This window comes from Ictidomys tridecemlineatus, chromosome 11 (assembly GCF_052094955.1).
Source record: "Ictidomys tridecemlineatus isolate mIctTri1 chromosome 11, mIctTri1.hap1, whole genome shotgun sequence".
Classification (NCBI taxonomy): Eukaryota; Metazoa; Chordata; class Mammalia; order Rodentia; family Sciuridae; genus Ictidomys; species Ictidomys tridecemlineatus.
The window spans coordinates 114796681-114868769 of record NC_135487.1 but is presented as its reverse complement, the minus strand read 5'-3'; the positions used below and the strand labels follow the sequence as shown (position 1 = coordinate 114868769).

Here is a 72089-nt window from a genome sequence, read left to right as displayed (position 1 = left end):
AAGAAAATAAATTCTTAGGAAGTAAGAGAGAGTAAAATTTATTATTTCTTTCAAGTAATGGCTATTGAAAATACATGTTCATTCCCCAGCAGAAGCATATGCTTATAAAAATTACTGTGTATCTAAACCATGATAACATGGAAGGATATGGCAGTATTGGTCAAAAAGATGAAATCCAGGACAGGAAGAAAATGCAATGTACATTGAGAAAGATATAAGGAGAACAGGGTTAGAAAGACAAAGGGAATACAGTGAGGAAAATGATTTCCAGAACCCATTTGCATCATAATATATCCAGTTTGACAAATATATGAGTCTTCACATAATTTTATCTCGATGTCACATACATGTGATATTTTGCATTCATGCATGTTTAAAAATATGTAGAGTTTGAGAAAATAAAAATATTCAAAAGAACATAAAAGACTTGACCACATACACCATTGTGTACATGATAAAAATCATTACCAAGTTGTAAAATTTCTTCTAAATCTACAATATCACCTCATTAAAATGTTAGCATATTTTACTTTTAATGAGAGAAGTGACCAGAGCAAAAATTTTAAAATTTATCTGGAAGGTTATATGTTATACATAAAATCAGCCCCCAAATTCTGAATTAAAAGAATAACATATTTTACAATAACAAAAACCAAGGAATCATAATACAATACAAAATCCATAGATGAATGTATATGTATGTAAAACTTTATTTACACTTAATAGAAATTGAAAGGTCAATATAAGTCTGAACACCTCAAGAACAACATCACATGTGAATGATTGACATGGCCAAACCTAAAGAAAGATTGACTTGGGGGCAGAATTCACTGGTGTAGTTTGTGTATACAATCTGCAAAGTACTGGGTTAAAATTCCACCCCAACAACAAAAGGCATATCTTAAGTGAGGGCAATGTTGTAAATATAAATGAATAGTAGCTCCTGACTTTCTCTGCATCCATGAATACATTCAATGGAAATATGTTTCAAGTTCCTCTTAGGCAAAGTAAAACGAATGAGTTGAGAGATTTATATAAACTGTACAACTGGGAATATATCTGCCACTTAGATGATTTTAAAAAGCTGGGGTAGACTTGGGCCTCAGTCCAGCCTTAGGCAATGTGCTATGTAATTGGAATAGAATTAACAACAGCCAATGTCACCCTGAGAAGAGGAATATTGGGACCATACATATAACACCCTACCTCCAAATAGTTTTCTGTGCTTTAGATCTTAATTTTGCTTGTGCTGAAAAAGGATCTTCACATTCATACTACTAAGAACACAGAAAAAAATGATACTTATCTATGTTCATGCAAGGGCATTCATGTGCTTAAAACCCTGGGATCAGGACAGAAAAATAAAATCACAAATAATTTGGTTTATGCATTTATGGGTGTTCAGAACACAAAGAGCTCCAGTTTCCAGTTTGTGCCTCTAAAAACTCCATAACAGCCAATTTTTCTCAGCAGGAAAATTTGTCTTCACTGACTAATGTAATTTCTTAATATCTTCCATTCAATAGAAGAAACTAGTTACCTCACATATAACAAGGCACTCTGAAAAAGAAAGGTAGGAGGCTTAGGCAGAGGACCCCAAATGGAAAGCCATTCCAAATGCTCAAGCTAACTGATCATTTGCAAATCTCCCCTAGATCACAAACTATTGGTTTTCCATTGATTTGCAAGCATCCCAATGGGCTGCTAAAATCCCAAGCAGTAGTTCAAAGAAGGGATTAAAAAGCACATATATTTGTTAATTCCCAGAAAAGGTTTTTACACACTCTCTCTGTAGATACTTGACAGACTGGACTCCACAATCTTCCCTGACATATTTGATGCACAAGTCAAATAGTGGACACCTGTATACTGAGAACAGGTGTTAGAGTAGCTTTTGTCACCAGGCACAGTCGTACATGCCTGTAATCCCAGCAGTTTGGAAAGTTGAGGCAGGAGGATCTTGAGTTCAATGCGCAGCCTCAGAAAAAGTGAGGCACTAAGCAATTTACTGACACCCTATCTCTAAATAAAACACAAAATAGAGCTGGGGATGTGGCTCAGTGGTTGAGTGCCCCAGTGCATACCCCAAAAAAGAGAGGGAATAGATTTATCAGTAATCTAATACCAAAAAAGAGTCAAGAAACTATGGATCTGGGAAAAAGACAATCCTTGCACACTGTTGGTGAAAATGTAAGTTTAGAAGTCACTTGTGACAACAATGTAAGCTCCTTGAACTTCTTAAAACAGAAGTAACATATAACATGGTTAAATTAATTCTGGGTATAAATTCAAAATGAGTAAATCAACGAAATGACTGCATGCCCATTATCATGTAGCAGTGTTGCCAGTAGTCAAAGAAAAAAAAAAAAAGACTTAAGTGAAGAGTGTCTCAGGAGTTTTATTTCAGGTGCAATGGATCCAACTCCTCCCCAGATAATCTCCACACTATATTTCAGACTGCTTTCTCTTGGCAGGAGAGGACACAGAGATTCAAATGGGCTAGACACTCCAAAACTATATAGACATGACACCAGTGGGTACCTCAGAAACAACTGACCCAGGAGAAAGTATGAGAATCACATGAGGAAATATCATCCTGCCAAGTCTACAATGGGAATCCCCACTTAAATACATTTCAGTAAGGTATCTGTGTCTATGGAAGAATAAGAGAGGACAAGAATGAGCATTTTATTACAAAATATCGAGTGATTCTTCTCTCTTTTTCTCTCATATTAAATTCTCACAAACAGGAGGATACAAATCCCATAAACAGTGCCACCTAGGACTTGGGTTGTGGCTCAGAGGTAGAGCACTTGCCTAGTATATGTGAGGCACTGGGTTTCATCTTTTGCACCACATAAAAATAAAATAAAGATATTGTATCCACCTATAACTAAAAAAATAAACTAAATATTATGAAAATCATGCTATCTAGTGTTAGAAAAATATAGTTACAAAATAATGTGTCTATTTGAATATGAGAAACAGTTTATTTTGTTGTGGAGTAATAAAGTTGGCATTGGGAGTGTGAACAGAAAAATGAAAAAAGAGAATTATATTCTGAGACTATAGAGAAATAAAACTAAAGAAAAAGTCCAGCATTCTGAATTTGAGGTCCTGCTTTCCAGACATACAGAAAGCTCAGGAGAAAAATGCAACTCAGTTACGTATATACCAGCAACATTTTTATGAGAGAAAAAAAATTACATCTGTATTTGGGATTCACTCCTGATGATCATGCCAATCAGTACCACAAAATCTGAGGAGATGTCGCACTTCCAGAACAAAGCTGTCCACATACGCTGAAGGTCATGCCTGAAGATACCGTGATTGGATAGTACAGAATGTCTAGACTCTCAGCTGCTGATGTATTTCCCACTGAATTAGTCAGGGGAGACTGAGAATGAACTTCTCTATAAGATGATTCATTTTTGCATATACTGGAGACTATGCTGGAAAGTTCCCATCTACCAAAACCACTTCCAGCCATAGCAATTGCTCTTTGAAACTTCTTTCAAATGGTCTCCCTTTCCAGTGTACAGATGCTGTCTCAAAACCCTGCACAGTCATTATTGCCTGGCTTTCAGTGTGCCTTGCATTCTCTGTATAGACTTTTTATCATCTGCATGGAAGCAGAACCTGTGTTTCCTGAGCATTAAGAAGGAAGCCTAGAAATGTATCTGAAAGAATGGAAAGCTACAGAAATTAAAACTTGATCAGATAATGTAAGCCATACCTCTTGTGCTTATCATATGTATGATCAAACAATTATCACCCAAGAGCAGCTGATTGGAAACTGCTGCCCTCTTAGTCTGAATCTGATGAGCCTACTTTCCAAATGACATTAGATGGCATCAAACTCCAGGAATGAATGAGGCCAGAATGAGCCAAGATAGGCAGATTCTTGGGTGCATTTACTCCCCACTTCCCCCTCTTTTTTTTAAGGTGATTAGAATTGAATACAGGTAGCAGCTTTTTTAAAAGGCAAGTTTTTCCAAAAGTGATGGAGTCTAGTCTTACAGTAGAATATTTAAATTAAGCCTTTTATATATGATAATATCAATGTATGAATTATATGCACACTTATTGTTAATTGTTGGGAACCATATAATGGGCAATATATTTTTTTAATTTAATTTTTTCTGATCTATTTTCTAAAAAGGCAGTTAGAGCTCTCAACTGGGAAGCATTCCTCTAATGTCCAATATAAATAATATGTTAGGCACAGGTGTAATTTTTAACTAATTTAGTATATGCAATAAAAAAGACATATTTGAAATTTATTTTAATCACAAAACTGAATATATCAAGAGTACTATTATTATGTGACAAATATAAAATTACTAATAAATAATATATATGTATTTAAAACTATATCCTTACAACTCCCTCTATTTTAAGGCTCTAGCACATCTTAATTCATAGTGGTGACATTCCATTTTGAGAATATGGCTCCTCTGACCTTGGGGAGTCAAAGAGCCTGCACTCCTTCATTCCATACAAGAGGTGTGAGAATACACTTTTTCATCAATGCTTTTCCACAAAACCAAACAGCAAGAGTGGCACTGTCCTCAGAAAGAGAAGGAAGACCAAACAAGACAGGGATTAAAAGATACCGATTTTTTTCTATGTGATGCTGAACACAGACTTAGTAACATTTCAGATGTCAGACAGCATAAAAGAGAAGAGAAAGTTCCAAGAATGGATGTCTCAATTTTGGTATATCTTTTCACAGCCTTGACTCTAAAACTTAAATATATTAAAGAAAAACATCTTATTTTGCAACTTAGCCTTTGACCTAATGCCAGGCTGTGATATTGTTTCCTCACTTGGTATGAGGTACTGTGAGAGTTTTAGCATCAATCTGATGAGTACATGTCCACATAGCTAATAGCACCAAAATAATAGTCCAGACTTAGGGAAAAAAGAAAACAGTACCAATAAGGCAACTGCTGTTTTCCACAGAATTTTCTCAAAGTATGTGACAGAATCCTGGTTTCCAATTATAATTGATAGATGAGTCACTCTAGAGCTTATTAGATCATAATTGGACTGGTTTATTAAATCATGCTGGTCTTATCTTTTTTTTCTGGTAGAAACAGTTAGCTGATGACTGTTGAACTTCAGAGGGTTACGTATCATCTTCATCAGGGCACCTTAATTCTCTGCTTGGATAATTCCTCCTCTAATGTGGGCTTGTTATTTTTTACACAACAGGATTTGAAAAGCAAAATCAAAAGAAATCAAGATCTTTTGAGTGTAGGTACCATACTATTTACTTTTATCTTTAGAGGTTCCTATGAACCACAATAAATTTAAAAATGCCAGGCACAGTAATGCATGACCATAATCTAAGTGGCCCAGTAGACTAAGGCAGGAGGATTGTTGAAAATGTTTAAACTGAGCCTCAGCAATGTTGAGGAACTGAGAAACTCAGTAAGACCCTGCCTATAATAAAATACAAAATAGGGCTGGGGATGTGGCTTGGTCACCAAGTGCCACTGAATTCAATCCCTTGTACTCCAAATATCCCCCACCCCCCAAAACAAAAATATTAGATTTAAAGACTTGGAAACAGGTTCTGCATTTTAACACATGAAGATAAAACACACACACACACACACATACACACACACACACACAATACCTAGTTTATAAATACAGAAAAGAAGAAAAAATTGCTGATATCATGCACTGTATATCATGCTACCCTATTTTAAACATGATGCTTATATAATGGTTTGAAGGAAAGAAACATGTTCAAATATCCACAATTATTAAGCAGATCAGGTAGAATTTAGAATCAACTATGCATGACTCTAAATTCCAAAGATTTCCACTAGACCACATATTACATGCAAATTTTCTTACTCTCTGAGGTTTTGGATAGAGACATACCAAAAAAAGCAGGATCTGTGTCCATATTGTGTACATCACCAGTGGAAATAATATATTCAAGAGTATTCTTCTGAAGCTTCTAGAAATTACTTGGAATAATTTTGAGTAATGGCTGATATCTCAATTTAGAAAATCAATAATCAACAATACTTTTTTAATGAGAATACTACAATGCATTCCACAGACATGGTGATAAAATATTCTTTGGACATTCTAGAAAGAGAATACTTCATCTGTGTCCCAAAAGTGCTAAGAATGAAAATTTGAAAACCCATAAAAGAGAGCATAGAAGGATACAGAACTTTTAAACAAGATACCAAAGAACACACTAGAACTTTCTGATGAGATTATTATCGGGTCTTTCTATATAAGAAAATGAAGCTACATGGAACTTGAATCCATACAAAATGATTTTTAATAGACATAAATGGGAAGTACATTGCATGATTATGATATATATGCATTGATAGGACACCATCTTAAATTTAATTGCAAGAATTTTTCTAAATATTTAATAGAGAGAAATAAAATGAGTCTTAGTGAAAAAAATAAAAACAAATTAATGGTAAACAACTAATAATTTAAATAAAAATAAATTCTAAGATACACCCGATGTAAGTAAAGTCACCCCTGTCACAAAAGTGGTCCCTGGTATACAGATGAAAATGCAGTTCCAGTTATCAACTAAAGGAGCCACATTTATCCTAAAGTTTTCTGATTACTAACACTTCTATTAGTAAGTGATAATAATTTTCAATAATGCAGGTAAACACGATTTCATCTTTGTGAAATATGTAAGCTAACCAAGAATGGTGGCACAGACCTAAAATTCCAGTGACTCAAAAGGCTGAGATAGAAAAATAATAAGTTCAAAGATAGTATCAGCAACTTAGTGAGGCTCTAAACAACTTTGAGCGATTCTGTCTAAATAAATATAAAAAACGTATGGGGATGTGGATCAGTGGTGCACTGCCCCTGGGTTCGATTTCAGGTACAAAAAAAAAAAAAAAAAATTTTTTCCTTTAAAAATGTTGTGCTTCAATTTTTCTCACTAGTTGTTCTTGTTTATGTCTCTTAAAATTAAGTAAAAATTATCTATTGTTACATAGTGTATCTTATTGACATTGACATATCCTATCACCTTAAGCATTATAATTATTTGAATATTCAGGTAGTGAACATATGAACAAGACAGAACAATTCAAAAATGAAAAAAAATTGAAAGTATATAAGTAAACTCCACACTTCTGGTCAATTTGATTTTGACAATTTTGTCAGAAAAATTAAATGGAGAATAAGTAGTCTCTGTCTTATGCAAGGTTGATATAAATGAATATTTATGTTTCAAGTTATGTTATTGGATTTTTGATGAGATTATGTACAATATTTAACATGAAATGTATTTTACACTAGACTATAAGAGCAAAAACTATAAAAATTAAGAAGAAAGCAATTACATATTTACAAATCAGATTTAGCTTGAAGTCTTAGTTATGCTTCCAAAGTAAAAATAAGAAATAATAAATTGGACTTGAAAAACCTTCTGTACAAAAAAAATAACCTCAACATGAAAGTGAAGACATAATTATAAAGTTTTCCTTTTTGTTTTCAAAGAACTATTTGTTCTAGTTTATAACCTCTGCTAGAGGGCAGTCAATCCTCCTTACTGAGAAGCTGATTGAGCTCACAGCCCAGATAATTTTTTTTTAGGCTCTCACACTCCACTGCCAAAATGCACACTTCATAATTATCCCATGATAAGAGACTCAGCCATTGAAAAATGTTTTACATCTCAGAGACCCCCAAATTTTTCAAGATGTTAAGTCAATGATAAGTCTAAAATATAGATGATTTATAGAACTTTACATGTACAAATTGCTGCCACAGTTCTAATTTGTTTTAGTTAGACCTTTGAATAAGTCACTATTTTTTGGCAGTATTTTTCTGTTTCTTTTGCCTATCCAAATACAACTGTTTTACATTATGTAAAAAAATAATTAACATTTGCAAAAAATACCATAAAGTGGGTCAATATGGAAAAGAAAAAAATGTCAGTTTGTAGAAAATTAAAAATTTCATGCCTCTTTAATACAAAAGTAAGATTAATTTGGTGGTTTCTTGGTAAAATAAAGAACTACTATATGAACAAGCATTTACCTCTGAAATACACCAAAAGTAACTGGAGATGTGTTGAGACTGTCATTCATATAGAAACATTTATTGCTGAACTATTCATAAGAACCAAAATGTAAAATCAATGCAAGGTAAATAGATAAATGGAAACATGTAAATCCTCACAGTAGAATATTACTCAGTAATATTATCTTTGTATTACTAGGAATTGAACTCTGGGCCTCACACATGCTAGGAAAGCACTCTACCTCTGAGCTATTATCCCAGCTATATTGAGCAAGTATGTTTCATGAGAGCACTAAATGTTATGATGAATGTGTACACGGAAACCTTAAGCTAATTGAAAGTAAGCAGAAAAACTATAATGTGTTTTACAATTAATATTATATGTAATTTTCTAAACAAGTAAATCCAAGAAGCCAAAACACAGATTAGTCAATGCCAAGGGCTGTGTGAAAAAGAAACAATAAACAACAAGAACAAAAAACTGCTAGTGGGCACTAATTTCTTTCCATCTAAAATAGTTTGTGGAACTAAATGTTGGGGATGGTATACATGTGAATATACTAAATGATAAAGAGTTACAACCTGAAAATATTTATAAAGCTAATTTTAAGTTCATGTGGGCTTTGCAGGAATGAATATATAAATAATTTATAGAATGTATAAAGCAGGCAAAATCCCGTCCAGTAAAATAGGGAAATAAAAATGTAACTGATAGTGTTCAAAGAAACACTGAGTTTTCATTATGAGATCCACTTGCATTTATGTGAATATACTGTAGCTTTTTTGGTTTTCCTTTGTACTTTATAATTTGTGATAAGTATATTAGAAACCTATGTCTATCCATCAACCACTATTATAAAGTTGTCATATTTTTAATATACTTATGTAAATAAATATGCATTTTTTGTGAATGTGTGTGTGTGCATGCACTGACTGAGATCAAACCCAGGTTCTTACACAAGCATGGCAGGTGTTTCACTGTTTTGCCACAACCCATGCACAAATGTGCATTTTTAATCTTGGTTGTCTCTCTCTCTCTGTCTGTCTCCCTCTCTCTCTCTGCTCCTCACTCCCTATCTTTCTCTCACTCTCTCTATTTTGTATTTTTGGGAAACAGATGGCACCCAGGGAGTCATTTACTACTGAACTACATCCCTAGTCCTTTTGATTTTTTTCTTTTTCTTTTTCTTTTCTTTTCTTTTTTCTTTTTCTTTTTTTCAGTGACAGAGGGGTTTTCTAAGTGTATTAAGCTGGCCTCCAATTTGTAATCTTCCTGCATCAGCTCTCAGTACTGGGTTTACAGGCATCTCTTGCCATAACAGTCTATTTATCTTTTGATAAGGGTATCTAATGCCAATTTTATCTTTGTATTGTATATGTTTCTTATTGCTAAAATGAACTTTTTATCATGTTCTAATTAACATTCTACTAATACTCTATTGATTGTTGTTGCTGTTTTATGACTGAATAAAAATTTCACATGATTAACCACTATCTTTTACTACTTCACACATGTGCTTTCTTGTTTTGCCTATTTATTTTATATAGAATAAAAACTTGATCTCCCTGCTCATTAGTTTGCTCAGTCTCACATACTTCTCAGTTCTCTGGGCTCCTCAGCCTCTCACTCCTGCTTTTGCTCTAGTTCACTGTTGGCAATCTATCTTACCTCTGCTAGTGCATAGGTCCTGGGTCTTATTCTAACATAGCAAGGCACAGGTCTGTGTTAAAACAAAGAAATAAACAATCATCTTTATCTCATGGCAATGTTTCAGACAGAAGAAACTATGCATAGGAACAGTTAGATTTATGAATAAGGAGTCACAAGGCATTTACTAAAAGACAAAATGAAACCTGAGAAATAAGATCCTGAGTATAAAGTTCCCTGACATGTTATTTAAACATTAATTATATGAGTGATTTAAAAAGATGCAAATTACACAATTTATAATACATCTGTGAAACTGGCAATTTTGGAGGCTGAAACCAGAGGATTAAAAATACAAAGCCAGCTAAGCAAGGTCATTCTATTTCCAATTGTGCTCTCTTAAAATCTAATAATTATAGGGGGAACAGTGGCACACTACTGTAATCACAGAAGGTTGAAGGTTGAGGCAGAAGGATTACAAGTTGGAGTCCAACTTCAGCAACTTAGTGAGGTCCTATGCAACATAGACAGATCCTGTCTTAAAATTGAAAATGCTCAGGCTGTCACTCATTGGTAAAGTGTCAATGGGATCAATCATCAAAATCTCTAAAAAAAAAAAAAAAAACCCAATACCCACAATTTATAAAAAATTAATTAATGAATTATCTTATAGTTGTTTAAATTACAAAATCAGTACTTAGTACTTAAGTGAAAAAATCTGGCATACACATTGTTTAGCCTCACTTTTAATTTCTACTTGAAGGAGATAACTTACAGTTGAGGTACATGACATATATTGTAAATAACTGAAGAATTGTAATCCCCTGAGACTAGAATATATACATTCCTTGTAGTTCATTATCCAGTTTCATGAGGCCTAATTATAATAGTATAGGTTTAATAACCAGTGTTTTTAACAATTATTAATTTAGTAATAAAATAAAAAACAAATTTGAAATAAATATGTATCTTGATATATATCAAGATACATATTTGATCTTTTATATATAATCAGCAAGCACCAGTCATGATGGTGTACATCTATAATTTTAGTAAGTTGCGATGGTAAGGCCAACCAAATAAGTACAAGACTCCTAGTTATGATGGTGAATTTCTGTAATATCAGCAGCTCAGAGGGCAAAAACAGGAAATTCTCAAGTTTAAAGGCAACCTCAGAAATTTAGTAAGCCCTTAAGCAAATTAGTAATTTTCTGTCACAAAAAAATAAATAAATAAATAAAAAATAAAAGCTGTGTATGGTGGTGCATGACTGTAGTCTCAGTGGTTTAGGAGATTTAGCCAAGAAGATTGCATGTTCAAATCCAGCCTCAGCAGTGTAGAAGAGCTATGAACAACCTAGTGAGACCCTACCTAAAAATAAAGCATAAAAAACCTGGGAATGTGGCTTAGTTGATATGCACCCATGATTTCAGTGCATGGTCCCAAGAATAAAAATAAATAGAGAAAAGAACAAAACTAAGCAAAACAAGTTTTTGATGTGACTCAGTGGTTAAGTTCCTCTGGGTTAAATTCCTGATACTTATAAAAGTACAAAACCAATTGGACAATGTAGGCAGAGATAATATTATTCAATTATAGAACACTGCTAGATTTGACCCCAGTATAAAGAAAAACAAGAATAAGAAGAATAAAATAAAGAGTCTCACATTTACTTAAATCAATTCCACAGGAAAAACTTTTTTTTTAATTTTATTTTTTAGTTCAATTACTAGTTGTAGTTGAACACAATACCTTTATTTTATTTATCTATTTTTATGTGGTGCTGAGGATTGAACCCAGGGCCTCACACATGCTAGGCAAGTGCTCTACCTCTGAGCCATAGCCCCAGCCCCCACAGTAATTTTTTTTAAATTAATTAATTAATCAGTGCCTTAGTTAAGTTTGTAGACTTATAGAATTTAAAACAGAGTTGCTTCTGCACATTCAATGTGAGAAAAGCTGGATTAACTAAAATTGAATGATAGTTTTTCTCAGCCCATATGAGTACTATCCATTGATGAATAACTAATGTGGCACTAAGCATATGGTAGACTGCAAGATGTACATGCTGAAGCTATTGATTGCACCCTGAAAAAAAGTGCAAATTGGTAAAATTAAACCAGGATTTTTGTAACAAGCCAAATGCATGTATGTGAGAGATGGATAAAAATGTTAAACACCCTATTTTTTTTACATGTTTTTCTTTAGAAACCCCAAAATGTGTCAAATAATATAAGAAAGAATACTGAGAATGCTTCCCACATGGTGTGAGTTTTTTTTTTTTTTAATTTTTCTGGTACTAGGGACACATATTCTAAATATACAATTTTATATGTTCCTTTCCATATCCAATAAGAAAGTAGAAAAATGTACATTTCTATTGCCTTTTATACTTTTGTTTGTACTTTTACTTGTCTATTTTCTTGGTCTCCATTTCTGGACCAGCATTTATAAATGGTTGGAATGGGTTTTTTGTTTGTTTGTTTGTTTGTTTGTTTTCTGTTTGTTAGTTCTGCTGGGCTAAACTTTCATAGATATCTTCTTGCTGTCATGCTAAAAGTCTCTCTTAAAACAATTTACAATCACCTATGAAGCAGTCACACTACTATGTTCTTTATAGGCTTATCAGATGTGATGATGACTGAATAAAAAAAATTAAATGTTTCTTTTTTTGGATGAATCAAAATTTTGTCCTTGGCCTACTCATCATAAAATGACAAATTTGAGTACCAACACAAAAAAGTGTGTGTGAAAGTAACTAGATTGGGGTCACATAAGATTGAAGAAATATGAGCTTATTTATCTTTAGTTACAACATACCTACAAAAATATTAAATGTTGTAAAAACACTTTCCAGGAAATTACACTAACATAATGATATATCAAATATTTAATTTAATATGTAATACATAAAAATCATAGAGAAACATTACCTCCCAAAATTGCTACCACAATAATAATTATATACTGAATGGAAATATATTTCTCTAAGTGCAATACAGTTGTATTTGCAAGTTTAAAATAACATCAAATTAAAAGATGCAAGATGTAGCTGGGCAAGGTGGCACATGCCTGTAATCCCAGTAGTTCTGGAGACTGAGGATGAAGGATTTCAAGTTCAAAGTTAGCCTCAGCAACAACAAGGCACTAAGCAAATTTGTGAGACCTTGTCTCTGAATCAAATACAAAATAGGGCTAGGTATGAGGCTCAGTAGTCCAGTAGTCCTACGTTTAATTGCTAGTTATACCCACCACCAATCAGAGACTTTGATGGGAAACTTTGAAGAAACCAATATCAATGAGGCAGAAAAGTAGAGAATGGGACACTCAAATTGATCAAACATTCACTCAATGAAACAAATGATAGAAAACTAGCCAACAAATTGACCAAGTTTAAATTGAGTAGCTTAAAAAGCTGAAAATGTATCAGCCAATCTCCAAAGTATAAAACAAGAGTGATCAAGATATGCATAACAGTAAAAAACTTCCTTCTCTGAAAATCAGTTTATTTTAGTTCCAAATAATAAAATGTATCCCTATTAGGTTCATAAGGAAATAATAGTTAAGGCAGAAGTTACCAGAAGTAACTAAAAGCAAAGAAAACATGTTAGTGTCTAGCATAAAGAGAATAGTTTACCAAAGAACACCAATAGGTTACATCACAAAGAAACTGTTATTTTTTTTTATTTTTTGGTGCTGAGGATTAAACCCAGGTGAGTAAGATTCCGAGATGCACATGATGCTTTAGAGGTTCCCAAGGCAAGTGCAAGGCAAGCACTCTACCAACTGAGCTATATTCCCAGCCCAAGAAACTGGTACTAAGACATGAATCACAAATAAACTTACATACTATTCTGAAATTTAAAGCTCCCTGGTCAACCTATTTCTGACACTCAGAAAAGGAAGGGAAGTTTCAATCATGTTTTTATCATGATGGAAATTTAAATACATAGATTTAATTTGCAGTAATTTCTGATTTTAATATAGTGAAGAAAGAGAATTAGACACTTATTGGAATGAAATAATCAGAAATTATTTGTTACAATTTTGGATTATTTAAATACAAGACTTTCACAGTGTGAGTGACTGTGAATGTACTAATTACAAAGTATTTTAAAATGATGAAATAGTCATTCTACCTATAAAAGCTCTAAGAGAAAATTATTCCTTGCATTTTCTCAAATCTCATGCCTTCTAGTATTCCTTAGCTTGTGACCACAAATGCTTTTCTTCTGAGTTGATCGAACACTAAAAACACAGAAAACAGGTAAGCCCTCTCACAGGGAATATGGTAGTAATACAGCAGGGAACTACCCTCAAACCCCACAGGGTCTGAGAACCATATTATATGATATAGAAGACCCCCCAATAGACTGGTTCTTCCAAATATTGTTTGTAAAGATAGAGAAAAGTCAGTTCATTAAACAAAATGAGTGAAATGGTTCTGTGCCTCTTTTGATGAGAATAAGTTGTAAAAGAGCCACAAAAGTGAGTTCAGGACTGGACATTACAAGACACAGCTAATAAAATCCTGAAAACAAAAGAAAACAATAATTCAGAAAGCACTTTACTCACCTAAGCTCATTTGAGAGAATCAAATTCAGATGAACAGCAGGACAGAAGCATATCCATACATATATAACAGTATCTTTTTTTTTTTTACTAAATTTTTATTACTATTTCCCACAATTATAGAGTTATAAATCACTTCAATTACTTCTTCATCTTTTGGATGTTATTATTATATTGTACATACAACTCATGTAGCACAATGAATTTACCCCTGCATTTATGAATTTATCATTTATCTTTTTCTTGTATATGTATGTGTATATTTTTATCCCACATTTCCAAGATTCTGCCATAAAAATTTCTTTGACTACACCTCCCTGACATGCATTTTTGTCATTTCAGTTCAGTACAACTAAATGTTCCATTCCATGTAGTTGGAAAAGATGGGGCAATTGCAAGGTCTTTCTTATTTGACTAATTATCCACTAGAATTAAAGATCAACCTCAGTGCCTCCAGAGGATTTAATTCTCACTCATCTTTCTTATATATAATGTTTTATTTTTTATGCAAGCAGAAGTAATTGTATTTAAAAGGTGAGTAAAAGATTCTGAGATGCACATGGTGCTTTAGAGTTTCCCAAATCCCTAGGGTGGTGGTTCTGACACCACATTACCACTGAAGCATCTTGATTGCATTCCATCTTGGTCACTGGTACTATGCTTCCACTGAAAGTGATTCATTAGTTATGAGTATTGTTCTTTTTCTGCCCTCAATACTCTTGGAATTGTGGGGATTGGTGTGTTATGCTCAAATTTGGGACCCCCAAAGACCACCAGAGACCCAAGATCAATGCAAGCAGCAAAGAGGTGTTTATTGCAAGCTAGCTCAGTCCTCCACATGCACACACAGCAACTGGTGACACTGAGAGGCCCCAGCACAGGGTTTGCAGCAGTTTTATACATTCTTTGGAGAGGGCAGGGACTTCACATACATCATAGCAAATCATCACACACCACGGGAAAATCAAATAACAACTCTAAAACATGATTAGCACATTCACTGGCGGGAACAAGTTGGGTAGGTGTGATTGGTCAGTACAAAAGGGGTATTCATTTGAACTGACTGGTTTAAGCCAAGAGGGGGTGTAGGTGCAGAACTACATGGTTTCCCAACATGTTATCAACTACCATAAACTACTGGGAGGGTCATCTGGCATCCCAGGTATTTCCCTGTCTCATGCTGATTGGTGGCTGCTAGGGGACTGTTATGGATCCCCACCTAGTCTAACCGAGTCAGGGACACCTGGCTCAGCAGATCTCTCCTGTTATTTGTAGATAAACAACTTAGCAGGGTGGGAATGTGCCTAGGAGTTCTCTGTGGGTCTTTCCAATGACAAAGGCCATGCCACTTCCTTGGACAGGTTTTGCTATGAGATAGAGGCTGGTTTTTCAGGTTATAGGTTTAGAATAATAATTTTCAACACACTTATCATAGACTCATTTGATAAAAAAGAGATACCGATATTCTAAGAAGAAGAAAGAAGACCATTTACTAAGTCCTAAAGAGGTAACAGAATAAACTCTGGGAATAAAATGGTAGTTAGTCATTCAAGAAATTTGTTTCAAAGATATTTTAGTTGTTAATATATTACTGCATATGAAAAGAGTGATGTAAAAATGCAATTTCAATTATTAGCGAGTGACTGAGTATTTAAAGAGTATCAAAAACTGTGTGCAATGGTTCATGCCTGTAATCCTGGATTCTTCTGAGGCTGTGGGAATAAGATTACTAGTTCAAAGCCAGACATCCTCAGCAACTTAGTGAGGCTCTAAGAATAGCAAAATCCTTTTTCTTTTCTTAGCAGAAAAGCTTTCCTGGGTTAGACCTGTAATGAGAGAGAGAGAGAGAGAGAGAGAGAGAGAGACAGAGAGAGAGAGAGAGAGAGAGAGAGAGAGAGAGAATATAAAAAGGTTGGGTTATTGATTCAATTCAAACAGATATTGAAAAAGTATTAAAGCTACTGGTTAATATTAATATAAAACAGAGTAGCCAGATTTAAAGATAGGTAGTTAGTGTAGTTAGGTACATTGGGTCTAACATTGAGTAAAATAAAGAAAATGGAGACCATTATAGAGAAGGGAGTCCAGGAAACCAGAACAACTGGGGATATTGAAATGTTAATGTCCCCAAGGCCTGGAACCCATCCTAAAGAATTGTTAATGAAGTAGGATCCAGCAAACAAGGAGGTGATAATCAAACCACCCCAGGCCCTTCCTGCCCAGATTACTCCTCCAGGCCACCTATCTCCCACCTTTAGGCCTTCCCACCAGTATTCTATCACTGCATGATAGAGGGAAACAAAGGACAGGAATGTGGAAGGACTAAAAGAATACATTAGCTATAAAAAAAGGAAAGACCTCCTCCTTCCAGGGATTCCAGGTCCCCTCTTCCTCTAGGAGGAAGTCTTTTCTTCTATCCTTTAATAAAGTCTTCTACCTTCTACTCTATACTTGCCTAGGTGTGCTTCTGCAGTGTTATATGTCAGCATTCAGGGAAGCAAGGACTCATCACTGGTACACAGTGGTAATAACAGGTTATTAAAAATGAACCAGGTTATTTACATGGCTTTTGACTTTCAAATTCATATGCACTCTAGCCCTTGTGATTAAACTTTCCTGTAGTCTACAAGAAGTCTAGTCCCATTATTATTTTCCTCCACACCACCACAAAGATGTTGGCTGAAATATTTGAAATGGTTTTACAGGTCATTTTAATAAAGTGGTCTCACATATAAGGGAAAAAAATCTTTAACTGGGACACATTAACTATACTATTTTATTTAGAAGAGTCATTATTTTTAATGTCACCTTATTTTCTAATTTTTCCCTTTCTTCTTATGTGAAAGACTCACAAAGATAAAGCAAAATCTTTTAAATCTGCCCTCCAGTTCTTGGAGAAAAAAAAAATTACAAATAAGGCATCCCTTCAATATGAAACTTGGGAAAAAAATCATTGTTCAAGTTAAAAATGCAGTTTTGAGATGAAACTAAATTTTCCCATTTAACCATTTTTTTTTCTGAGATTCTGTCTCATAAAATTTGAAGAATAAAATCTATGAACACTCAGTGAAAGTAAAAGTAAAAAGAATAAGATTTATTTAAACAAGAGAAAATAGAACTTCATGTTGTGGGAGAGGGCATAATAGCAGAAAAACCCAATTTGGTGTGCCAGCATTGGAGTATATGTATGGCTTTGAGAAGAATACGAGGCAAAATCTACTTAAAATAGATATTGGAAAAAGCTACCACCTGGTTTTACATCTGTCCTTTCTGTATCCCATCCTTCTTCCCAGTAACTTCCACCTGGGTTCACCCCTGGGACAAATAATTTGCTTGAAAGTATTTGCACAAGTGAGCTCAAGGTTTTTTACATTTGAAATAGGCCTTAAAGAGGCTCATTAACATATCTATCCATTAGCTCCAGGTGTGGTAGAAAGTGCTCCATTATACAGCTGCCTGGTCATTTTACTATCTACTCATTTATCCTCAATCAAGGTGAGCAGGGAACCCTGGCTTTGCAAATGTGAAGTGAGAGCTGGAAATTTAGAGATATATTCTCAGACATATGGATAGCTAAACTGGAGTTCTGGATATAAGATAGCTGTTCTGGATTTAAAATATTGCTTATCCTAGATTTAGAGAGCTCAGGAGGCATGAGAAAAAAAAAAAGTAAAAGAAAAAGACAAAAAAAAAAAGAAAAAAGAAAGAAAGAAAGAAAGAAAAAAAAATGAGAATGGAGAGTTCAAAGTCAGCCTTACAACTTACTGGGGCCCTAAGCAACCCAGTGTGACCTTGTCTCTAAATAAAAATATAAAAAAGGGCTGGGGTTGTAAATCAGTAGATAAACATTTCTAGAATTAATTCCTGGTCACAAACAAACATATATTAAAAGACAAAAACAAAAACAAGACAAAAGAAACACACAACAACAACAACAACAAAATCTCAGGAGGAGCAAAAACAGGGCTTCTTAAAAAACACAGTATCTCTCATGCAGGAACACAGCCAATGTAGCTGGTCTCCTCTCATGATGATTATCTCAGTCTCCATCACACAATCTGGGATCATGCTTGGCTAGTGGCACACAGCTAGTGGTATACAGATTTCCACATATGAATTTTGGAAGGCCCTGAAAACACCATACAGTGATGGCAAAGAATGCCAAGGGTCTCAAAGGCTGATCTAAGCTCCACTAGACTAGTCAGAGCAAACTGAAGAATGAGTTGCCACAGAGAGACCTTCTCACCACCAGACACTGGAGAAACCTCTGAGGAGTCCCTGACCACCAATTCTGGTTCCCACCATTGCCAGTTCCACTGGCTTCAAACAGCCTTCCTACCCAGTCTCAAAATATGAACACACACTTACCATTTCTTGGCTTCCAATATGCTTACTTCTTTTCCCTGATAATTTTTTCAGCTCCTGTGTAGTGCAGAAACCTGGGGCTCCTGATCTAGGATTGGAAGCATAGAAATGGATTCAAAGAATGCAGACTCCAGAAACAAAAGGAACAGAAGATTGTGGAAGTCCGCCCCCTCATCACTGGCTGCATGAGGATTGGACACTTCTCACCTAACAGACAGATTGGAAAGGGCTTCAGGCACTTCTTCCAAACAGAGCCTAGTAGGCCAACTCTTTGAGTGACACTAAATTGGATCCAACCCCGGAAACAAATAAGGTCAGAAAGACAGGTCCTTGGCTGCTCTTTTTTTGTGGATAAAAGACTAAGGATCAACCATGTGCAGTGGTGCATGCCTTTAATCCCGGCAACTGGAGAGGCTGATGAAGGGGGATTGTGAGTTCAAAGCCAGCTTCAGCAATGGTTAGGAACTAAGAAATTCAGTGAGACACTTTCTCTCTAAATAAAATACAAATATGGGGCTGGGGATGTGGCTCAAGCGGTAGCACTCGCCTGGCATGCGTGCGGCCCGGGTTCGATCCTCAGCACCACATACCAACAAAGATGTTGTGTCCGCCAAGAACTAAACAATAAAACATTAAAAATTCTCTCTCTCTCTCTCTCTCTCTCTCTCTCTCTCTCTCTCTCTCTCTCTCTCTCTCTCTCTCTCCTCTCTCACTCTCTCTTTAAAAAAAATAAAAATAAATAAAATAAAATACAAATATGGCTGCAGATGTGACTCAGTGGTCATGTGACACTGAGTTAAATCCCCAGTAGTAAAAAAAAAACCCACTGGGGATCAGATCCATGGGTACTCACTAGAGAGTCCCATGACCCCAGATGGATGGAGACAGCAGAATACAACAGACAATAGTATGGCAGTATGTAAAAATGTGGATGTGTAACCGATGTGATTCTGCAATTTGTATAGGGGGGGGGGGAGGATGGGAGTTCATATCCCACTTGAAGCAAATGTATGAAATATGATATGTCAAGAGCTATGTAATGTTTTGAACAACTAATAAAAAAAAAAGCCACTTGGGATCAGATCCATGGGTACTCACTAGAGAGCCCCATGACCCCAGAGGGATTGATGGATAGATAGAAACATAGATAGATAGATTCCTGGGACAGGGTCTCTAAATCTCCTGAGATTGATTTTCAACTAACTAATATTACAATAATGCTCCCCAGGCCTGGAATTTTTTTCTTCTGTGAATTGCAGTAAGTATCTCAGGACGGAATCATTTTATGGCAGTGTTTTCTCCTAATACATAGACCCAGCCCAGACAGAAGTTCATTTAAATTTATCATTGTATCTAAGGTTAAATAAATTTGTGGATACATATGTATATATTTTTATAAAAGTAAATATCACAATTTTTAAAATTTCTTTAATATTTCTGTTCTCTGGTATTATGAGAAAACATCTTGAGATTTCTACTCAGAAGTAATTCCTTGAGGCAACAATGTCCCTACTCCCCTAAAAATATGAGGCACAAATAAAATTTAATGTTTCTAGTATTAACATTAAAATTTAAAAAAAAAAGATGTAGGGTGCAAGGTATCTAGATCTTTCAGTATCCCAGACTATGAAGTATAAGAAATAAAAAAACAAACTTATTTGTAATGTTTCTTTGAGCCTAATGGTAGGATTATGCTCTTTTTTTTCCCTCTTTGGTATGGGGTACTATGAGAATATGAGCACAAAGCACAGGCATATATATGTGTGTGTGTGTGTGTGTGTGTGTGTGTGTGTGTATGTGTGTGGCTTATAGTTAGATATAGATATAGATATTTTTCTATAGTTCAGTACAGCCCATCAACAGAGTTAACTTTAAATTTAAATTAAAAATAGAATAATATAAAATTAATATACATATATTTTAGAGGCACTTCAGATTAGTAGGCTTTTAAGAAATAGGCTTTCAACTATTTGAAGTGTGATTAATTGAGACTTTAGAAGTAAGAAAGCTTACCAATAATCATAGGTATGCTTTAAAGTTAAAGGTTAATGATATAATTATAGGTATGTTTTAAAGTTAAAAGTTAATAATAGGTCAAGATACATGTAGTCCAGTTGTGTAGTCTAGCACCTAGTGATTGAGGTGAAAATGTAAAAGCCTAATCATGATTGGCAAAGGTTACAGAAAAATATTTTAAACAATGTGCTGAATATCTTAGGTAATTAATACATGTCTGAAAATATTGTAACTTTTGAAAATTATGGAAATCAAAAAGTTTTGAGCTTTGAAGCTATCCATTAACGACATGAAAAAACACCTATAAAAAAGATATAAAAATAAAAGCCCCTCTAGGGCTTCAGATACTTCTGAAGGCTTCTTGTAACTTGCAACTGTAGTCCTGCCTCCTCTTCTTTCACCTAAGCCACTCATGCTTCCAGACTCCTGGATCTCTGCTAGGGCTGGACCCTGGAAATAGAGACTTAATTTTTATTTATTTTTATGTGGTGCTGATAATTGAACTTAGTGTCTCACATGTGCTAGGTGAGCACTCTATCGCTGAGCAACAACCCCAGCCCCACATGCTAAAATTTTGATGAAAAAATATTAAAGATTATATTAAAGGAAAATTGTTGTCTTTGTAATGATGAGTAGTATCTAAACACAAGTGTGTAATTGGGCCTTTTATGTCCTTGTCCAAGTTTTTATTTTCCCATAAATTCTACATATTGTCTTTTAAAACATATATGCACTGTGTGAAGTAGTATACAAATGTGACATTTATATAATGCTGACATGATGTTTTGTACTATTGATTAGGCTGAATGTAGTGTGGCCAAAATGTGTCTCAACCTTAGAAACCATTTTACTCACACTTTATTATTTGTATCTTCTTACAAATGTGCACATTCTCTTTTCCTCCACCCTACACATTTCAACTGTATGGAACATTCAGCTCTACTTTTATATGTTATTATAGTTTACAAGGGCAATCATTTCTATATTTTAATGTTATATGAGATGGAGTCTCAGTAAGTTGTTAATTCTCAAAAATTTATTTTTTTCATTATTATTATTATTTTTTGTTTATATGTGACAGTGGAATGCATTACAATGCTTATTACACATAGAGCACAATTTTTTATATCTCTAATAGTATATTCACATCAATTTGTGTCTTTATACGTATACTTTGAATAATGATGTGCAACATATTCAGCCATCATTTCTGTCCCCATGCATCCTCACTTCCCCTCTCACCCCTCTGCCTTATCTAGAGTTCATCTAATCCTCCCATGCTCCCCCTCCCTACCCCACTATAAATCAGCCGCTTTATATCAAAGAATACATTCGGCATTCGTTCTGAGGATATTCGTTTTGCCATAACCTCTCAAGCAGTTAATATTATGAGCATGTGCCAAAAGATTCACAATAAAAGTCTCTTTTTATATATTAAGTTTTATAGTTACATATTGTTTAACTCTGAAAGATTTATTATGTTGTGCTCAGCATGATTATAATCACTGTTTTGTGTAACACAGATACCCCAGAGCTCCAGCAGCTTTCTTTAGAAATGATGAATATTTTCTATTTCTCATCAGTGGAAACTTTCATTTTTCATTGTCTGATTGTAAGTTTTTTTTTTTTTTTTTTAAGATGCTCTTTTGAGCTCTGAAGATCCCGGCACAGAGTGCCCTCAGGAACTCGGCGCGCCCGGTGTTCCTGTCCCGCTGGCGGCCCCGGCGTGCAGCTCGCGTCCTGCAGAAGCCTGAGCTCCTGAGTCGGGGGACAGAGTTCCCCGGGTTTGCAGCGGAGATCGCGGCGGCGCTCGGCAGAAGGCGCGTAAGCGCGCGCCACCGAACCCCGCACGGGCGCCAGTAAAGGCAATGAATTGTTACAGATTAGCTTGTAGGAAGACGCTGGTTTAGGTTAACAGAACTGGAAGTTGAGTGTGTCACTCAGCTCAGGAAATTGAAAATAGACTGAATTCTCTGGGTTCTGTAGCAGAGGTCCCACCTAGGGAGATGCCTGGAAAGAAGGGGTGAAAGAAGGAGCAGCTGCCCCAAGCGACCCCAGCATCAGCATTAACAGAGGTGGAACTTGAGTCTGGCATTCAACTCAGGAGATTTGGAGACAAAGTAAATTTCCGTCAGAAACTTCTGAATTTGATTTCCAAACTCTTCAGTTTAGCAACCTGACTGCTTCAAAAGCCTTTGGGTGAAGGGAGTCCTTTAAAAAGGAAGTATCCCCAGTAGGTCCAATTTCATCAGAGGAGAGACTGCATTATAATTGAAAGGAATGCGAAAGAGCATTCACTTCCTTTTGGAAGTCTTTGGAAAGGAAAGCATAACAAGTCAAAAGATGAATTTCTGTAGGAGGCTTCCCAGAAATCATTCTTTGGGATGAGAGACCTTTGTGGAACCATGTTTTATTTTAAAACATGAATGGAAGAGGTTTAAAAATAGGGAAGTTATTGTTAATGCATTTCTTTTTTTTGCTTAGAGATTATTTTAATATTTTTGTTGAATGTCGCTGCCCAGTCTGGTGTAACAAGAGTTGACAAATGATCATATTGGGCAGTGGGGAAGAAGTAGCTCTGTGTTTTTGCTTTTTCAGATTGTTTTATACATTTAATTATGGTAAAAGAAAACATTTCATTCTGATAACACTGGGTGTTATTTTAAAAATATCATTTAAGAAAAAGTAAAGTTCACAGGGAACATTGATTGCATAGGTCACTACAAAATGTAACATAGTTTAATTCTTTTATTTTATTTTTTTTTTCAATTCAGACTGTATTGTTTCTGTTCAGGTGACCTTTAAGTGTGTTTCTGTGAGCATTAACTTCGAGTGTGAAAAAACTAGAAAGTAAATTTGAAAACATTTGATTATATAGTGTCAGTAAAACTCTAGCCAATTGAATATTAAATGATTAAAGAGTTTGGTGATTTCATATGACCAAGGATAATAAAAAAGGAACCAAATGTCCTCTCCCTCACCCCCTAGTACTGGGATTGAATTCATTGTCTCTCATCACTGAACCCTGTTTTTCATTTTATTCTTGAGATGAATCTTGCTAAGTTGCTGAGACTGACTTCTAACTTGGCAGTACCCCTGGCTCAGCCTCATGAATTTCTGGGACTGACTTTTTAATTGGTAGAATTAAAACTTAGTAAAACAAATATTCACAGAAAGTTTCTAAAAAATTGAAGATGCCCTTCTCACAGTAGTCAGTGTGTGGATCCTGCAAAAAGTGATCTTTTAAAAGAAATTAGAACATTTTCATAATTGGGATATTATCAAAAAAGAAGAAGAACAGATATTTCTCATTCAAAATAAAAATTTCATACAGACATGAAGAGATATCTATATATATGGATATCTGTATAATTTATATTAGAGTAATATGAAGGCTCTTTGAAGAGTTTCATCAGTGTTTTTTTATATGAGTTGTAGACATGAAACTAAGTATTCAATAGCAAAACAAACAATCCTATTAAACTTGGTCAAGGGATTTGAAGAGACATGTCTCGAAGGAAGACATACAAATGTTCAACAGATAGAAGATTCCGAGTGGATGCTCCAGTGGTGCAACCGGTTAACACGGTTAACACATTGGTACTTATACAGCAGAAGAGTCTGAAAAATGCAAATGAAAACCACAAGAACCTTATACCTGCTAGATTGGTTATTTTTAAAAAGATGAAAGATAACAAGTGCAGGAGACATGTGGAGGGGAAAAGGAAACTTGATCTACCTTTTCTGGTTTTGTAAGTTAGTACAGCCATTTTGGAAAACAGTATGAAAATTCCTTAAGAAACAGAACTATAGTATGATCCAGCAACCCCACTACTGGGGTATATATCCAAAGAAATTGAAGTCAGTATGGTGAGGGGTTATGCTCACTCCTGGGTTTGCTGCAGTGTTATTTACAACAGGCAAGACATGGAAACAGCCTGTGTCCAAGAGATGACTGAAGTAGTATGTAAACACAATGAGTATTATTGAGCCTTAACAAAGGAGATGCTACCATTTGTTAAAGTGAATGCAATGAATCTAGAGGACATGCACAGAGATTAAATGCCCTTTGATCTCATTTAATCTGATCAAAATCAAATTCTGACTTTAGGATGGTGATTACCAGATAACCTGAATTTGGTTGGAGAAGTGGGGGTGGGGTGGAGAACAGACTACAAAGTTGGAAATGAGTTCTAATGTTCTGTGTAATTAAATAGTTAATGTACATTTCAAAACAACTAAAGGAATTTTGTGTGTTCTTACCACATGAAAAAGATAAATATTCTGATTTTATCATTCTACAATGTATCCATATATTAAACATATTGTATATATGATTTATCAATTAAAAATAAAACTAAAAAAATTAAAAAAGGAAAAAAAAAGATGCTCTTTTTAGGGCTGGTATTATTGTTCAATGGTAGAGTGCTCACTTAGCACAAGTGAAGCACTGGGTTTGATCCTCAGCACCACATAAAAAATAAAATAAAATAAAATAAAATATAGACATTGTGTTCACCTAAAACTAAAGAAATAAATAAAATAAGATTCTCTATTTAGTTTTACAGGTCTATTTATTTATAACATTATGATGTATACACTCATCTCTCTAAGTTTATTTTTTTTTTATTTTTTTTTTTAAAGAGAGAGTGAGAGAGGAGAGAGAGAGAGAGAATTATTTTAATATTTATTATTTTTTAGTTTTTGGCGGACACAACATCTTTGTTGGTATGTGGTGCTGAGGATCGAACCCGGGCCGCACGCATGCCAGGCGAGCGCGCTACCACTTGAGCCACATCCCCAGCCCCTCTCTAAGTTTATAACATACAATAATATGTAGCATAGTGACCTTTTAATCAGTGATGGACATTATATACAACAGCTACGATATAAAGCCTAGGGTTGTAGTAATATACAATCTAAATGTCAGTACACAGTATGATATTTGCAAAAATGGCAAAATCACTTTGAGTGCATTTTTTAGAGAGTATGCCTGTCATTTAATGAGGTATTTTTATACACATACTATATATTGCAAGAATAGATATAATTTTTTATGACTATTATATCTCAGATTTACCAGAGCATACTTGTAATTTTATTTGCCTATCAAAGCATAAACAATGACATATTAGTTCCCATTACTGGGGATTCATTTGTTTTGAATATTTGTTGTTGTTGTTATTATTATTATTATTATTAATTATTATTTTAGTATCAAGGATTGAACTTAAGGGCACTCAACCCCTGAGCAACATCCCTAGAGCTTATTTGCATTTTATTTAGAGACAAGCTTTCAGTGAGTTGCTTAGTGCCTCATTTTTGCTGAGGCTGGCTTTGAACTTGTAATTCTTCTGCTTCACCCACCTTGTTAGTTGCACAAGATTCTTACCCTCTTTCTTTTTTACATTGAGGCCTTGCTAACCTCTCATGGTGTCCATTGCTTGACTCAGCAGTTTTAAGTGTGCTTCCTTTAATATTTTGTCACTATTGTCATCAGAGCCAAGATCCTAAACTATATAGTACTTAATAAGTTTCTCAATTTGACTTCTTGGTGTTCAAGTTCATGAAGAACTTGGAAAGTGTTCAATAGATAGCTAATATGTGGTGCTGAGGATTGAACTCAGTGCCTCACATGTGCTAGGTGAGCACTGTACCACTGAGCCACAACTCCAGCCCACAATCTGACATTTTTATTTGGATAAATACTGAATTCTAAATTAAGGTAGCACCAGCACTATCTTACGGAGAAAAGTAAGCATCTTCCAAGAAAGATAAGAAAAAAAAGGGAGAAAAACCATAGAATGAGAATCCATTTTGACCTTGAGAAGGAGTTAATCTTTGAAAACTTTCTAGCTAAATCTGGCACATAATTTTAGAGGGTTCAGAAGCACTCATGAAATTGATGCCTCAGAGGTATCTAAACAACCTCATTGAAAGGAAGTTTTTTAAAGTGATACCTACAAAACATGAAAATGAATCAAAGAAGGATTACCAATACTCCTCTGTAAAAGTGTTATAGATTATTTTCATTGAAGCCTAATGTAAATGATTATATATATATGTATATATATATGTATATATATATATGTATATGTATATATATATATAGTGACTAGATAGTACTTTTTTCAGATGTACAATAGGGTCAAATGCTGATTAAAGCCACATTTTCCAGAATCATAGGGAAGAAAACATAATCAAAGTACAGAAAGAATGCTGTTTTATTTGAGGTCCTATTATTTATTTGTATCTGAACTTAATATTCCATTAATGTGATATGCAACTCAAAATGATTCAGTCATTTATCTGAGTTCCCCCACCCCCACTTTTTTTTTTTTCCTACAAAATGAGAAAATCTGGACTAGGTTAGTTCTTAGATTTTTTATACCAAAAATCAGAGGACCAAAGGTAACTTTAAAAATACTTGGAGCTGGGGTTGTAGTTCAGAAGAAGAGCTCTCACCTAACATGTGTGAGGCACTGAGTTTGCTGCTTAGTGCCAATAAATAAATAAATAAATAAATAAATAAATAAATGTATTGTGTCCACCTACAACTAAAAAATTAATGTTAAAAATACAAAGAAACAAACAAACAAACAAAAAGACCCCTCACTGATATTTACTCATACAATAACATTTAAGGTTTACTTCTTGTTTATAAGCAACACCATAATGGGGCTGGAGTTGTGGCTTAGAGGAATACCATTTATATAACATGTGTGAGGAATTGGGTTTGACTCTCAACACTACATATAAATAAAGGTCCATTTTCTACTTTTGTGTCTTAGAATGATGCTACCCAATTTTGTGGCCATTGGCCATGTAATCCATCAAAGTGACAAACTCAGTTCTTTTGTTGTAGGATCTATATTCCAAAATATCATGTGCTTGAAGCTACAGGATTAGACAGGATAGACACAGGATATTTCCATAATAGCAAAATATATTGAAAGGTTGATGTTCTATAAATCATCAGGTGCAAAGATTATTGACAATATGACATATTTAGAGTTCAAATCTAGTACCTTGCCACAAATACATGTTGGTAACTGTGTTTTGATACAAATTTTTGCCTAAAAGAATTAATAAATAAATAAAATCGAGTGGTGTGGATACAGCCTTCAGGTGCTACTTTTATGAATTCTGTTCCAGAGCATCTACAGGTTGTATCTGAACTCTTCCAATCACAGAATTCCAAGCACCTCCATGAGAGGTCCCCTCCCTTTCTGGTAAATGCCAGTGACTCCTAAGATGTCCTTTGTCAGAATGCCTCTTACCTTCTAGGCTAATGAGGAAACTGGCCTGGCAGAGGACCACTACCACTGCCATCCAGATAAATCCTGTGAATGGGCTTTCATAGCCATCCTATGAGTCTGAACCTGCTGGCATTGAAATCACACTTAGAGAACCTCTGCTCCAGCAGACTCCAATATTGGCCTGTATTTAGAACAGGTTGTAGAAGAACATGACTCAAGTCAACTCTGTTACAAGCAGGGGATGCTGTTGAAATAAGACACATATCACCACCGCCAACAACAACAACAATAATATAAAGCCCTAGAATTGGTTATTGCATAAATAGTGGAGAAACAGTATTTCAGGTCATTTTTAACTACTGACATCACATTTTTAAAATTTTTCTTACCTAAGCCATTATGAATTTCTCTCTCTCTCTCTCTTTCTCTCTCTCTCTCTCTCTCTCTCTCTCACACACACACACACACACACACACACACACACACACACACAAACATTATAAGGCATATATAAATCTAAACACAGTTTTTCAGGGTAACATTTCTGTCAGTTGAAAACAGTGTGCTGCAATGAAACTTTGTACTCACCATAGAATTCCTCATGAATTTTGAACTGCCGAGGATATTTCAGTTCCTTTCATTTCTTGTAGAAATCATTCTTCCTGATTTGTTAGCATCATTTAATTTCTATCATGAGGGGACATTCAAAAATTTTCTTACTTTATACTTTTACTTCTATAACTCTCATTAGCAAACATTTTATGTAACTTATATATTAAACATATTTTCTGTATCTAAGATAAATTTAAGTTTTCAGACAGCAGAATTGTTTTTTGTCCATTTTTGTTCTCTGCTGAATCTAAAGCACATAAAGAAGTACCTGGAAAAAAGAAACATTTGTGGTTTCAATGAATTAATGAAACATAAACAATATGTGAAAGACTCCTAAGGGCCAGAATGGAGTTTTGTGTCTCATAGAATCCAATGTGTCATAAAGTGTTTTGTTTACAAAAGAAAGTGACAGGGGACTCCTGCTCTAAATCAAACTATCATTTTTACTGTGTATAATAAAATTTTCCTTTCATTTTCTAATTTGTAAGTACTTGTGTTTTGGAATCTGTTAGTTTCTCTTTGCAAAGAACAGTCTCACCCTCTCTCATGAGAAGTTTTGAAGCAAGCCTGATTTCATAAACAAAGTAGAGTGGCTCATATTGTTACTGGAGTAATGTTTTAAGAGCACAAATCTAATCATATCACTCCCCTGCTTAAACTACTCTTTGGTTTCCTGTTTTTACAAGGTTCACTGGTCCACTGTCTTCTAAGGGACTCATGGGGCTGCAAATCATAATATGTCTTCATTGGAAAGTCAATTGTGTAATGGCCCTTGCACTCAAGAATTGTATGTACAGAATGGGTAACTTCTGAAACTCAATTTTGACATCTATGGGAAGGGATTATAATAGATGATTTTATATGATCTACAGGAAAATCAAATAAAAAAATACTTTTCAATAGCTATTCATGCTGAATAATTTCAAAAAAATCTATTTTCATAAACTTTGTATCTTGTAACTAATATATATTAAATTTCTTCAGCACTGGACATTGAATGCAATGAAGTCAATGGTACATAAGTTGATAATTGTGAGACAGAACCTCAGAAGCCTTTGCTTTAATGAAATATTTAATTGTCTCAAGGTAATCTGATAGTGAGAAACATAAGATACCTTGGGACAGACTGTAGAATTGGATACCCAATTGCAGTGCCAGTCTTCGGGTCAAAATAACATTGACATTATCTTCCCAGGGTCAAGAACTGGAAGACTGCAGCCTGCATTGTGATACTGAGGAAATTCAGATCAAACTCCTCAGCTCTGTCAGGGGCCATCTGAGGTATTCTTGTCTATGTTTATAAAAACAATAGCATGGAGATTCTGCACAATGAAAGTCCCAATATGTGAGGACAGAATTAGGTTTGTCACCATGGAAGAGTTTTTTTTTTTTTTTTTTGGTATGGTTGAGAATGAATCTTGAATGCCCTTTTCACTATTGGGCCCAGTGTATTATTCTGTGAAATTAACAACTTGCTGGAAAGCTCTGTGACAATAACCTTACCCCTGGAAGACCCACCCCATTTATAGCTAAAGCCCTGCTTGCCCTCCACTGCAGATCTTTATGACCTCTACCACCATTGGTGTTTAAACTCCAGTTAAATGGTTGCTCTCTCTAGTATCCTCCCCTAACATTGCATTCAACTTCTCCATTCAAGTACACTCCTCTTCCATCACTGTGCCACCTGGCATGCAGGCACTCAAAACTGCTGTGCCCTTTTACACCATTAGGCCTAAACATGTCAATTCTGGGAATAACATTATGAGCATGTGAGAGAAACTTTCAGAGACCATTCACTAACAGTGAGAGGAGTCAGGTGCTGAGACAGTGGAATGAGGCAAAGTGACGTGGATGTTCCCCAATTTCCTTTGAGCAGAAATATCCCCCTGCAGTAATCATGTAGTAAAAGAAATCCACCACCAATGAATTCACATATTGTTATGTCTTAATATGATCAACTATTATATTAATAGAGAAATGGCTGACCCCTAAAAAATATTAAACTGCATTTAAAGGACATCTGTTGCCCCTCTTTTCTTCAATCATATAATCTTGGGGAAAGTGTTGCTTTAACTTAGGAGTTGTGACCACTGGGAAAACAACTTTATAAAAACAATATTGTCATTGGCTACTGAAAATACTAATGAAATCATGCATTTTATAATCGTAATACATAGAGAAAATAAATTATAAATCATTCATTTAAAAATTAATAGCACAAAGCCCCAGGCTAGCATCATTCTGAACGGAGAAAAATTGAAGGCATTCCCCTTAAAATCAGGAACAAGACAGGGATGCCCTCTATCACCACTTCTATTCAATATAGTTCTCGAAACACTGGCCAGAGCAATTAGACAAACGAAAGAAATTAAAGGCATAAAAATTGGAAAGGAAGAACTTAAATTATCACTATTTGCAGATGACATGATTCTATACCTAGAAGACCCAAAAGGGTCTACAAAAAAACTACTAGAACTAATAAATGAATTCAGCAAAGTGGCAGGATATAAAATCAACACGCACAAATCAAAGGCATTTCTGTATATCAGCAACAAAACCTCTGAAATGGAAATAAGGAAAACCACTCCATTCACAATATCCTCAAAAAAAATAAAATACTTGGGAATCAACCTAACAAAAGAGGTGAAAGATTTATACAATGAAAACTACAGATCCCTAAAAAGAGAAGTAGAAGAAGATCTTAGAAGATGGAAAGATATACCCTGTTCATGGATAGGCAGAACTAACATCATCAAAATGGCGATATTACCAAAAGTCCTCTATAGGTTTAATGCAATGCCAATCAAAATTCCAATGGCATTGCTTGTAGAAATAGATAAAGCAATCATGAAATTCATATGGAAAAATAAAAGACCCAGAATAGCAAAAGCAATTCTAAGCAGGAAGTGTGAATCAGGTGGTATAGCAATACCAGATTTCAAACTATACTACAGAGCAATAGTAACAAAAACAGCATAGTACTGGTACCAAAACAGGCGGGTGGACCAATGGTACAGAATAGAGGATACAGAGACTAATCCACAAAGTTACAACTATCTTATATTCGATAAAGGGGCTAAAAGCATGCAATGGAGGAAGGATAGCATTTTCAACAAATGGTGTTGGGAAAACTGGAAATCCATATGCAACAAAATGAAACTGAATCCCCTCCTCTCACCATGCACAAAAATTAGCTCAAAATGGATCAAGGGCCTTGATATCAAATCAGAGACTCTGCGTATGATAGAAGAAAAAGTTGGCTACGATCTACATATTGTGGGATCAGGCTCCAAATTCCTTAACAGGACACCCATAGCACAAGAGTTAATAGCAAGAATCAACAAATGGGACTTACTTAAACTAAAAAGTTTTTTTCACAGCAAGAGAAACAATAAGAGAAGTAAATCCGGAGCCTACATCATGGGAACAAATTTTTACCCCTCACACTTCAGATAGAGCCTAAATATCCAGAGTTTACAAAGAACTCAAAAAATTAGACAATAAGACAACAAATAACCCAATCAACAAATGGGCCAAGGACCTGAACAGACACTTCTCAGAGGAGGACATACAATCAATCAACAAATACATGAAAAAATGCTCACCATCTCTGGCAGTCAGAGAAATGCAAATCAAAACTACCCTAAGATACCATCTCACTCCAGTAAGATTGGCAGCCATTATGAAGTCAAATAATAACAAGTGCTGGAGAGGATGTGGGGAAAAGGTTACTCTTATACATTGCTGGTGGGACTGCAAATTGGTTCGGCCAATTTGGAAAGCAGTATGGAGATTCCTGGGAAAGCTAGGAATGGAACCACCATTTGACCCAGTTATTGCCCTTCTTGGTCTATTCCCTGAAGACCTTAAAAGAGCATACTACAGGGATACTGCCACATCGATGTTCACAGCAGCACAATTCACAATAGCTAGACTGTGGAACTAACCCAGATGCCCTTCAATGGATGAATGGATTAAAAAAATGTGGCATTTATACACAATGGAGTATTACGCAGCACTAAAAAATGACAAAATCATGGAATTTGCAGGGAAATGGATGGCATTAGAGCAGATTATGCTTAGTGAAGCTAGCCAATCCCTAAAAAACAAATACCAAATGTCTTCTTTGATATAATGAGAGCAACTAAGAATAGAGTAGGGAGGAAGAGCAGGAAGAAAAGATTGACATTAAACAGAGGCACGAGATGGGAGGGAAAGTGAGATAAAAGGGGAATTGCATGGAAATGGAAAGAGACCCACATTGTTATAAAAAACTACATAAAAGAGGTTGTGAGGGGAATTGGAAGAAAAAATAAGGAGAGAAATGAATTACAGTAGATGGGATAGAAAGAGAAGATGGGGGGGAGGGGGATAGTAGAGGATAGGAAAGGTAGCAGAATACATCAGTCACTAGTATGGCATTATGTAAAAATGTGAATGTGTAACTTATGTGATTCTGCAATCTGTATTTGGGGTAAAAATTGGGAGTTCATAACTCACTTGAAACTATTGTTCGAAGTATGATATGTCAAGAGCTTTGTAAGGTTTTGAACAACCAATAAAAAAATAAATAAATAAATAAATAAAAAAATTAATAGCACATTATTTACAACATATTTATATTTTTGTCATTCATATTAGGCTCCATCATGTCTAAGGTGGCATTGGCTTGTTCCCATGTCATTGAATTAACAATCTTGATATTAATATGTTGTTCCATATTATGTGTGTTGTACCCTATGCATCTATGTGGGGATTTCTCCCTGAAAATGACCCTGGATTTGTAAAAATTAACACATCACCATATGGATTTTACTCAACAAACCCCTCAAGGATAAATACCTTTATAAAATAAGATTTTCTGAAATATTTTGTGAGGAAGTAAAGAGCAACACACTTGGGAGCAGTCCAGAATGTGAGCACTTTTTTGCTAGATTATTAAGATAAACTTCTAATAAAGCTGTAGCAACGACCCTCCACAGACTTCAAGAACAGACTGAAGATTTCCTCCTGCTAAACATGTTCTCAAGTGAGAGTTGCAACTAACTTGAATCATCCTGAGGCAAAGAAGACCCATGAGGTCATTAGACCAGCTGTTCTGCCACAGGGAGAACATATACCATAAATTACTGATTTATACATCTAATACAACTAATAATTACAAAATGCTGTCTTGAACATAGTGTGATTAAATTTAATTTTGAGTGAAAGTTTTTAACTCTTTAATATACCATATTTATCTTACTGCCAGATAGATGAGATTTTACTGCCAGAGCATGATAACTCAATGCTCTCTGATAAAGAATGCAAGTCAAAGGAGAATTCAAGCATCAATTATTTATAAGCATACTTGCTGCTGTGACTCCATGTGAAAGTAGCAAAACTCCAGTTCATGAGGTTGTTGCACCCCTGCATCACGGGACCACAATTATCTCATCTGAAAGAGACCACAAGTATGGGAACAACCTGACACATCAAGAAAACTTAGTAGAGGAAGGCCACAGTAATGTCTTAAAGACCATCTGTGAGTACAAGTGCAAGGAGTACTGCATACATAGCATACGTTAAGGGCATCTGAGTGGCAAACCACTCCATTGTGCTAGGTGTGTGAGTGGCAAATCACTTACCCAAAGGCACATCCCTGGGCATGAGACCATGTGTTGCATTCCCTAGTCTTGCTCCATGGCCCACTCCTCGATTGGTCTGGTCACTGCATGAACAGTTGGCCAGAAATCGTATTGGTGGCTGCCTGTAATCTGCTTAGCTAATGCCTGAGTATATATACATGGTAACTGTGCAATAAAATCAGACCTGCTTCCTGCTTGGTCTCTGGAGGTCTTGATTAGTGACTTCACAGCCACAGTCTCTTTTACACTGTTCTGTGAACCTTCTCGCTGGATGAGAGAGAGCCCACACAACCATCAGTGCATAGCACTTGTTTTTCTTTGAAGGTCTGAAAAAAACCTCCTGGTAAGGTGACTTTCCTGAACTCTAAAGAATGCCAGTATGGTTAACATCTCTATCACCACATCTTTGATATTTGAATATTTGCTCACTTAGTCCTTGTACCAGGGAAGATTCTTCCTCCATGAGCTTTGACTTGGTGATCTTCATTTTTCTGTAAGCATTTATAAGGCTGAGAATAATAAAAAGCACGCTCTCCATCCTGCTATTCTCTAAGAATGACAGTCCCTTCACACTCTTTTGAGCAGCATTCAGGTTGTGGATGAGTTTGCATTTTTCTTTTTCTATGCAGGGGTTTTTACTTTTCTTCACACTGCTTTTCACATCTTACCTACAAGTCAATTTCTAACTGATGGAGCAATTCTGAGTGAAAATAAGAAACCCACTTAATAAACTATTGATAAGTAGGCCTACTACATCTTCTATGGAGGTTGCAAAAACTGAATTGTGGCCCCATGTTATAGGTAAAAAACAACTCCAGCCCCACCTCACTAAGCTCATCATATTTTAGCCTAAATTTAATCTCCACAGGGAATTTCAGCTCCCCCAAGGCATCTATTCACCACAGGACTCTGCAAAGTAACCATGGATCCACTAGCTACAACATAAAACCAGGTGAACATTCCAACATTCTTCCTGGAACCAAATCCAAACATTAACTGTCCCTCTTCTGCAGGATTCAACACTCCCACCATGAGAGTCATATTCACTAATGAAAAACAAAATATCTTGTATAATTCTCAACTGCCTTGAACATATGCAAGTTTGCTTTGATTTTGATCGACATATTAATTTAATCACTTATGAAACATTATAGACTGAAAAAAGTCATGATATACACTTTTTAAAATATTTATTTTCTAATTGCAGGTGGACACAATATATTTATTTCATTTATATGTGGTGCTGAGGTTTTAACCCAGTTCCTCACGTGTGCTAGGTGAGAACTCTACTATTGAGGCACAATCCCAGCCCCTCATGATATACGTTTTGATGTCTACTTTTTATTCAAAATAGTGTTTTGATATTCATTCCTGTTTTTCTGTGGATAAGCAGCTTATTTATTTAAATTAATTAATTAATTGGTTAATTAATTATATTTGAACCAGGGATGGAACCCAGGGGCACTTAATCACTGAGCCACATCCCTATCTCTTTTATTTTATTTTATTTTATTTTATTTTATTGTGAGACAGAGTCTTTAAAATTTGATTAGGACCTTGCTAAGTTGCTGAGGCTTGATTTGAATAGTGATCCTCCTGCCTCAGCCTCTCAAGATGCTGAAATTACAGGCATCACTTCCATTATGTCTAAATAGCTTGACATTATATGAATATGTAAAAAAAAAGTGTTAAACATTTGAAAACTTCAGTTGTAGGCAAATTTTAAAATGGGGACAAACACAGGTAGGAGTGACTAGTTCAGGTGTTCTTTTGTATACCTACAACAATTTATGATTCGATTCAAATTTACTAGAACAAACTAAATGTGGCCAACAATTAGAAGTGATAAATATTTGAGGAGGCAAGATATAAATTACCCATTTTTATCAATATATGTATCAAATTATTATATTCTACAATAAAGATGTACTTGTGTCAGACTGGGGTGGTGGCTCAGGAGTGGAGTGCTTGCCTTGCACATGTGAGGCACTGTGTGCAATCCTCAGTACCACATAAAATAAAAAAAAATAAAATAAAGGTATTGCATTTATCTACAACTAAAAAAGTAAATTAAAAAAAGATGTACACGTGTCAATTAAATTATTTAAAAAGTTATGAATAGTTGTACATACATATGTACTTTCACAAACATGTTTTTATTTCCACTTGAAGTAGAAAAATGTTTAGTCAGTTATTTTAAAACAGATTTTTGAGTTGAAATTTACACATCTAAATATTTAGACAATCTAAAAAATTATATTTTTGTAAATATTCAAAATTGTGCAACAATCACAATCTGATCTATCACCTGAGGATATACCCTTAACTTTACATTATTGATTGTAATTTTTCATCATGGTAAAAAATATTTTAATGAGACATATCCTCTTAACAAATATATATGACATAAATATGTAAATACCTGCCTGGCCAAAATTGAAAATCTAGTAAATAAGTGTCCAAACTTCCCCAAAGCCTGGACCTCATGTTTTACAATGATAGCCTTTTTACCGGGCTTTACTTAATATCATTATTTTTTTGACTAGTTATCATTATCATGATGATGCTTAACACTGAATGTCTTTTCATACAATTTTTCCATTTCTATGCTTTTGGGGGAAAATATCTATTAAGATTATCTGACCATTTTCAATTAAGTTTCTATTTATTACTTGTTCTTGAGTTGGAACTGCATACCATGTACTTTAGATATTAACTCCCTGTCATATATCTGGTGTGGGAATCTATTCTTCCACTCTGTTGACTTTTCACTCTTATATTCTTTGCTAAGCAGGACATTTAAGTTATGACATAGTCCTACTTGTCTATTTGTGTATTGTGGCCCATGCTTTTGGTATCATGTTAAAGACCACATAGGCCCTACAGGCCTATGTATTAAATGTCTGGTCTCCCAGTGATGCAACTGGATGGTGGTGAGACCCTTAGAAGAGTTCAGGTATAGGTCTATAGGTCAATGGGCATGCCTCTTAGATTGTGTAACCCAACTGTGCTCTCTATTTGCTTCCTGGTTTAAGATGTGATTATTTTCTTGCACACATGGTCCTGTCAGGGTGTGCCATAATTCAGAGCCCTCTCCAGAACTGAGCAAGAAAGGCACCGTGCGGTTCAACACCAAAAACTGAGGTACATGAGTCCTTTTTCTTTATAAATTGTTTTATTCAGGAATTTTGTGGTACAATGTGCAACTAATTAATGTATGTCATTTTCCAGAAATCATTGTCAATATCATTGCTATTAAAATATTCAAGTATGGCTTTTTCTACCAGTTTTAGTTTCATTTCTTGCACATCATTTTTTTCTTAAAGTTACTAAATTTGCATTTTATTTATATCTCTACATTAATGCTTCAATGACATCAATTCTATAATTAGTGGGTTTGACTATTCTATTTGCATACTTGCATATATCAGGCTTTGATTGAATTCATTTCTGATGCCTTTATTCTCTCTCTCTCTCTCTTTCTCTCTCTCTCTCTCTCTCCATTATGTTTTACAAATAATCTGTCTTCTCCTTCTTCTCTTCATTGTTTTTCTTTAGTTTTCACAAGTGAGAGAATTTGTATGGTAAAAAGGTTTTCATGACTAATTTTATGTGACATGGTAATATACAATTCTATCTATTTTCCTGGAAATGAGAGGTTTCATTCTTCCTTATGACAAAATATAGGTTTATCCTGTGTATATGCCATTATTTTTTCTACATTCATCTTTTGAAAGGCACCTATGATAATTCCACATCTTATTGTCAATAGTACCAAAATAGATGTGGTTATGAATATATCTCATTTGTATGCTGACTTTTTTCCCAAAGATATATACCCAGGAGTATATATTCATTCTTCATACTGACTAAAATAATTTATATATCCACCAACATTGTTTAAGCATTTCCTTTTCCCCAGATTCTCACCAGTTTGTATCATACCATTTCTTCTCAGGGTGATATAAAATCCTAATAAAATTTTGATGTGTATTTACATAATTGAAGATTGTGTTAAGCCCTCCAACCACAGGTAATTCTTTTGCGCACCATGACATCTACTTTCCTGCCCCCCAAACCACCCCACCCCGTGGCCTAGGAAGTGAATATGGCCCTGGCCTTCTCAGGTAACCCACAGCCCCTCTACTGCCATACCATGGGGAGCCACCCTGCTGTGAAGACCCCTGTCCTGAGCTCCCAGGATCCCTGGGTTCATTCAGGCCTGGCACTCACCTCCTGTGCCCACCTCCTGCCACTTTCAGCATTACACAGAGGTTGGGACCACTCCAAGGCAGCTAAAACACACATTGGCACCAGCTGAGCCCAGTCTGCCCTAGAGCACAACCATCCATGTGCACCCTGCCATTCCCCAACTCCTGCTGAAGTATGGAGGTGGTGCACTCTTTGTTGCCAGGGGACAAGGGCCACCACCAATTTCTGCCACACATAGCACAGTATAGACACCAAAGAAGTCCTGCTGGCAGTCATATGTCTTTTGTGTGAAGATATGTGGAGAGGGGCAGCAAGGGACCTTCTGCTCACACACCAGGCCAAGAAATAGATAGAGCAGACCCTGAGACAGAACCAGCTTTTATCCCAGGAGAGCTTAGGCCTGGTACCCGGGAACTTAGGGGAAAAGGCCTACAGAATTAAAAATACAAAATAGCTACACAATTCAAATTCCTATCACACTTCTTTTCACCCACGTTCCCACAAACCTCATGCATAGACATCACTAATAAGCAACGCATTTTAACCTACACATACCTCAATAGGGACAATCCCCAAGAACCTCCTACACATACCAATTACATAATCAAACCATATTATCCTGAGGCAAGATTCCCTCATTACAATTATTCAGCATTTATGTCCACATGTCCTGACTGATGTGAACATTTCGGGGAATTATAATGAAAACACCAAAGTGTGGTGTGTCACAGATTTTTCTAACCTCCCATACTATGGTAAATTTGACTTACTACATGTAACATCAGATTTTAAGATAGATAATGACTAATTTCCAAAAGCTGAGACATAGACAGTCATATTACCATAAGATACACAAACATATAAATTTCCTATAATTATTACAGATTCCACATATCTCAGCCATGTAAGATGGTGAAATAAATTTGGCCATTTCCAAAATAGGCATTCCTACATTGGGATTACCTCTGTTTCAAAATGATGTTCTTTGGCAGGTACACTGCACAGTTTCTACCTCAGGCACCCCTGGGGTACAGCCTTATACAAGAGGAACCTCACAAGCATTCTTAGAATATTCTTGCTTAAACTACAATCATAAAAATTTAACTACATAAAGGAACATAAAAAAACAACTTTGGAGATGTCCTTGAAGCTATTGACACCAAATATAATTTCTCAAGAAAAATAGCAGGATACCACCTTCACACATTTTAATAATTTCACACATTATGCTAATAAATCATATCTTTGCATAAATAAGAAGAAAACCTATACACTAGAATAAGCATGTATAAAACTCAATAAAGTATCCAATAGGAAAACACTTAAATTATAATGTTTCATCAAATTGGACACACACAAGGACACACAATGGTACACATTGGGACTCACCTAAGCCACATTCCATTCTTTTAGAAAAGAGTCTAGTGGCATTCTTTGACTATACAGCACTTTCTAATGCATCATTCATAACACCATATAGCCCCCAATATGATCCCCAAACAAAAACCCCAAAATAACAAAATGTTGATCATGTCTCTACAAGGACTAATGAAAGTAAAATGACTTATGGATACATCCCATAGTATAGATGACAACAAATGCACATCCAGATTATCTGTATTCTTTATGTTTAATCAAATACCTGCAATTCACATGGACAACACATTAGACTTTGAAATTCCTTTAGATATAAAACAATCAAACATGCATAATACCATACCAAGACAAAGGATCAGACTATAAACTTAACATAAGTGGAGATGTGTGGATAGATGGTTATGTAACACCAGACATACTGATGGAATCACTACAATGGGGTAAGCATAAAAATGAATACACCTACTTCTAACTCAGGTATAAGATAAAAGCAGCAGATAAAAGGCCTTAATCATGGTGGAAAACAGCAGGTGTGAAGTTTGATAGAGTATCACAATATACGGTAGATCATACTAATATGCATACCATTTCTATATGCTACTACACCAACGGAACAAGCCTTGGAATTAAGTCAATTTGATGTTGTGGCTCATACACCTCTATTTAACAGATCTTTAATTACCAAAAGATTATGGCAGAAACAGGAACATGTATTTATTTGTATTAATCCATGTCCTTTGAAAGATGTTACACCAAGGACCATCTCCAGCCATGCATAATTGATAGGGAAAGTATTAATGCCACACATAAACTATTTACAGCAAATTACTCATGAGAAGTGAAATTATATAGAGAAAGTCCAAGACTAACCACAACCACCAGAGCACCTTATGTAATACCAAATGTACAGATTCCTCTACAAATAATTGTAAATTCCATAATTCAGAGGATAACATTAATTATTGACACAGCAATATATGTTAAGGGGCTATACAGAAATTGCCCTAAGAAAACAACATGGCACATTTCAACAATACAGAGGCAAAACATTAGGAGAACAAAGGAGATTTTAGAATGGGTAGCTATAGCTGGACTAGAATTAGGAGAAATTGTTAGTGCAAAACACACAGAGGACTTGGATGTTAGAATTACAACCCTGGAGCACATTAAAGAGAAAGAAATTAATGGACTAAAAATAATTTCTAAATCTTTATGTACAATCACAGATATCATATATCAAGCTGAACTACAGAGGCAAACTATAGTTCAGACACTAACAGCCCAAAGGAAATATTATGATGCTTTTATAGAGAAAATGGATAAGAGAATGAAAAAAAAAAAATAAACACGTAAAACCACTAAGATCAGACATTATCCTAAATGGAACAATTTTACCAGAAGTGTTAGTGATACCAATTGGCACATTGACTTACCTATACTTAGGACATATAAACCATCATGAGTTACACAGGAAGAAGTAATACCATTGGGAAATAATCTTTTTGCAGTCTTTTCACCTAATATCTTTAGCATAACTTATCCATGTAAACACATATGCCCTATAACTCAAACAATGACAACTACTGAAGATTATTATTATTATTATTATTACTCTGAATATACCCTGACACCAATAGATGTTTTGGTGAATGTAAAAAAACCCATGAAGTACATGGAAGTTGACATTACACACTAAATCAGGTAAATATATAACAGCATTCTCAAATCAACAGATACAGATGAAACATACATTACAAACTAATATGGTATTTGATGAAGATGAGGATAAACCAGACATCCAATAGGAATGTATTAAGCAACCTCAAAACCATTTTTAATATAATATAGAACAACTACAAATACAGGATGCCCAAATAATATTGGCTATAGCACACCTTAATAACACAAATCATATTGTCTCACCAATAGTACATGTAATGAAAACAAATTGTTTATCATACAAACATAATGTAGTCAATAGGTGATGAAGCTCTTGGGGAGATAATATAATCAAAAGCAGGTGATATGATAGGGTTGACACCGTATGTTGGCACATTCCAAAGTGATTCCAAGATATAAAAGAAATTCTCCACTATGTACTGCTAATATGCATATTCATGGTAGCCTTAAAAATTTCAGAATGCATGCTAAATGGAATAAAGAAATTAAAACCAGACACAAAGAACTTAAAATACATGTAGGTAATATTAGATAGCTATGTGACCACTCTACAGTCACCTCTGATTATGGAGAAGTGGATGTAACATGTATGAATATTACCTGTACATTACAACTCACTTGGATACCATTGGACTCACTTATCTGTGTTAACACCTACCTGGACTTCCTGAGAAACAGACCATGGAATTTAGAATACCATTTTATGACATTGATTGAAAATTGCTTCTGCCTTCTGCTTGGTGCTAACATTTTGACATATATTGACTGTAACAACCTAATGATTCTTGCAAAATTGTTGTAAGTAATCTTAAATTTAGGGTTAAGACTTTGCTGTGTGCTACCAGATTTGAATTACTATATAGACATACCTTAGTTGAGCTGCTGTGGCAGATAATTCCTAACAGATTCACTAGAAAATTAAGATATTTAGAATTTAGGAGAAGATGGAAACAATAAAAAGTGAGACCATTTATCAGAATTTAACAGATGTTTTAATGAAAAATTTAAAAAAGGTCATGTCACTGTATCTCATATACAACACTGTAGTTTTTTGGTGTGTACTTCAGAGCTATGTTTGTGGCTAGGTCCTTGTATTTTACACAAAGCTTATGCTGGGGGATGGATCTACCCATATAAACTACCACCCATTTGGGATGCTTTTAAAAGTAATCCATCTATTCATTTCAATTTTTCTTGACTCCCACTATAATATAGAATCTATCAGAATATAGGAAATATAGATAATGTAGTGCCATTAGAACAATAGATTTACCAATGCTGACATTGCTCCACAAAAGCATAAGATTGAGCCTTATTTATTTATAATCTTACCCACAATTTAGTCCTGCTATTCCCTAACCCAACTAATAACATAGACTCATCCCTTCTCATTAGATACAAGATTCCAAAGTTCAACTCTTTCAGATATGTACTTTTTACGAATAAAGCATATTATTCAGAAGAATTACTATAGGGCATAATACCTAAACAGATGGCAATACTGATCTTAATAGCAGGACCAAAGCCCTTATCACTGTACCCAGGAAAGTTTCCACATTTTACAGACAATTTTATAAAGGACACTATTAGGTCGGTGGCAACTTAGTGGTGACTTGGTGGCAACTTAGAACAAAGCAGGGCGCTCTGGAAAAGAACATCAATCAGATGCTGGCGGAAATGCCTGTCAATCAGCCAGATCTCCTGACTAATGCCTGTCAATCATCAGGACCCCTGGCCAATCTTGGAGTTCAGCCAACTCCCCTGACCAACTCCAAGGGGGCAAGGGACCCTAGAAACACCTTTTCCTGTCCCAAGCCCTTCCCTTCCTGCTGTAAGCCCCATAAAAGTCCAGTCCAATCGAGCTTCCTCGCGGTTTCTCCTCAGACCCTTCCCCGTCCCCTCTGTGGGTCTGATAGAGTTCTGCCCGCCCTGGAGTGATACTTCAATAAAGCCTGTTCAGTGGCCCTTTTAAATCTGCCTCCTTTGGTTGCTGCCTGCCTAGCCTGATCTGACAGACATAATATTGGAACAAACCAGAAAAAAACATAAGATTAGAATCTAATCCTTTAAGAATTATTTTCCTTACTCCAAAATATTTGCATGTGCAAACCTATGTAATGCATTGACCCAAATCTTATAAGGATTTTGATCTAAAGGAATGGGTAGAACCAGGGTGGATTTAGGAAAATCCAGACTCTGTTTTCCAAGATAGAAATTTGTATTTTTATGAACTTAGAAAGATGAAAGTTGGAATTGTAATGCCTATGTTTGTACAACCAGAGGAACCACCTTCATTCTGGTATTTTAGTCAATATTTAGATTCAATATGTCTCAGAGCATTTGAAAGCCGTATAGTGACTATTAGGATCAACCGGGACAATATAAAAGAATTAGCCCATTGGGACTTATATGCAAAACAAACTTATGAATGTCTCAACCCTACCACCTGACTTTGATATATTATAATTTCATATTATAACTATGGTCACTATTTGTTGTTATGGAACAATACAACAAACCACAATGAGAAGTGACTTTTGGACATATGTGGAGTTTGGCCTTTGGCCAGCTAAATGGATGATTCCTCTGCATTGGTTCACAGCACCCAGCTCAGATACTCCTCCATCCCCCAGCATGTGTTACCGCTGTTGACTGGTGAGGAGTCCTTGCTTCCCCAATGTTGAGGAATAACACCAGAGAAGCACGCTGAGGCAAGGGCAGAGTAGAAATTAGAAGTTTATTAAAGGACAGCAGAAAAGACTTCTCCCAGAGGAACAAGGGGACCCAAGAGGTGAAATACGTAGAAGTGCGATTGTTTCCCCTATTTATAGTTCTTTCAGTGATGGAACGTAGGTTGGAAGGCCTGAGGGGTGGGACACAGGTGGGCCAAAGAAGTAATCTGGGCAGGAAGGACTTTATTAACACTTCTTTGGAATGGGCTATCTCCAAATCTGTTGGGGCTGTTCATTAACATTCCTTTGGGATGGACTTTGGGCCTCAGGACTTCATTATCATTCCATGAGTTGTCCTGCTTTTCCCAGAATTCATTGTCAGCATGGCCTCCATTTAAGATTTCACTCGATATTAGACCCAATTTACCTAACTACACTGACTACCTAACTTTAAATCTGGCTTCACATGGACACTGTGAATCAAGTGGTTGGATGGTGAGGATGGCCTTAGGCCTTAGCCTAAGCAACTCCATCTTAAAAATCTCCAGTATGAAACCTTCAGTCTCACCAGGCACACCCACAGAGCCCTCCATTATGGCCTCAGAAAAGTTACTTCCTCTCACCCTGATAAACAGTGTGAAGCCTCTGGCAGGCTGTCCTCTCCTGATAAGAGCGAAAGGTGAGAAGATAAGGGTGGGGACCACCAGACCAGATGTTTCTGTCCCCAGGATAAGTGATGTCATGGAGAAATCCAATGGTAGCTGATAAGGATTGCTGGGAGGGGGGTCAGAAAGCCTCAAAATTTAGTATAAAAAATAGAGCTAATGAACAGGGATTCAGCCAATCGAAACAAGGATGCACTTGAGCTGGAGAGCCTGATGAGGACCTGGACTTCCATTACTTGTCATCATTCTCCCAATTCTCTGTGTGATCCTCATCACTCTTAAACTCTACAGCCTTGTCTGGACCTTGGTGAGAGACTTAACTTCTCCCTATGACCCTTTCCTCAACTGGTCATCCACTCTATACCAGGAAAAGCCTGCCTTAGTTCCGTGCTGCTGGGCAGAAATCATTGAGCCGCCACAAAGCCTTGTAGGTTCAAACAGCAACTCTTTATTCCCGAACTCTCCCCGGCACTGTTACCGCTGTTGACCGGTGACGAGTCCTTGCTTCCCCAATGTTGAAGAATAACACCAAAGAAGCACACCGAGGCAAGGGCAGAGTAGAAATTAGAAGTTTATTAAAGGACAGCAGAAAAGGAAGGAAGGACGAAGAAGGGGACCCAAGAGGTGGAATCCGTGGAAGTGCGGTTGCCTCCCCTTTTTATAGTTTTTGGTGATGGAATGTAGGTTGGAAGGGTGAGACACAGGTGGGCCAAAGAAGTAATCTGGGCAGGAAGGACTTCATTAACACTTCTTTGTGGTGGGCTATCTTCAAATCTGCTGGGGGCTTTTTCCTGGGTTTCATTAACATTCCTTTGGGATGGACTTTGGCCTTTTTGGGGGACTTCATTAACAATCCATGAATTGTCCTGCATTTCCCCGGAATCATTCTCAGCATGGCTTCCATTTTAGATTTCACTTGGTATTAGACCCGATTTACCTAACTACACTGACTACCTAATTTTAAATCTGGCTTCATTATTCTACACACATTCCCCAGGAACACACTCCCTCCACTGGGTTCTGCATGACAATTCTTCCCGAACCCCGGGAGAACCCAATGGGAACTCCAAAGTAGCTGGCACCCAAGGCAGCAGGATCTGCCCTAATCCCAGCAGGATCTCCCTAATTCTGGAGCCGCCCTATTCCCCCTGTTATGCTCAAATTCGGGACCCCCAAAGACTAAAAAATAAATGTTAAAAACAATTATCCAATAGAAGCATGTGAACTCATGGCAGAATAAAGACGATCCTCAGGGAGACTCCCATGGCAGTTGTACTTATTGCTTTAAGTCTTTGATTTTATAACATTTTCATTGTTGGCCAGTAAATCAGTGACAGTACCATTCATACATGTCCTTGGCAAAATAGGATACAGCATAATTACAAAGGAGTGAGGAGGGATGGAAAAGGGAGGAACTGAGGAACAAGATTGGCCAAATGATGTATGTACATATATGAATATACCCTTGTAAATTCCACCTTCATATATATCTATAAAGCACCATTTTATTAAACAATAAATAAATGGAAGGAAGACCAATAAGGGGCAGAAAGTACAGGAAGGACGGAGAAAAGAAAGCAAAGTAAAAGTACTGGGAATGAAATGTAGCAAATTATATCCCATGCATGTACACATATCAAAATGGACCTCATATTATGTATAACAAAAGTGCTCTAATAGAACATTTAAAATGAGGAAAAATATACATACACTGCCAATTAAACTGGGACTTTCTCAAACAAATAAAAATGTAATTGATGTGTTTAGTTCCATAAAAGCTATGGAATAAGATTTTAATAAATGCTGATTTTATTAGGAATAATAGTATTTTAGGGGGTGGGATAACAGATTGGTTGAGAAATGAGTGGCAAGCAGAGAGGAGAACTCCAAATTTTATTTTACTCTAGAGGGTCCCAAAAGAAAACAAAACTCCAATTTCTGAGCACCCATTCAAACTTTCTCACAACATTTATTGGCTATCAAACCTCATAAATTTCTAGTCTAGCCGATATATAATTGTGCCCAGAGTTTTTAATGGGAAACTTGTTTACAGAATCAGAGTGTGATTAGGGGAATAACTGGCTGTTCTTATCAGACCTTTGATAAACATCTAGCCTTGGGCCTGAAGCCTGCACAGGTGCATATTCACTTCAAAGGGGAGTGGTCAGACACCCAAGAGAAGTTCTCTACAATCCAAATGGTAGGGACCCACAGTCAATCAGGCTTCTTGGAGAAAGACTGAGAGAATGGAATTGACACCTTACCTAGGAGTAGGTTTGTTACTATAGTATTTTTACAATTTCATTTTCCAACCAGGTCTGTTTTTTGCCATCACAATGTAACAAATAACTTAGTGGTCTTAACACACTTTTCAATCTTTCAATAGTTTTTTTCTAATACTGCAATAAAATAAAATAAAATAAAACATCAAAGAAAACAAGTAATTAAGTGCACTTGGGCCCCATCCCCTCAGGTTCAGGAACCTCCATCAGCATTCCTGCTTATTTCCTGCCAGGTTCACAAAAAACATGTGAGGTCACTGTGTTAAAATGATGAGAGTCGAAGCCTCAAGAAAAGGTACTTCTGTACAGTGATACTCTATAAAATAGTGAAGGAGAGAGCTGGGCTCACAGCTAGGTTCCCCTCAGCTCTCAGGGCCAGGACTAGCCCAGCCCTTATTCCTAGCTTTTTTTTTTTTTTTTTAAATCTCAATACAGCTTTCCAGAGTTGTGCTAATTTGCATTCCCACCAACAACATATAAGTGTACCTCCCCCAATCCTCACTAGCATCTAGTATTATTTGTATTCTTTATGTTTGCCATTATAACTGAACTGAGATAAAATTTCAGTGTAGTTTTAATTTTCATTTACCTGTTTAACTAAACTTTTTCTTCATGTATTTTTTGGTCATTTTTATTGATTCTTTTGAGAGATGCCTATTTTTTTTTTTTTTTGCCCATTTTCATTGAGTTTTTTGTTACTGATGTTAAGTGTTTTGAGTTCTTCTTTTATCTGGGTATTAATATGTGGTTGGAAGAGAAGCTGCCAAAGATCTCCAATTCTGTAGACTTTATGTATACTTCTGTTTCTTTTGCTGGGCAAAAGCTTGTTACTTTAAAGTCATGACACTTATTTATTATTAATTTTATTGTTTGAACTTTATGGGTATTTTCAAGGAAGTTGGAGCCTGTGACAATATATTGAAGAATCAGCTTTTTATGAGCTCAATCTGGCTTTTTCCCTGACTTTCACAGTTATTTTAGAAGTCCTTTATTTTGAATTGAATCACACAGTAAATAGCACCTTACATTTTGCTTTTCAAATGCTCTACAGCTTCTGCCAAATAGTTCATTATCCATGAGTATTAAAATGCATGAAAGAATAAAGAAAAAGAAGGCTGAAAAAAGAGAATGACTTTAAATTAGCCACACATTCCTCTTCTTTTTTTTTTCTTTTTCTTTTTTTTTCCTTTTATTTATTATTATTACCAACAATCACTGGTGAGAGCTAGTGCAGCACCTCCCCAGGCAGGTGCTCCAGTGGTAGCAGCCTCCACCATTCCCCACTGTTGCACACCAGCCTTCTTCCCTCAATCACCACCAGCAGGGCATCTGAAGACACTTGAGTTGCCCCCTCTAGTTTCTAGGCAAAGACTTGTAGCACATCAGGGAGGGAGAGAGGGAGGGGAGGGAAGAAAGGGAGAGAGGGAATGGAGGGGAGGGAGGAAGGGAAGGAGTAGAGGGAGGGAGGAAGGGGGAGAGAGGATGGGAGGAAGAAAAGAAGGAAGGAAAGAAGAAAGGGAGGGAGGGAGGGAGGGAGGTGGGCAGGAGGCAGGAAGGGAGGGAAGGAAGCTTCAGCTCTTTTGGGGGATCCAGAGTGGCTCCAGAAAAGGTTTACTTCCTCCCAGGGACCAAGGATGCACAGGAAGCCCTCTGCACTCTCAGGCACTTACTGCAAGTTTTGTCACATGGGCTCTTTATGTTGCAAGACATGAATACTCAACTGAAACTGGTTTTTATAACAAAAAACAAACAAACAAAACAAAAAACATTGAACTGGCCAAGGCTACTAAAATATCCAGGACTGGTCAGGCTGCTGATAATGTTTGATCCTGGGCCTCAGTACAATGACAAGGACTTCGAGTTCTCTATCTTTTTCCTTGTCTTCTGTGTGATTGGCTTTATCCTTAGGAGTCACACTGTGCTTCCCCACACCCCCTAACAGTTCTGGAATCTTCCCCTTGGTCACAAATAGCTGTAGTGATTCTAAACTTCACATCCTCATTCTGGAGGCTTCCAGGGAAAGACAGGAAGTGTGTTTTGCCAGCAGGCTGTTGGCAATCTCTTCTTGGGTTTCCCATGGCTTCCGATTGAGTTCTGGGCCCATCCCTGAGCCAGTCACTTCAGTGTGCAGGCAGGAGGTGAAAACCACTTTTGAGTAGCAAGAGCCAAACCATATTCTCTAAAACAGGGAAGCCATAACTTCCTGGAGGAAATGTGGGGTGTTAAATCCAGAAAGTAGGGACAAGATGCAGAGCTACAAGCATGAGCCCATTCTGTGGTTGATTCTCATTTTACTTTCATCCTTTTAGGCCCAGGAAAGCCTCTGGGACAGGAGACACTGTTTTTTCTTACCCAGATATAGGCTAACATTGACGATGCTGAGGGCCATTACCAAGTAGGTATGACGCATCGAAATTTCCTTGCCAAGCGTACCCCATGCTGCTTAGAGGACATTCGATGGGACATTGCATGCATGCTTTAATAAGGTGACTTTGCTCAAGGACCAAGGCGGATCCGGGTTTAGAGCTGATCAGGTTTGAGGAAGTAACCGGCTCCTTGAGTTTAAGGCATTGCCAGTTTAAGATAATGGGTTTTAGGGAAGTTGGAGATTGAAGATTATTGCTGGGATTAGGGTGTTTCTGCTGCTTGTTCCCATTGAGTTCTCATGAGATTGAAATGGGATTTGGAGATAGCCTCGTGGAGTAGGTGAATTGTGCGGGAGACGGCAGAACGTGTTTGCCCCTGGACCTGTGTGGAGGCGGTGTGAGAGCTGGAATAAAGAATTGCTGTTTGAACCTACAAAGCTGTGAGTGCCTCGTGATTCTGGTGCCAAGCCGAGACATTGGCCCTTGGCAGACAACTTCCCTTTCCAGATGTCTGTTTATTTGGAGTTCTGAGTGCTAAAAATCCCAAGTCTGTCCCTTTCAAAGTTTCCCTGGTCTATAGAATCTCCCCCAGGTAGACAGGTAGGTTCTGGCTGAAGTAAAACACATTTGCCTGTGGAAAGCTTTCTTCATTCAAAATAAAATCCACACTGCACCCGCTGGCCAATAGACCACTTGCCCCCTTGCTCATATTTAGCCATGTTTGCTGCTTCTTATTTTTTAAATGAGCCAATTGCTGTGGAGCCTCAGAACCATCCAAGTGTTCTTTCTATCCAGAATGCTCTGGACACATTCAGGGCTCTGTTTAAATGTCACGACCTCCAATAGGCCTTGGATCAGCCAAGCAGGTAAGACACTTAATATTGCCACGTGCATCAATGGTTCAAGTCTCTCTTTCCCTACTCTATAGATACCAGAACCATGAAGCAGGGACTGTGTTTAGCTGCAACTATGAGCATGGCCTTCAAATCCTGGTTCTATGTCTGGATCACTGTAGGTTCTCAGTACTTGTTGAATAAATGACTGAAAATTCCTTTTGAATGGCCTTATAAACTTTTTGAGGGTGGGGCCATTTCTGAAGCTTTTGTTGGCTTTTATTGGGTGCCTTCAAAAATGCTGGGCATAAAAGAGATAAAATAGTCACATTTTTCAAATGAAGGTATGGAAGCTCTCTGCTGAAGGCATTTGCTCTAGGTTGTACCATATTGGCAGGTGCTGAGTGCTTCTTTGAGAAATTATCTTAACAAAGCCATTGCTTGTGAGCATCTGAAGGCATGAAACTGCAGAAGGGAACATGGGGCCATCTTTCTATGCAGATTCCTGAACACGATGGCACGACCACCATGCGCCAGTAAAAGTCAGAAAATGACACGTGAGGACGACATTGTTTACACCTGCACTCAATGAGGCAACTGAGATGATTGCCCTATAGTAAAAAGGATATTTAACCACATCCATTGCAGACCCACAGGTCAAGGCCAAAGCCTCCAAGTGCCAATCACCAGGTGGAATCCCCGACCTTTCTGTGGACACAAACTCTCCCTGAGACTTTCTTGCTTTTGTTTATCCTCAGGACAATTGGGTGAGCGTACGGGTGTCCCAGTGCAGCTCATGGAAACTCAAAAATATGCCACCTACCTACAGCCATTAGTTGTCTCTATTCTCAATAGACAATACACCATCTGAGTTATCTGATGTGCATGGTCCTTTTCTGTCCCCACATCTAGGCCCATTCCTCTCTCTGCACTTTCAGGGCACCTTGACCTTTTCTGTACATAACTTTCCATTATTAGTGATAATATCTTTATTTAGGCAATTATTTGATTAAAATTCATCTTCCTCACTGGATTTCTTATGGGCGGAGACACCTCTTTTTATCTATAATGGGTGCTCCAGCCTGGCACCTAACACATAGATGGCCTTGCAAATACTTTCAGCTCAGGATCAGAGGTTGGATTTTTTCACTGTTAACCATACCTGTCACCTAGTCATCACCTACCCCTAGAGTAGTGTCTGGCATAGAAGAGAGGGTTAAGAGTTAACAGGAGAGAAAGTAAACAAATGGACACTATTATTTTCCTTCCCAGAGAGGAAACATGGGGGGAAGGTATAATTAACCAGTAAGTCTTACCAAACCCAATGGTTTTACCCAAGTCTCTTCTTTTAGGCTCAGTAGGTCTGGTTCTCAGGCTCACTAACCCAACATGTCAGCAAAGGGAGCAGCTTCAAGCACAATCTACACTAGTTCTCTGGAGAGGCTGCACCTTTGGACTTCGGTGCAACAAGTCCTGGGTTAGATATTTAAAGTTTTAGTGGGTCATAGCTCCTAATCCTTATCAAATACCCTTGAAAAACACAACAAAGCAAACACCCAAGAATGGTATTGTACTTTGAGAGACAACCTGGCCCCAGTCTCTGCCTCTAGGTCAGGAAGATACTGGAGAGAAAGGGATTTTTTTCCTCTGTAGTCACACCCTCCTTCCTTGGGGGACATCTAAATCTTAATGGGGTCTCCTTGCATCTGATGTTTCACAACCCAAGGGCTCAAGGGCTTTTGTGAATCCTTGAGAGAGACAGAGGGGTCACAGACCTAATATTCTATCATGAATCCAAAATGAAGCCCCCCTAAACCATACTGAGAAACCACTAGCATCCAAACATGCCTGGCCACCACTGCCAACAACCCAAGTGGCTCATCCTTGAACCCTTCCCCTTTTGAAGCCAGAAGAAAAGGCAGAGGGGTTCACGGGTCATCTCTGACTCTGTGGGCTCTGTCTTGTGCCCCAGGATGAGTTCATTTCTTATTCTTAGAGACCAGACTCAAATTAAACAAAGAGTCCCTATAAATAGAGTGGGGATACACTGGGCTCAGTGTCACTGAAAGGTCCTTTTCATGGGGACAAATTCACTCCATGAATGTTCTTGGGTTACATGGGTATTACATGTGGCAGGGTTGTCCCTTTTCAAGTGTTGTCTGGGAGGGAGAAAATAAAGCAGGTGAGTCAGACAATGGGATTTGGTCTGATTCTGTTTTCTTCATCCATCTCTCTCTCTCTCTCTCTCTCTCTCCCTCTCCTACATGCTTATTCATACCCTGAGAAGGGGCCTAGAGGAAGGAGGTCATGCTATCAACATCCTGGCCATCCAAATTGAGCAGTTTCCTCCTGGGAATGAGTTCTATTTCAGATTATACTTGACAGAATGTTCCAGCCTTTTAGATTACATTGTAAAGTCCCTCTAGGAATGGCCCAAGTGCTAAGATTTTTTCATGGTTTCCCTAATGCCACCAAATGCAGAGTGGCTATGATTTCCATGGCAGACCATGAGCTGCAGATTACAAGGACCCTCATCATGCATGGTGATCTTTATGGCAGGGAGCAACATGGACCAGAGCCCCAGCCCTAGCATGACTTTGGTTTTAATCACACTGAGATGTGCTTGAGAGGTGGATGACTTCCTGCCACCAGGATAGCCAAGTGAGGGCTTCAAATGTCCAGAATAACTGAATAAACATAAAATCACAGGGAAAGAAGTTCATACATAATGACAGCTCCATTGACTCTGCCAAGCAATTTCAGCACACTATTCTAAGAGATTTGTAAAAATTCATTAGGTTTTTCTCTAACCCTACGATGTTGGACTTACTACTATTTCTTTTCTGCAGATGATAAAACTGAAGCATGGAGAGATGATGTACTTTCCACAAGGTCATGCAGCTGGTGAGTTACGTTTAGGATCTGTGTAGTTGTGGCCCCAAGGTGTGGCTGCTGTCCCATGGTAAAAAATAAATACTTGGCATATCCCACTGCTGGCAGCTCCTTCTTCCTTCCCAGGTGCCAGCTCTTCCCACTATCAATTCAGGGGATTCTGGTGCCTTCTCTTGGGTGAAGCCCCTAGCAGCACCTCCCCAACCACAGGAATCTTTGAGGCAGAGCCATGGAACTTAGGCCAGGTGATTATATCAGATATCAGGACTGTTGTGGTGGAGGCAAAGATGGAGACATGCTGGACTTTTCTTTCACTGGATTTGAACTGGAACTAGGCAGTTTTGTAAGTGCCCACTACCTTGTCCCCCCAGAGGGGGGCTGGCTACTGGGCTGAGAATGAGATCAGTATTGAAAATAACCAGAACTTCAAAGTGGGTCCTGGTGGCATTTAGAAGCCTGAATCCAGCTGGGCCTGCTGCTGAAACTTATGCTTCTACTTTGCACTTTTAGGAAATCTTTCCTTTTACTGTTTAAGTTGGTTAAAGCCAATCTTCTATCACTTATAATGGAAAGAGCTCTACCCGAGAGATGCTGGCCCACAAAGAAACATGGATTGGTCCAACTAATAACCCAGTGCCACCCATAAATGAAAGCCCATCTGCACACACCAAATGCTCTGTTCCCAGTGACTCAAATCCCAACGGCCATTTCCAAAGCTTCCTCAGGTTGCACCAGGCAGAATTACCTATCACTATCCTTGGTTGTCATCATACAAAACTTGTAGGTACTTATCACTTATTTTAATCTGCCTTGAAATACACTGAGGTATATCTATAAATTATTCATTAACATTTATCAAATGCTTCTGATATGCTACATTCTCTTTAGGGCACGGGGATTTGGGGGGAAATAATGTCAATCACATATCTGAGTCTTCCTAAGTGTTGGGCACTCTGCTTGGGACCTAGCAAGCATCAGTGATGTCATTGCATCTCCACAAAACCCCAATAGATAAGAATGGTGGTGCCTGAGGAAATGATGATTTCAAAGCACTGAGATTTCAAAGCTGCAAAATCACCAAGTGAGCTACCAAAAGAAGATGGAGATTTTTACAGACCAACTTTAGAACTTGTCTCACTTCTCAAATCCTGCCAGCTTCACAAAACCTTGGTCAACAAAGAGGATATAAAAGAATCAATAGGTATTAGAGGATTTTACAAACATTAGACTGTTGTTCACCTTCTGATGAACACACACATACACTAAAGTTGGGGATGTTTTACCTATTCTTGCACCTCTAGTCCAGCTTCTTTGAGAGGCTGTGGAGAGTTTGATCCTCTGAGGCTGGAGAGAGGGAGGCAAAGGGACTGTGTGCAATTACTCCTGAGAGTACAGGAGGTTAAAGACCAGTGAGGAAGCTGCTATGGCTTGGATCTGGAATATCTCCTTAATGTCCATGTGTTAAAGGCTTAGTCCCTGGCACTGGTGTATATCTAGGTGGTAGAGCTCCCTTAAGTTTAATCTATAGTGAGAGAGAGAGAGAGAGAGAGAGAGAGAGAGAGAGAGAGAGAGAGAGAGAGATGGTGCCAATAGAGGTCATAGGTCACTGAGAGTATCTCTCTAAAAGGATTGTAGGATCACAGTGTGCCTCTATTATCTTTGGCCTTGAGGTGAATGGGCTTTTCTAACCCAAGCTCATGTCTTGATGTGCTGCCTCACCGTGATAGGCCCCAAAGCAACAAGTCCAACTAGTCATGGACTTCAAAACTGTGAGCCAAAGAATCCTTTTCTCTCCAGGCACTGTGGTGCATGCCTGTAATCCCAGAGGCTCAGGAGGCTGAGGCAGGAGGATCCCAAGTTCAAAGCCAGTTGCAGCAAAAAGCGAGATAGTAAGGAACTCAGTGAGACCCTGTCTCTAAATAAAACACAAAATAAGGCTGGTCATGTGTCTCCATGGTTGAGTGACCCTGAGGTCAATCCTTGGCACACCCCCTCAAAAAGAAAAAAAAAAAAAACAGGATAAAAAAAGAAAAGAATCCTTTCTCGTTATAAATGTATTAACTTAGGTATTTGTTAGAGTCAAAGGAAGCTGACTAACACAGAAATGGATGTGAATTTGTATGCCCAAAGCTTGTCCTGGCAGAGTATGTTTCCTGCAGACAGTCTTGTGTTGTGAACATCTTAGATATGGTCTCCTGGGATCATCTAGAGGGCATGAATCCCCATCAGACACATGGGAAGGTGAACACCAGAGTCTGCAAAGCAGGAAGGGATTTCTATGGTGGCCAGAGCTGCAGCTGCCTCAGGGCTGGTGGCTCCTTCTGTGCCAAATTATTACTTTTTAAATTTATTTTTATTTTTTAGTTGTAGTTGGAAATAATACCTTTATTTTATTTATTTGTATGTGGTGTTGAGGATCAAACCCAGGGCCTCTCACATGCTAGGTGATCACTTTTTGACTGAGTCACAACCCCAGCCCCTGCATTCCCAATTATTGACCCACGTGGTGCCTGAGCACACTCAAGTAAGTACCTTCCTTTCCGCCCTTATGAATCCTACCTCTCCCCACTCCCAGCCCCCATGTGGACATGTTGGGGGAGGTGGCATTTTTTTTCCCACTTCCCAGAAAATCAGCAACCCTTTACCATGGAGCACATGGAGGAAGACAAAAAAGGCTCTCTTGAAAAAAGTCTGAAGTATAGGTTGGTGTCCTAGGTATGACATTTCAGGTTTAGAAAAGAGACTAACTGTGGGACTTAGGAATAAAAGGAGTGTTTAAAACTATGAGTGAGAAGGAATGTTCTGGAGCCAGCCTGAAGTTCTTATCCGGTGTGAGGATAAGGACTCCCCCATTGAGACTTTAAAGAGACAGAGGCAAAACTAAAGTTCCACTGCTTAAGTTTTCTACCTGGAGGGCCAGACAGGCACAGTGAGCTGCTCCGGGCCCTGGAGGTAGTAGGAAGGCAGAGCCATGTCTTCCCCCACTGGACACTGCTTCCCCCCTCGAGGGAATCATCAGCACTCCTGTTCCTCAAGGAAAGAGCCCCTTCCTATTCTCTTCAATGCCTTCTTGATTTTCTTTTTTTTTTTTTTCCTTCAACTTATCATAAATTGCCCTGGACTAGTGTTGACAAAAGTAAGCATAATCAGAAATGGAGACAGCCATCCCAGGGTAACTTCAACCTAGAATATGATTCCAAGACCAACAAGTCCCTGAACACCATATCTGGAGACTTCCATTTTCAGCTACCTGAGTATATTACGATGACATCGATGGTACAACTGGTTAATATGACCACTGAACTCTCCCCAGGCTCTGGGAGCCCTGCTAAGGACTTTCACATATTTCCTTATTCAATCCTAAGTCCAATAAATCCTCCTGTTACTGCCATTTACCAAGGAGGGAACCAAGGCTTAGAGGAGTCAGCTGCACAAGGTTTCAAAGCCAGCCAACAGGGCCCAGTCCAGGCCTGGAGGATGCACTGCACACCTGACTATGCTGCAGTTCTCAGCACGGGGACCTGGAAATCCATGGCTGTACTCTCCTTGGGGCACCATGTCAGCTTGAAGTTATGTGCTGCTCTTCCCTATTTACAATAAAGTTCCTCTCCTGGTCTTTGTCGGCTTTTAATTAAGAAAGTTATTTGACCCACTTCAAGCACACAGGGTTTTCTCTGTTTGGAATTTAGTCTGGAGTTTTTTGAGAGCAAAAGTGCTGTGTATGTGGGGACGGGGAGTAAAAGGATATGATCTTTATCTATGAAGGTGGTGACAGGACCAGGGGTCTTCTATGTCTCTATGGAGATGATTACATGGACCCTGGTTTGAAGCAGGCAGGCAGAGTTAGTATTTAGAGACCATGAGATGGCTCCCTGGATGTGAGCTCGATCTCATTGTGGGACGGAGTAAAGCCACGTGCCAAAGTTGTTCATGTGTGTGTGTGTGTGTGTGTGTGTTAACCTACTCCTCAGTAGGGATGTTTTAAAACTCTGTAGCAAACAATATCTCAGTGAAAGTGTCAATGTAGTTAATAAGAATGCAAGCAACATGGTGCACACCTGTCATCCCAACAGCTTGGGAGACTGAGGCAGGAGGATCATGAGTTCAAAGCCAGCCTCAGCAACAGCCAGGTGCTAAGCAACTCAGGGAGAAACTGTCTCTAAAAAAATACAAAATAGGGTTGGGGATGTGGCTCAGTGGCCAAGTGCCCTGAGTTCAATCCCTGGTACACCCACAAACACACACACACACACACACACACACACACACACAGGCTTGGGTAGTGGATTGCTTCCACTTGAATTATCCTCAAGGCCCTTCAGCTCTGATCTTTGGCTTCCTAGTTCTGTAAAAAGCTGAGACTCTCTTCCTCAGCATTTATGAAATGCATTAGCTTTTCACAAATATTCCAATTCACCTTTCCCTCTTGATAAATTAATGATTCTCTTTTTCACTCACTTTAAAAAAATAATTGTTGGTAGACATTTATTTTATTTATTTATTTTTATGTGCTGAGTATTGAACCCAGTGCCTCACACATGCCAGGCAAGTGCACTACCACTGAGCCACAGGCCCAGCACTTTTTGTCTATTTTGAAGTTAACAGTGATCGTGTGAAATGTCAGCTAGTGAAATAGGAATGAAAGAGACTTTGTCACTGCCAGGCAGAAGCTTTGAGAACTGGTGTGGTCTGTGTCTTAGCCCATGTTCTGTTGCTATAACAGAACATTACACGCTAGGTAAATTATAAGAAAAAAGAATTTCTCACATTCTGGAGACTGGGAAGAGCATGGCATCAGTGTCTGGCCAGAGTCTTTTTGCTGCATTGTAACATGGAAGAAACGCAAGTAGATAAAGCAGGCAGAACTCATCCTTTCACCAAGAGTCCACTAATAATGAACTCACTCCTGCAATAAAAGGCTTAATCCATTGGCAAGGGTGGTGCCTTTTTGTCCTAATCATCTCTTTAAGATCCCACCTCTCAAAGGTGCCACCTATGTTACAATGGCAATTAAATTTCACCATGAGCATGGGCGGGGATGGTAAAACCACAGCAGTCTGCCTTTTCCTCCTCCAGGACTTCCCATCAGCCTGGGTCGCTGGGTGCCATTGATGAGCACTCCTTCTCCTCACCATTTCTAGTCATCACTAGCCATGCAGCATGTGTGAGAAATAACCTTTGTGGTTTGAAGTCACTGAGGGTTGGAGGTTGATTGTTACCACAGCATAACCTAGCCTATCCTGACTAAAGTATTGATGAGGGTTAGGGCAGAAGACATAGAAAACCACACCCAACAAGATGACTCTACATGCCCATGTGACTGGCTACAATAAAAAAGGTAGACAACACCAAGCATTAGCAAGAATATAGAGAGACTAGAATCTTCATATATCGTTTGTGGGAATGATGTTGTCCCTCAGGAAAACAGCTCATTAGTTTCTTTAAAAGTTAAAAAAAAGTTTATTAAGCACCCTAATGATTTTACTCCTAAATATTTATCTAAAAGAAAAAAAAACACATGTTCACATAAATATTTGTAGGTGAACATTCACATCAACATTATTCATGATAACTAAAAAGCTACAGTGATCTAAATGTCCATCATATTGTCAATAGATACACAAAATGTGGTATATTCATACAGTGGAATACTGTGCAACAATAAAAATAATGGAATACTGATACATGCTATCACATAGATGAATCGAAAAAACACTGTACCAAGAGAACAAAACCAGATACAAAAGAATGTATACTATATGATTCAACTTACTTGAAATTTCTAGAAAAAAATAATTTATAGAGACAGAAGGCAAATCAATGATTGCCTGGAGCTGAACATGGGTTAGAGGACTGACTGCAAACAGATTTGAAGGAGTTTTTTTAAGATTATGGAACATTCTAAAACTGGATTTTAATAATGGCTGCCCAATCCTATAAATTTTCTGAAAATCTTTGAATTGTGTATATTTAATGAGTTAGTTTTATGGTATGTAAATTCTGTCCCAATAAAGCTCTTAAAAAAATACTTAAGCATAATATCTGGCACATAGCAAAAGCTCAGTTAACTTTTTTCAGTGCTAATTATTTCAGGAATGTAACACAGGGACTGAAATCCTACAAGGAATTGATTAGAAGTGAAGATTTTTGTTCCATAAAGAAGGAAAGTTGTGCAGTCAGGCATGGGCAGACACCCACCTCCTTCCATCCCCCAATTTTGTATTTCCTCTCTGCTGGTTACCGTATGCAAAAGGCCAATAGATATTGACACTGTTCTGCATGGAGTTCCACCAGAAGTCATGGATTAATTCAGGTGTTTCTTAAGGTTCTCTGTGGAAGCCCTAGGATGCCTTGAAAGTGGTCCTTTTGAGATGTCACAGGTAGATTTAGCCTGGTCTGACTGAAGAGTGTTTCACACTGTACATCCCTCCCTCCTCCTCAACAGTTTAATATTTTAATAAAATCCATTGACATGATCCCTTACATCTTCTTAATGCTCTGTACCACAGACCTCCTTCTATAAATCCGGCAGAGCCAGGAGGAGATGAGAGATGGCTGAGGGGATTGGGGTAGAATGGGGTAGGGCAGGGCAGGGCAGGGTGACTCCTGTGCCAGGGTGTCAGAAACACTCAGTATAGTCACATGAGTGGTCTCGTTCTCAGGCTGATCAATGCACTTCCCAGTAAGTGCCAGTTAGGCCGCAGGGTCTTGCAAATGAGACAAAACTGCTTCAGAAAAAGCAATAATGTTGGAAGGCCCTTTGTTTCCATGACTGCCAAAGATGGCGTGCAGCCCTGGGCCACTTTGGCTCTCTGGTTAACATTTAGTAAGAAGCAAAGTAGGAAAGAGGTGATGTACATAATGGCACCATCTGAAGAGCTACCACCGAGAGGCAGAGCTAGGTGCCCAGCAGAGAAGTGCAGTATTGATGTCTATTTCTGAGCCTGCTGTCCTAGCTACAGTGTCCTCTCTGTGCATCCTTCTTTCTGATCACTTATCAGAGAGGAGACAAAGTTTAAGTGGTTTTGTAACTGAATAAAAATGAAGGATAAAAAAGAAACACTGAGCAATTGACTAAAAAATGGAGACAAAATATAATCGACAGTAGAAACAGAAAGTGAAAGATAAAAGCAGACATAAGTAAATTAGAAAGCAGGATATAATAGAATTGATAAGAAATCAAAGAACTAGCTCTTTTAAAAGACCATTAAAGGCAGGGGGTGGAGGTGCACACCTGTAATCCCAGTGACTCAGGAGGCTGAGGCAGGATCAAAGCCAGTCTCAACAATTTACTGAGGACCTAAGCAATTTAGTGAGGACCTAAGCTCCGTATCTCTGAGTTTAATCCCTAATACCAAAACAAAACAAAGCAAAAAATAAATAAATAAATAAAAGAGGCAAGCCTCTAGCAAGTTTACATGTGAAAAAAGAAAATACAAATAAATAATACTTGAATTAAGAAACATAGAGATGGAAGAAGATTAAAGTCATAAGAACCCAGTGGCTTCAGAGGCTGAGGCAGGAGGATTGTGAGTTCAAAGCCAGCCTCAGCAAATTATCAAGGCCTTAAGTAACTTAGCAAGACCCTGTCTCTAAATAAAATATAAAAAAAGGAGTGGGGATGTGGCTCGGTGGTTAAGTGCCCCTGGGTTCAATCCCCAGTACCGAAAAATAAAATAAAATAAAAAAGCATACTTATTTTATTTTCATAAGTAGAAAAATTATTTTCATAGATAGAAAAATCTGATGAGACTAAAAGCCATGGAAGAAACTGATGAAGAACACCCCACCACTTCCATAAGATAGAAGTTCAGATGTTTGGGGGATGGATGGACAAATTCAGTCACACATGACGGTAAGAGGCACTTTCTATATAATTTAATTGGCTTCAGGCTATAAAAATGTTTAAGAGTGTCCCAATTAATTTTACTAAGAGTCCCAGTCCTGATAATCTGAAACTAAGGAGAGAGAGAAGGAAAAACAAGGGTGCTACTGGCCCAGCAGATTCAGGGATAGTGAGGCAGGTTAAATGGTGTCCCCACAATTGTGAATTCCTGAACTGTGCTCAGGACTGTAAAGGTAAAATTTCTAAGCTGACTCTAAGCTGCAAGAGTCTGAGTTAAAGTGTAAAAGACTGGGGATTGTAAGGTTTCTAAATTGAAAGGCTTGGGCTAAAAATAATAATAATAGGCCAGGTATTGTTAAAATTCCTCTGCTACCCCCAGAACCTGTAATCTCTGTAGCTGTTAGAACAATACCTGAACTGCCCAGTAAATATTTCCATTGATTCCCTGGTTGTTTATTAGCTAAGGGCTCCAAATAGCTCAGACATAAGCATCCAGGCCACAAAACCAATCAGTTTAAATGTGTACCCCACTCAGGGGTGACCAATCACCTCTGCCCAGACTGTTCCTGCCAATAGATGTACTAATCATGGCTCAGGGTTGTTGTTCAATTTTCCAGTGCCTCAAGATGATTTGTTCTGATGTATGCAAAGCCCCCCACCCTCTCCAAAAAGTGTACTTAAGCTCTGCTTGACCTCTGCTCTGGGCTCTGGGCTGCTCTCCCTTCCTGAGTGAGCCTTGAGCCCCAGCATGCTGGTTCAATAAAACTTCCCCCTGCAATTGCATGAAGCTGGTCTCTTGTATGGTCTCTCCCTCCGACGGTCCGCCAGACCCTTACAAGGACAAGACAAAAAAATATGAATATTGAGAAGGGCACAAAGTTATCATTGTACAACCTGTAATATTCAAAAGTATCAGCTGAAAAAAGTATTAATAGTGAGTGAGCTCCACAGATGGCCAGTTATAAAACCCATAAAAGTTCAGAACAGGATAGTGAGGGCAGGGCAGAGGAGGAGAGCTCTGTCTCAATGTGCAGTAATGATAAACAGCTTCAAATTAACTGGGTGAGTTAATTGCTTGATCTTTATGGAGTGAACTATAAAATATGACTGAAGAACATGAGAAACACCTTCAACAAATGTCAAAACACACTAATTTCCTAATATTTTAAGGATGCCCATTATTACCAGAATAACATAAATGTAACATAATTCCATGAAAAATCTAAACAAAAATTTTTTTAAAAAAGTTTTATGAAAGGAATATTGAATGTTTATGTAGAAGAATAAATGTTTAAGGATGGCCAGTTAGCCAATAAAAATTTCAAACAGCATAATAATAGAAAGGCAACTATTCAACAAGTTATTAAAAGTCATTGCAGAATGATAAAAATATATGATTGGAAGAAGAATCAACATAGGAATAGAGTTGAAATAACAAAAATATATCCAGCTGCAAACAGATGTACAATATAACACAAAGGTGCCAATTAAAATAAGGAGACAGAATATTTTCAATAAATGTTGTTTGACCACTAAGCTCACCATCTCAAAGCAGGTTAGATCCCTGCATTGTCTCTCATACTGACATAAATTTTCAGTGGAACCAATATTTAGATAAAGAGAATGAAAAAAGAATATGAAAAGAAAAATTGGATGCAATATATACATATATATGCATTCAAACAAAAAGAGAATTTAAAAATTCTGAAAGATTAACAACATAACATTTTTAAGAATCTAAAGACAAAGTTATAGAAAAAAGACAAAACACAAATTTATAAAAATGGTTTGCAGCTTTAATGAAGACAATGCTCTTAACAGACACACTTCTTGCAAATAAATAAGAGAAAAGACTCTTGGTGGACAAAAGGAGAAAGAATATCAACAGACAGTCCACACAGATGAACAAAAATGACCAAGAAACATGGAAAATTTTATCTCAATAGTAATAGAAGAAATGCAAACTGAATTAGTGAAATGTTACTTGAACTTAGATTATTGATGGTAGTATTCTCAGAGAGTGTGGAAAATGGACTCTTGTTTCCTACCAAAGTGAATGTAAATTAATAAAACCTTTTAGAACAGTTTGGATAAATATATTATAAAAGTTAAAACACAGAAATTCCTTTAAGAATTATTAAACTTATTAAACCTTATTATTAAACTTATTAAAACATTTCCTTAGAAATTGATCATGCTGGAAACAAAGGTTTAGTGTACAAGATACTCACTTCATTCTTGTAGCTGGTTGGGAACAGATGAAAACAATGTAAAAGTCAGCACAGTCCAATTGGCTCAGTGGATCCCCAGTCAATGACAGTGTAGGAGGGCACTAGCCAGCATCCACTGTGATTGGTTGGTGACTGTGATGCACATTTGGAATGCAGTTTAGACATTGCCCACATGATGCAATATTCTGTACCTCTCAAACATTGCTGTAGATATAACATTGATGAACTATTTGTAGTGTTAGGCAAAAAAACTTACAAACTAGAATATACTGTATGAGAAGATTCCATAATATCCATGTGAGGAATGACAGAAGAAAATTCTAGGATATACATTAAAGTGCTGAAAATGATATTTGTTTTGTAAAAATTTACATTCACACATTTATTTATTTATCTCCTGTCCATATTTTCTAATAATCACAAAACCCTCTTATCCAGCATTTTGATGTCTGCTGTTTCAGTTAACTAAAGTTCCATTCAACGAGAGAGAGAGAGAGAGAGAGAGAGAGAGAGAGAGAGAGAGAGAGAGGGGAGAGAGAGAGAGAGAGAGAGAGAGAGAGAGAGAGAGAAACATTTTCATATATAGAATATTGCTGTAACTGTTATATTTTATTATTAATTATTGCTGTTAGTCTCTTACTGTGCCTAATTTACAAACTTTAGTGCACACATATGCATAGAAAAAGCAGTAGATAGAGGGTTCAGTGTGTTTTCAGGCATCTGCTGGTGTCTTGGAACCTACCCCATGTGGATAAAAGGGACTACTGTAATTTCTTTAGTGGAAGTTCCTTTTTTTTAAAGATAAGAATATCATGCTAAGTAAAGTAAACCAACCCCAAAAATCAAAGGCCAAATGTTTTCTCTGATATGTGGATGCTGATCCATAATGGGGGTTTGGGGAGGAGCATGGTAAAAATGGAGAAACTTCATATTGGGCAAAGGGAAGGGAGGGGGCATGAGGGTAGGAAAGATGGTGAAATGAGATGTACATCATTACCCTAAGTACATGTATAAAAACATGAATGGTGTGACTCTTCTTTTTATACAACCAGAGACATGGGAAACTGTGCTCTATATGTATACTATAAATTGAAATTTCTTCTTTTGTCATGTATAATAAATTAGAATAAATAAATAAAATTTTACAAAAGAACAATGGTCAATACTGGTAGGTGCTCCAGGGTGGAGAAAGATACTATCTGGAAAGGTTCTTGACTGGGATCAGGAAGTCACCTTCTGGTCATTATATCAAGACTTTCAACCTTTCAGGAGAAAAAGTAAAGTATCAAGAAAAATTATTATTAGCATGTCCCATAAAAATGTGGCATTTATACACAATGGAGTATTACATAGCACTAAAAAATGACAAAATCATGGAATTTGCAGGGAAATGGATGGCATTAGAGCAGATTATGCTAAGTGAAGCTAGCCAATCCCTAAAAAACAAATGTCAAATGTCTTCTTTGATATAATGAGAGCAACTAAGAACAGAGCAGGGAGGAAGAGCAGGAGGAAAAGACTAACATTAAACAGAGACATGAGGTGGGAGGGAAAGGGAGAGAAAAGGGAAATTGCATGAAAATGGAAGGAGACCCTCATTGTTACACAAAATTACATATAAGAGGTTGTGAGGGGAATGGGAAAAAAAAGAAGGAAAGAAATGAATTACAGTAGATGGGGTAGAGAGAGAAGATGGGAGGGGAGGGGAGGGGGATAATATAGGATAGGAAAGGTAGCAGAATACAACAGTCACTAATATGGCATCATGTAAAAATGTGGATGTGTAACCGATGTGATTCTGCAATCTGTAATTGGGGTAAAAATGGGAGTTCATAACCCACTTGAGTCTAATGTATGAAATATGATATGTCAAGAGCTTTGTAATGTTTTGAACAACCAATAAAAAAAAGAAAAAATAATAAAGCTAAATTACAACTAAATTCAATTTTAAACTTAATAAATTTAAATTTAAGCTTGATATACCATGAAAAAAATTGATGAAAATCATAAAAAATTTACAGTTCAAAGAATAGAAAGACATTTATGAGTATGAAAAAGAAATGAGAAAAAATTGAAGCAAATTTGTTTTACATAAAATGCCTAATATTTGGTTGGAAAATAGCACTTCACATGGAAAACAAATTAGCTTACACTTATTCCTGCTTTGCCATCTCCCCCTCATCTCCCTTTGCAGTGCTGAAGGTTGAACCCAGGACTTTGCATGTGTCACTTTTTAAAAGGTAGCATTACACAAGATTCATTTTCTGGGTGGCATTATCAAGCTAAATTTGGTTAATAGAAAAACATATCTTACAATCACTAACTAAAAGTTGAATATTCTAATTAAGCTTCTTGGTAACTTTGGAAAATTTAGTGTATTAATCATTTGGCCAATTGAATGATTTGCTGTGAGTTGGTCACGAAAAGAATTGACTTAAGAGCTAAGTACTTGAAACATTTTAATTTAATTCTCCTTATGAACATATGTTTTCTATCATCCCTGTTTTACAGATGAGAAAATGAATGTTTTCGCTGGTTGGGTAATGTAAGATACTAAGTGGGGCTGTTTAAGCCAGAGCTTGAATTGTGTGCTTAACCTCAGAACTAGCTGTCTAGCACCTAACTGGCTCTCTGCTCCTGGTGGCCTCACAGAGCACAAACTATTCCAGCAGGCATCCTTTCTTGCAGGAAGTCTTCTAAACTTCCAAGACTAGACTAGGTGTTTCTCTTCTGGGTTCCCAGTGAACTCCATTCACATCTCCATGGTAGCAAATGTATTGTTTTGAAAGTGTCACCATGTGTTTCCACTTGCCCAGTATATTGTGAGTTCCTGGAGAACATAAGCACATCTTGGTAGCCCTGGTACCTGCCACAGGATCCTTGCACACAGTGGGTGCTCAGTGAGGGCATACTTGACACAGGTGGATTTCAGAACGTATCCAGTCTTGTATACTCATAGCTCCATGGCTCTCTGAATCATGTTTGCCTAACTTGGGTGCTGGGTTTGCATTACTGGGTTTGATTGGCATACCAGATAGCAATCCAAGCAGCAATGGGAGGTGTTTTCAGATGGGAGTTTGAGTGCTTGTAGATACCCTACTAGTCAACATCACCCTCAGGAAGGCAAAGGAGAATAAGGGAGGCCCAAGAACAGTAGTTTTCTGTTTCTCTCTCTCCCTAACTAACCACTGTGTTTTTCAAAGTACCTTAATCAAACAGTCATCCTGATTCCCTCCCAAGATGAGAAAGTAACTCCAGAAAAGTGGAGGTTCTTGTTTGACTCATTCTCTAGTAAATTTCCAGGGCTTAGGGTAATAGTTAGCACCAAGTTAGTCCTGATTAATATTTGTTGAATGAATAAGCCTTAGTTAGGTTCCTCATTCCTATCTCCAAAGCTTCTTTTAGCCTTAATGTGACCCATGTGACCCAGGGACTGTTCTGGGAATTTTACCCAAAGCATCTTATCAACCTGTCAGGCATATTAGGGAGAAAATGAGGATGAGGGAAAAAAGGTACACTCAGACATTGTTAGTGGGACTGCAAATTAGTACAAGCACTTTGGAAAGCACAATGGATATTCCTCAAAGGAACAACCAGATGACCCAGTTATCTTACTCCTTGATATTTATCCAAAAGATCTTAAATCAGCACACTATAGGGATGCAGCCACATCAACATTTATAGCAACACAATTCACAGTAACTTAGTTATGGAACCAGCCCAGGTGCCCATGAACACATGAATGAATGAAGAAAATGTGGTATATCTATGCAAGGGAGTTTTACACAGCTATAAAGGGGAATGAAATGATGGCATTTACTGGTAATTGAATGAATAGATGGAATTGGAGAGCATCATGCTAAGTTAAATAAGCCAGGCTCAGAAGGTTAAGGGCCAATTTTTTTTCTCATATGTAGAAGCTAGAGCACAATAAGAAAAAAAAATTAAAAAAGAAGTGGATCCCAGGAAAATAGAGAGATCAGTGGAGTGGAGGGAGAGACAGGAGGCACAGGAAGAGGGAAGAACTGTGGAATAAAATTGATAAATACATACAAATATACCACAGTGAATTCCACCTTTGTAAACAGCTATACAGCACCAATTTATTTATTATTTTTTTTAAGGCTACTAGATGGTTTAATGAAATCTTTTCTAATTTCACTTTGAACAGGATTAAATTTGAGGAAAACACAATCATATTAGACACTAGAAAAAATTCTTTAACTCCTAGAATTATATTTTTGATATTCAGGAAAAATTAAATGTCTTTTTTGATATTATATGGGATTAGAGACCATACACATAACACAGTTCAGAAAGGTGAACATGGCAGTAAGTTTTAAGATGTTTCAGTAGAGTCTTGATACATGATCAAAGGCATAGTTTTTCCAAGATGTTTTAATACTTTTTCTGTAAGTACCAGGTACCCAAGATATTTTAGTCCTGCTCTAGTGAAGCCTGCAGAGAAAACAAGTAAAGGTGCCAAAGATAGAGTAACATAGGTATGATAGAAAGACAAATGTATGATAGAAAAAAATAAATTCATATGTCTACATGGAAGGTGAACCTGACATTGATGTCTATTTAAACGCTCATACTCAAGGCAGGTATATAAGGTGGAGAAAGCTATTTATCTACTAAAAATTTTAAATTTTGAACTTCACTAATCCAAAGCAATGTGTTTATCTTGATTTGACTCAGAGTATAGAGTATAGCTCTGAGAAAAGGAACAAAATCGTACCATTTGCCAGTGTTGTTAGTTTTCCATATTCATTTGCTTCAGAAATCAATAAAGTTGCAGTATTTAGAGGGAATGCACCAGAGATTGAAATAGCAATAGAAAATAGATCTATATTTGCAGGAGGAACTACTCTGATTCAGAAGATTTTGGAGGATGATATTATATAGACATTTATATAGCTGTTCCAGAAATAATACTTGAGCTTCATCCATTAAAGAAGCTGAACAAAAGTTTTCCAGAATTTATTGGAAATTCCATTGGTTAAGACCTTCTAAAATGCTTGAATATCTATAGCTAGACATGAAATTAAGGTAAATGAAGAAAGGAAGAATTTTCTTAAGGTCAAAGTAGCAGATTGGTTATGTCAGGTAACCAAATAGCTGTCAATCTACAAATAGTTATAGACTTGTAGTCATAGACCACTTGAGTTGGATCCAATTATGGTATCAGTTTTCCTTTTTAGCTCAACATGTGAAGGTTTGTTAAACTTAGAGATTGATCTATTGTTGCCGAAAGAAATATAAACTGAAGAATTAAAGAATCTGCTTAAAGTGTTGAATTGTAAAATTAGTTTCGGTGAATTAAGAATCATCAGAGCTGGGTACAGTGGTGCATGCCTGAAATTCCAGTGATTTGGGAGACTAAGGAGGATTGCAAGTTCGAGTGTAGCCTCAGTAACTTAGAAAGGCCCCAAGCAACTTAGTGAGACCCTGTCTAAAAATAAAAACTAAAAGTGATTCAGTGGTCAAGCACCCCTGGGATCAATCCCTAATGCCACTCTCTGCTCTTCCAAAATCATCAGAGAAAATTTCTATATTTGTTGTCTTGCTATTTTTTGATGGTCACACTTGAAAGTGAATTTTAACTCTGAAAAATCTTAAGAAAGGAAACTATTGATACAAGCCTTGTATTGGCAGTGTGCTCTTGAGCCAGTTTATGCTGAATTAACAAAAGGAACATAAAAACAAAGCAAGTTTTAAAATGAAGCAATTGTTGTCTAGGAAAACAAAAATTGTACAAGAAAGAAAATCTAAGTGTGGCTTAACTATGAACAATATTTAAATATAATTGTACATAATCACTGCTCATTTAATGAAAAGTTATGGTATAATTTTATGGAAAGAATGGGGGATAGGGGGATCCATCATGGCGGCCGGCGAGGAAGCAGCAATTCCAATGTCTCCACTTTAACGAGACCAGAACGACCCACTGCAACAGCCCCAACCTACCTACGGAGGAACTTCTAACAAAATTCCCTTAAGAGGAGAGCAGCTGAGAACTGGTAGGTTTATTGGAAGTGACAGTTTGTCCCAGAGAAGTGGATCTTGGCTGGCCACGCGGGCACAGAGGTACAGTACTGCAGCCATCAGCCGCTCCTGCAAGCGGCTCTCACAGGAAGCCTATCTCTGGCTCAGCGAGCGGCTGCCCCACCCACCTGCCTGGCTCTAGACCACACAGCCTCCACAGGCAGCTCCACGGCGGGTGCAGGTGTTTAGTCCCCAAGCCAGCACCCCCTAACGCAAGCGGCCAGCACCCGGCAGCCGGCCCGCCCCGCCGAACCGGCAGGCGCCCTTCACCATCCAGGCTCGCACCGGAGGCCCATCTCGCTCAGCGAGAGGCTGCCCCACCCACCTGCCTGGCTCTTGACCAGGCGGCCGCAGCGTCCTGGCTCCACAGGCGGCTTCACGGCGGGTGTAGGTGTTTAGACCCGCAGCCAGCACCCAGCTACTGCAAGCGGCTAGCACTCGGCGGCTGGTCGCTCTGCCCGAACCGGCAGGCTTTCTTCACCATCCGGGCTCGCAAGGGAGGCCCATCTCTCGCTCAGCGAGAGGCTGCTCCACCCACCTGCCTGGCTCTTGACCACGGGGCCGCAGCTTCCTGGCTCGCCAGGCGGCTCCACTGCGGGTGCAGGAGTTTAGTTCTGCAGCCAGCACCCGGTTCTGCAAGGGGCTGGCACCTGGAGCTGCACGGTCCAAACCGGCAGGTGCCCTTCACCATCTGGGCTATCACAGGAGGCCCATCTCTCCCTCAGCGAGCTGCTGTTCCATATGCCTGGCTCTTAACCACGCGGCCACAGTTACCCGGCTCCACAGGCGGCTCCACGGCGGGTGCAGGTGTTTAGACCCGTAGCCAGCACCCGCTACAGCAAGCGGCCAGCACCCGGCGGCTGGTCGCTCTGCCCGACCCGGCAGGCATTCTTCACCATCCGGGCTCGCACCGGAGGCCCATCTCTGGCTCAGCGAGAGGCTGCCCCACTCACCTGCTTGGCTCTTGACCACGCGGCCGCAGCTTCCTGGCTCCACAGGCAGCTTCACGGCGGGTGTAGGTGTTTAGACCCGCAGCCAGCACCCAGCTACTGCAAGCAGCTAGCACTCGGCGGCTGGTCGCTCTGCCCGAACCGGCAGGCATTCTTCACCATCCGGGCTCGCACGGGGGGCCCATCTCTTGCTCAGCGAGAGGCTGCTCCACCCACCTGCCTGGCTCTTGACCACGCGGCCGCAGCTTCCTGGCTCGCCAGGCGGCTCCACTGCGGGTGCAGGAGTTTAGTTCTGCAACCAGCACCCGCTTCTGCAAGGGTCTGGCACCTGGAGCTGCACGGCCCAAACCGGCAGGTGCCCTTCACCATCTGGGCTATCACAGGAGGCCCATCTCTCCCTCAGCGAGCTGCTGTTCCATATGCCTGGCTCTTAACCACGCGGCCGCAGTTACCCGGCTCCACAGGCGGATCCACGGCGGGTGCAGGTGTTTAGACCCGTAGCCAGCACCCGCTACAGCAAGCGGCCAGCACCCGGTGGCTGGTCGCTCTGCCCGACCTGGCAGGCATTCTTCACCATCCGGGCTCGCAAGGGAGGCCCATCTCTCGCTCAGCGAGAGGCTGATCCACCCACCTGCCTGGCTCTTGACCACGTGGCCGCAGCTTCCTGGCTCCTCAGGTGGCTCCACGGCGGGGGCAGGAGTTTAGTTCTGCAGCCAGCACCCGCTTCTGCAAGGGGCTGGCACCTGGAGCTGCGCGGCCCAAACCGGCAGGTGCCCTTCACCATCTGGGCTACCACAGGAGGCCCATCTCTCCCTCAGTGAGCTGCTGCTCCACACGCCTGGCTATTAACCACTCGGCCACAGTTACCCGGCTCCACAGGCGGCTCCACGGCGGGTGCAAGAGTTTAGTCCCGCAGCCAGCACCCACTTTGGCTATCGGCTGGCACCTGGAGCTGCGCGGCCCGCCCCGCCCAACGGGCAGGTGCCCTCCACCATCCGGGCTCTCACGGGAGGTCCATCTCTCGCTCTGCGAACGGCTGCCCCACCCACCCGGCTCTTAACCACGCGGCAGTATGAAAAGACAAGGAAAGAAAGGACCACAAGCAATGCAGGTCAACTCAACTTTAGAAGAGGCAATAGCTGCAACAGAGGGAATATCAGAGAAAGAGTTCAGGATATATATGCTTCAGATGATCTGGAGTCTCAAGGAAGACATGAGACAGCAAAATCAGACAATGAAAGATCACATTGACAAACAAATCCAGGAAGTAAAAGATCAATTTCACAGGGAGATAGAGGTAATAAAAAACAAACAAATTGAAATCCTAGAAATGCAGGAAGCAATAAACCAACTTAAAAACTCAATTGAGAATACTACCAGCAGAGTAGATCACTTAGAAGATAGAACATCAGACAATGAAGACAAAGTTTTTCAACTGGAAAAGAACATAGACAGCTCAGCAAGACTGCTAAGAAACCATGAGCAGAACATCCAAGAATTATGGGACAATATCAAAAGACCAAATTTAAGGGTCATTGGGATACAGGAAGGCACAGAGCTCCAAACCAAAGGAATAGATAATCTATTCAATGAAATAATACGAGAAAACTTCCCAGACTTGAGGAATGAGACAGAATCCCAAATCCTAGAAGCCTACAGGACGCCGAATGTGCAAAACCATAAGAGATCCACACCTAGACATATTATAATGAAGATGTCCAATATACAGAATAAGGAAAGAATTTTAAAAGCTACAAGAGAAAGGAAGCAGATTACATTTAGGGGTAAACCAATTAGGATAACAGCAGATCTCTCAACACAGACGCTGAAAGCTAGAAGATCCTGGAATAACATATTTCAAACACTGAAAGAAAATGGGTTCCAACCAAGAATCGTGTA

General features: G+C 37.9%; 1 pseudogene; it reads left to right on the top strand.

Moving 5' to 3' along the window:
• The first annotated feature begins 56379 nt into the window (after positions 1–56379).
• LOC101957325 (large ribosomal subunit protein uL1m pseudogene) lies at positions 56380–68457 on the top strand (annotated as a pseudogene).
• Positions 68458–72089: the final 3632 nt, after the last annotated feature.